This window comes from Cryptomeria japonica, unplaced genomic scaffold (assembly GCF_030272615.1).
Source record: "Cryptomeria japonica unplaced genomic scaffold, Sugi_1.0 HiC_scaffold_217, whole genome shotgun sequence".
Classification (NCBI taxonomy): domain Eukaryota; kingdom Viridiplantae; phylum Streptophyta; class Pinopsida; order Cupressales; family Cupressaceae; genus Cryptomeria; species Cryptomeria japonica.
Window position 1 is genome coordinate 92,131 of NW_026729039.1, and position 72,089 is coordinate 164,219.

The 72,089-nt window shown below is 33.4% G+C and overlaps 2 protein-coding genes and 1 pseudogene across 2 annotated transcripts; all 3 read right to left on the reverse strand.

The window, feature by feature from the left end:
* Positions 1 to 5,062: 5,062 nt before the first annotated feature.
* Positions 5,063 to 36,849, reverse strand: LOC131045675 (peroxidase P7-like; annotated as a pseudogene).
* A 7,613-nt stretch (positions 36,850 to 44,462) lies between these two features.
* LOC131045703 (peroxidase P7-like) lies at positions 44,463 to 46,258 on the reverse strand. Its single transcript, XM_057979298.1, has 4 exons — positions 45,969 to 46,258; positions 45,438 to 45,629; positions 45,176 to 45,341; positions 44,463 to 45,088 (listed from the first exon to the last, which is right to left on the reverse strand). The coding sequence occupies exons 1-4, from the start codon at positions 46,173 to 46,175 to the stop codon at positions 44,703 to 44,705; spliced, it is 951 nt and encodes a 316-aa protein (XP_057835281.1). The 5' UTR covers positions 46,176 to 46,258; the 3' UTR covers positions 44,463 to 44,702.
* Positions 46,259 to 56,427: 10,169 nt separating this feature from the next.
* LOC131045676 (peroxidase 2-like) lies at positions 56,428 to 59,350 on the reverse strand. Its single transcript, XM_057979270.1, has 2 exons — positions 58,963 to 59,350; positions 56,428 to 56,753 (listed from the first exon to the last, which is right to left on the reverse strand). Exons 1-2 carry the CDS (start codon positions 59,348 to 59,350, stop codon positions 56,428 to 56,430), a joined length of 714 nt encoding a protein of 237 aa, XP_057835253.1.
* Positions 59,351 to 72,089: the final 12,739 nt, after the last annotated feature.

Consider the following 72,089-nt stretch of genomic DNA (forward strand, 5'->3'; position numbering starts at 1 on the left):
CTACATCGATACCCGATGAGGTCACCTTCGACGATCGGGTTGATATCGGAGATCAAGTCTACCTATTGAAGGCTATCCCGATAAGCCAATGGAGAACATCTATTTGGAGCCACTTTAGTGGAGTCACCTACTGGTTCATTGGAAGATCAGAGCAATGCTTTTGTGGTCTTTCCGATGGTCAATGGTGTAGAGATTGACTATGTGTGTGCACTCGAACCGAAGTCCAAAATATAAATAATTGGACATTGAAGATGGTCTTGTCGGTGTATATGAATACAAACCGCCCCAACTTCCTAGTGCATGTGGGATATTGTATTTCTCATGAATGTAGACCGACATAGATGGTTAGACTTCAAACCGTTGGTGTAGTTGCTCAAATGAACTCTCAACAATCTGATATATGAAGTCATTGGATAACTATGGTGAATTTAACTGATTATTGTATGCTGATTGTAGTGTCCAACTCATGAGAATTTGAGAACAAATACCAGTAGTTGTAGACTGAAACTTTATTGTAAATTCATTTACTGGTAATAAAGTGTTCAACTGTTGGTGGTGGGTTTTTTCCTGAAAGGGTTTTCCCATGTAATTCTTGGTTTTGTGTCTCTTTGTTGATTCTATGTGTTTTGTCTATGTTATTCTTAATGTTCTGTGAAAATTTTAAACTGCATTCTTGCATGAACTTCCTGGTTAATTGATATTAGGAAGGTGTTTCTGCACTATGCTTTCCTTACATAGAGTACCATAAACTATCATTTAAATTAAAAAATAAAGTATGGATTATAACATTAAAATACATATTAAGAAATCATATTAAATACTTAATGTGAACTGAACATTATATGGATAATAATATTCACACATTTACTTGATCATATTAACACATCTACAAGAGAAATTCTATGAAAAATTTTAGTCAAAAATATGAAGACAATTGAAAGTTTTGGTAGTTTTCTTTGTGTGTAAGTTCCTAAAATTGATGAATGTGTTTTTAATACTTTAATTTGTGTGAATGAAGCTTCACATGTCACAAAATCTAGGTAATTTATATGTTTCTTAGAATGATATTTAATCAAGAGTTGTTGTCAAGCATTTGGTTTCTACAAGTTAAAATTTATATTGAAGAATTTCCTAGATTATTTATGGTTAAAAATTAAGAAAATAAAGAAAAAAATTTAAAAATTAGATAAAAAGGTAATCACTTAAAAAAAATTACAACTCCCAAATAATAACTATCAAGTAGTGACAATTTTTGAAAACTTTGAGATACCTATATAAAACTTCATCCCTAATTCATTTCATCATCTAGAAGTTTCATTCCAACATCAATCATTCTTCCCCAAGAGTAGCTCTGAGTTCAAGGAGCAACAAGATACAACAAGACATCTTTAATTATGTTTTCATGATGGATTTATGCTAGATTTTGTTAAAATTAATCATGTTATTTCATCAAAACATAGATGATTTATCCTAAGAACATTGCATCACAAATTAATGGTATAATCATTTATATTAAGCAATTCCATTCAATTATTTCATTTCATATTTCTATTTTGTATTCCTCATTATTTTATGGTTAGACTGAGGAAAGATCCTATACAACCCAAACACCTTTTTTCTCATCTCATGTTCAAATCTAGGCTCAAAAATAGATTTCTAGTTTAGGTAAAGGATACATGAGCATAGTGTATATAGAGACAAGGCCAGTGAGAGGTTCACTAGAAAAGATGAGGGACTAGCATCATAGTCCACTTGAACGAGGGGGCCTAGCAACATATCTTTGGTATTTTGACCTAAAATTTGACAAGATAGAAGATTGGGATCTCTTGAGTTTAATTTGATTCTTGTTCTAGACTTGGACAGGCATCAAGACTATGCCACCATGCCCCATAGTCCACCCATTTTGAGCTGAAATTTTTATGACAGGTTCTTGGGCAAGTGTCTATATCCCCTTTCCAGATCTATGTTTTTTCTCTTATTATCAGTTCTACATTTATTTAATTATGCTTCTTATTTCCAATTTCGCACTATTTAGCCTAGTTCTTGCATTCAACTTATCCAACCAACAAAAGAGAACAATCAGCTCATTGTCCCCAACTCTCCCACGACTTTTGAGTTGGGCCTATTTGATATTCTTCAATATAATTGATGGCATTGTGTTGGATTCCTAGTTTGTATTATTATACTAGTGATCCCTATTTTCCATGATATTGCACTTATACTAATTTCCTTCTATATGTCTTGAGGTTTTTCCTCATTCACATTTTTCTAGGGGGATTTTTCTCCTACAGTCTTTGTCTGCACATGAAACTCTAACATTTGTCCCCCACCAATCTCCTCATTAATCTCAATTTCCTTTGATTCTTCATTTGTGAATTTATTTTCATAGATTCAATTGGAGGCTTAGGAACTTTGGCTTGTCTTGGAGGAGGTGGTGGTTTCCTTCTAGGAAGGGGTTTCTGATAAAGTTTTTTTGGGGAGATGGTGCAAGAGATATGACATATTAAACTTTGTCCTCCTTTGCTCCTCCAAGCTTCAATCTCAAGAGTATTCTAGCTAAGGAAATGGAAGCTTGTGCAACTATTAAGAGTCTTGACATGATCCGTACCTTAGTTTCCTCAGGTAGGAATTCTAATTCCTTTATTTTCTCTATATCTTTTGTATCAATTTTGTAGCTTTAATAGGGTCAATTTCTTCTTCTTCATCCTCTTCCTTTATTTCTTATTTCGGCCTCTTGTCTCTCTTTGAATTCTTTTGGTAAATTGCTTATTGTCCTTGGAATATGGGTCTCCCTACCCCTTTGCCTTTGTTCTCCTTTGTGTCTTGTTTATTGGTACCCTCAATTTAATCCATGTCATTCTTCTCCTTATGAATTTTTTAGTTACTATTTCAATGTTTATGTTCTCATTCTCTAGCCACGTGACTAGAGTGAGAGGCCTTTGAACAACCTTATATTCTTCAAAAATGGGCTCCAAGAATCTCTCCAACATTATGTAATTTCTTTATAATGTCTCCTTTTATTCCTAAGGATCTTGAGTTTAAAATATAGTTGGAATGCAATGCATCATTTTTCAAGTTTATATTGGTCTTGTAAGTTGACCTAGAATTCCTCCAAGGTTAGTTCATAATTTGGGAAGGTATTGGGTACAAGGGCTTTTAATTTACCCATAGGCTCATAGTTACTATTGGCCTTAAATATATTTTCAAATTAGTGGCTTAAAGCTCATAGATTATGTTCTTTACACTTGCATATTTAAGCAATCATGGAATCCTATCTTAAATGTGAGTTTGATCCCTATCTTATAGTAGGAAGTCAAAAGGACTAATACCTCTAATATTTATCTTGTGAAATATATTAAGATGACCCTACTAGTGTAGCACCTTGGTAGCAAGAATGGTTCTTGGTGGAACCCACTCAACCAGACACATTCGGACTTGGGATTCTAGACAAACTAATGTCCCTATGTGGAAATGATCTTCATTACATCTACTAATAGTTTATAAACCACATCCCTTATCAATTGGTTGATTACTGCATAAACAAATATATCATTAACCATTTTAAAGTGGTGTTTGACCTACTTTAGGGACAAAAGGGTGAAGAAATAACACACATTCTTTAGTCTTGAGCTTTCTCCTCTTCTCCCTTTTATCTACAAGCTAGGGAATTGACTAATTTTCACAACCATCCACAATACATTAGAAGTGATGGAAATTGTAGTCTCATAAATTGCATATATCCCTTTGTGATTACACCTACACTTTTGTAGCCACTTTAGTGTCCATACCCCTAGTATTTGAGTAGGCTCATTTCAACCCTTGCATTAGCCTTTTCCCTCTTAGGATGCTCAGGAAACTTTTTTAAGCACCTATCTTTCAGCTCAGTTTCATGTTAGCCACAACTTTCTCTCATCACTCATCATTTTTTAGTGTGATTCATTTAGACACTAGCACATGACATGGACATCTGTGCACCATCATTCATTTTGCAACATCTTAACATTCAAATATTAGTTCTACGCATTTAGACACTTGTCACCTACCTTGAACTATGCCCAGTGCAAGCAAAAGACAAACCCACGAGCAAGGTATGGAGAAGACCCATGAACAAGGGCACAACAGGAAACCCAAACAAATAGAAGCCACCACGAGAGCCGCAATGGGGATCCAAAATGTCACCATGAGATTTGCAAAGGGGACCCGAAGAATGAGCCAGGCTAAGAGAACAAGGGAGATGAGGGCAAAAACCCCTCACAAGCACACCTATGGCACAGAAAATGACCTCCAACAAACCCAAAATAGGGCATCAGATAGGAGAAGGCAAAACCAAGTACCCTAGAATTATAACTTCCCAAAAGTAGGCCAAGCCATTGACCAGGCGGATCCACACACCATGGCCATCATCTTCACAATTCCCATCTCCATCATCATTGCCTTCCTCTGAATCTCCTGTAATATCCCCACCTCCAAAAACCCTAGTGCTTCCCTTCCTCCTCTCCATCTTTTATGTTTGTATTATAATTAAAATTCAATATTATTTATCTTAAAAAATTTAAAAATATATAGTTTTTAAATGGCTGTAAATTATATTTTTCTGAGACACTTTCTGCTAATAGAATTCTGACATATTTAATTCTAGCTTTTAATACATTTAAATTTAAGATCAATTAACTACCAGTATTGTGAATAAATATTTATATTAACATTTATAAAAAATAATAAATTTTGAGATGTATAAATATTCTAAGAGAATTTAATGCTCTCCGATGCGATTCTATAGTTATTTCTGTTTTTGGAGCATTAGATCCATCATCGCATTAGCCATAATTTTCGAATTCTATTTTAAGTTTTCAGCCGTAGGCATTCAAGTACTATCTGAATATATTTTACCACTCGCAAATCTGTATGCATTAATTTTGACGCACGAACAATGAGAACTTTGTGCTCAATATTTAATATCTGATAAAAAATTACCACAATCCATATCTATTAAAGTGAATCATGAATACTACAGCAAATATAAGCATATAATACCAAAAAACTCGTCCATGTGTTATGGCTATCAATTGGCCTTACTACAGTTCTTTCGGATCTGTCCATTGCTACCAGTTAGGGGACTGATGTTTCCCATTTTGATGGCAGAAGCGAAATCTGTGAAGAATGTGTTCTGATTGCTACTATATGTAGTCACCTGAGAATCAGCAGAACCTCCATTAAAAAGCTGCTGATCAGAGTGTAGAAGTCCTTTCTGGCTTCTCAGATTTTTGTAATAGTTGTTGTCAAAGGTCGTGGGAGTCTGAAGATCTAACGGTGAAAGGTTGTTATCCCCACTGCTGCTTGGACAGTTTGATTTGAGAGAAGCGGCGAATATAGAATCTATGTTGGACTCGTTGTAGAAGCGAGCTCTGAAATTAGTGCAGCGAGCCTGACCAATAGTGTGACCACCTGAATGTAAAAAGAGAAGTGAGTTGCTATAGCTTCTACGTAGTAATAAGCGTACAATGATTAGCAGATTGGAAAATAAGTTACCAGAAAGCGCCATCATGTCCTTGGTAGAAAGACCCTGAGCGCTAAATGAAGAGATTATTGCGCTGAGGTTTGATGTGGGAGCAGGAATATTGCTATTTGCACCGCTAAGGCTTGCAGTTGTCGAGTCTCTTCTTCCCTTCTGCACGTCCATGTTGGCCCTCCAAGCTACAAAGTAAAAATTAATTAATTAGCATAACAAACTATAGAAATTTATACGAGTCTTTCATATTTTTCACAACAATAGGTAAAGATTTAGGGATTACTTCGACAACTGAATCACGAGTAGCAATGGCCAAAATGTCGGCGCAAGACACAACACCACTGCAAACAGTCTCTACGTTGGTCTTAATGGTGTCTATCACGTCGAATCCTCTGACTGAGTTAGCATTGGGCAATGCAGTCTTTTCTCCTGTTAAAGTCGACGAGTCGTCCAACAGAATAGACCCATCGCAGCCCTGCAATATCAGCATGTCTTCAACTATTAAAGGGTTGAAAAACACCATTGTAATGCTTCATAGTCGAGAAAATCTTTTGTAAAAACAAGAATAAAACGAGTGGAAAGTAACAATGTAAAAACACCATAAACGTTCATAACAAAGAGCTGGAAATTCTTACGTAACAAAGCAGTCATGGAAATGAAGACGCAGAAGGGATGCTCCCATTCGTTTCTCGTTAGCGACGGCCTGTTTCACTGCAGACTTAACAGTCGACAACAGATTAGGACATGACGAACTGTAAAATGTTGAGCTAAGCTGACCATTTACAATCGTCGAACATAACGCCAAACCAATCCAGGCAAGAAATGAGTAAGTGCGACTCATCGTTGCAAACTGAGACTTCTTTCTCAGGGGAAAAATCTATGCAACCTAATCGAAAGCTCGTCGACTAAGTGTAGTCGAATGTCTAAGCAATCAAATCTATGTATTGTGGAGTAGAGATTGACAACCTTTTGTAATAGAACATAACCAAAGTTTACACGTAACGACACACGCGGAAATTTCATAATTTTTTTATTTTTTCTGGCCCTAACAGGCGGAACTGACTTGTTCACATGTATTAAAAGGCTCTGTACCCCACGCGCTAAGCCGACCACATGTTAACGATGGAGTACAGTGAATAATTTGAAATTGGCAAATAACAAAGTCAATATATTTTCGTACTACATTGAAATAATATACCAAAACATTAAATTTCGTAGCTGATTCTATCTCCACGAGGATTGTTCTAGTCGCTGTATTAAATTAAATTTTTGACGTGAAGATTAATCACCAGAAAACTTCGATTACTGAGTCAAAAGTGGTCTTTAGATGCTTTTCTTCTCCTTCAGGATTTCTTTTATCTAGTTCGAAGCTCGTAGAGGCGGAATACTGATTTTTAGGGGAGATTATGCTTATGTGGATTCAAAAGAAGGGATGTTACATATTTAAAGAATAAAAGTAATATTTGAGTTTTCATTGTTCTAGAGGCTCAAACCTGGTTTTTGAGAGAAATTATGTTTATATGGTGTCAAAAATAAGGGATGTTATAGAATACAATTAATTTTTTTCTAATCTTTTCTCTAAAAATATTAAAAGTTATTTAAAATATTTTAATTGCTATAAATTAAGAAGGTTCATTATTTTCATTTTTAAGAAATATTTATTTAAATAAATAATTGTAGGAATAAAAGTAGTTGAGTTGATTAAGAAAACAAGCATAGAGCCTTGGCCCCCACTTCCCCTCTCCCCCCCTCCTCTAGTTGGCTGAAATTGAAATTCAAAAGTTCTTCTAAGGGAAATCCAGGTCGAGCAGGCGGGGGTGGAGTGATTCATGGGTAATTTGGTCCTAGCCTATGTGACCAACTTGGGGACAAAAACTTCTAGTGTGGCATAGGTGGTAGCGGCCTATTATGGTTTAGTTATTATGGAAGATAGAGGGTATAGTCAAATCATCATAGAAGGTGATTCAAAATACACTATTTTAATGCTTAGAAATGAAGCCAAACTTGATTGGAAATGTGATCACCTTATTGCCAAGTATAGGGATCTCACACATAGGATGAGCGATGTCAGTTTTAGGAATATAAAAAGAGAAGGGAATAAAGTTGTCAATAGGCTAGCATCTTTGGGCCCATTTTTCAATGGTTTGAAAAAATGGATGGGTGTTTATGATATCCTAGATATGGTTCATGTCATTATCTTTAATGACATAAAGACTCATGATGAAGTATAATCAAAAGATTGCCTATTTTGTTTGCATCACCACCCTTTATGCCAGTCATTTAATGTATACGTGGCAGATGTCTCATTCAAATTGCAATCAGACTTTTCCCAACCCGTCTAAGTGTTGTCTTTTTCATACTACTAGTTTTTGTTTCTCCCCAATGGTTTTCACCACTAGGTTCTCTATGATCGCTAACCTCATTCAAATTGAACATAATAGTTGATGTAAAGCTCTAGTTGAAAATTGTTAAGGGTAACCTAGCAAATTATGTTGAAGGAATGCAAGGCTTTGATCTTGATCTCTCTGAAAAATTTGCTCATTTGTGGGAGAAGGGTGAGGTGAAAATCGGGGGAGTTGCCTTTAAAGTCTCTTTGGACATGATAGCTACTATTATTGGGTTATCATTGAAAGGAAATACTTTTCCTAAGAAGCTAAAAGGGTCTTACAAAGATGAACTTAAGAGATTTTTCAAGCCTAAAGAAGGGGTTTCAAGACTATAAAGTGGTTATAATAGAGAAGACCTAATAGTGATATAGAAGGGTGAAACCCTATTGTTGATGAAATATGTCACATTGGAAGGAAGGTTTAAAGGACTCCATACCCAGCTCTTCCCAGTGCTAAATAATCTAAGGTACAATGTATGTTCTTCGCTAATGCAAACAGTTACTAAGGCTAAATCTAAAAATTCTCTTCCTCTTCATCAATGGCTAATTCTAAGGCTTTACAAAATCCACTTAGCTTAATCCCCACCCACTGGGGCCCCATTGATTTTGCCTAGTCCTTTGTCAGATTCAAATTTATTAATGGAGCTTCCTAATCCAATGTTGTTTCTTCAACTAAACCCAAGCTTGTTCCTACTAGTTTCAACCCTAACAAAGGGGCAAAACAAAAAATTATCCTAACCCCACCTTCTAAAGATGTGGAGTTGGTGGAATATAATGAGGAGAAGGCTTTGGAGTAATTTGAGTCCTCCTTGGCCTCTAAGTTTGACTTGTCTCTTGTTGCCTTAGAGGAGGTTGCCCCATTCCCACCTGGATAAGATGTTTCTATCCCGAATCCCAGCTCCCATAATTTGGAAGTAAAAGTGTCTAAGTTGGAAGAGAATGGGTGATAGGAAATGGTTATTAAATTGTTACTTATAGTATGATGTTGCTATAAGAAAGATAAACATGCTTGAAGTAGTGGCAAAAGTGAGGGCTAGGGATGACAAATGGGTGATGGAGGAAAATGATGATCTTAATGGGAAGTTGTCTTCGAGGGCTGAGAGAAATACACCGATGGAGTTGAAGGAGAGGTAGGAGGTCCTTCAGAGAAAAGTTGAGGAAATGTCTAGGCTGAGCCAGGAGATGGCTTCGAAGAGTTCAACCTCCTTTCTTCCTATTAAGGATAAAATTGAACATAGAAAGGTGAAACGGAAAAGCTTCACAAAGTCTCCCTTTGCAATAGTGAATCCCCCTACCTCATTGGTCAAGGCTACCCCAAATTCTAGCGCTCTGGTCTCTGCAAAATACTTTAACAAAAAGATTTATTTTTTTGATGATAATGAGAGTTTTGTATGCCAGTTGAAGAAAGCCTTGTATAGTTTGAAGCAATCGCCCAGAGCATGGTATTCCTGGTTGGATAAATACTTGAGCAAGGATTCCATAAAGGGAATGCAAATAGTAACTTGTATGTCAAGGTAAATGGAGATCTCATGATTATAGTGGTTGTATATGTGGATGATATTATCTTTGGTGGCGACAAGGACATCATGTACAAAGAATTTGAAGATCAAATGAAGACAAAATTTGAGATGTCTATGTTAGGTGAGTTGTCTTATTTTATTGGTTTGCAGATCTCACAACAGGCAAAAGGAATTTTTATCTCCCAAACCAAGTATGTGAAAGACATGCTGAAGAAATTTCAAATGGAGGACAACAAACCAGTAAGTACTCCCATGGTTACTGATTGTAAGTTGAGAAAACTAGTTGAGTCACCGGAAGTTGAACAAACACTGTATAGGTCTATGATTGGTAGTCTATTATATTTAACAACATCTAGACCAGATATTGTACAAGTTGTTTGCATGGTAGCAAGATTCCAAGCTGCTCCTAAAAAGTCTCACCTAAATGCAGTCAGAAGAATTTTTAGGTGTCTGGAAGGAACTACCAGCTATGGCCTATGGTATCCAAAGAAAGGAGACTTCTCTTTGCAGGCTTATACTAATGCAAATTGGGCAGGAAGTATTGATGATTGGAAAAGTACAAGTGGAGGTGATTTCTACTTAGGAGATCAGTTAGTATCATGGCACAATAAGAAGAAAGACTCAGTGTCATTATCTACTACTGAGGCTGAATATATAGCTGTTGCTTCTACATGTTGCTCACAAGTGCTATGGATGAAGCAGACATTGAAGGAAATACATGTGGAGATACCAAATCCTATTCCAATCTGGGGTGATAACTCAAGTGCAATCAACATCTCCAAGAATCCAGTAATGCATTCAAGAACAAAACACATTGTAATCAAGTATCACTTCTTGAGGGAGAAGGTAGCAGACAAGGAGGTCATAGTTGAATATGTTCCAACTGGTGAGCAGATTGCTGACATATTTACCAAGCCACTTCCTTTAGGTCCATTTGAGTACTTAAGAAAAAAGATGGGAGTTGTCCCACCATTCAACAACACTTAAATGTGCATGAGAATGTATTATTCCAGGGGAGTCAATCTTTGTTACTCTCTTATGACTCTTGAATCATGAAGCATTGACACAAGGGGAGATTGTGTCCTAACCGGGTGTAGCCAAGGGAGAGATTATTGGTGTCAGGCTAAGGTTCCCTTTCCCATTGCTGTCAAAGGTGGAGAGAAAATGGAATAGACAATGTTGACATCAATGGTAAAGGGGGAGATTGTTGGTATTGAGTTGTCATTGATGTCAACTGGTATTGTAGGATACCGGTAGAGGTATGTCAACCCGGTATGAAGAAGAGGAGCCGACATAAGGAAGATTAACATAAAGGCTTTGGATTCAACCCCTAGGGGACTAGTCTCACCTCAGTTCGCCCCTTCCTGGCCCCAACTTGGCAATAAAAGTAAGCCCAAGGTAAGGTAGGTTAGTTCATTGGACTGGGTCACGGGGATACCCCTGACATATTGAAAAAAAAAAAAAAATTATCGAGACTATCAGTGACATCACCTATAAGAGGTGATATGAAGTTGTGTGTTGGCATGATGAGTTGTAACTAGTATAAATGTTGGTTGTTTACTTTTGATAATGTTTGTGATAAAGAGGCAGAGTGACAAAGAGATTACAGACCACCAAAGGTGAAGTTGTGCTACCGGTGTAGTGTATACTATCGATTTAGTAGTAGGAGAAGGTCTCACTGATAAGGGCTTGTGCATGTATGAGTTTGATGAATGATAAAGTTTAAACCGACCTTGTGTCGATGAGCTGAGTGTATGTCGATGTGATGCCACATGCAACTAAGGTGGTGTGCATGCAGAGGCCGGTGAAGTTTCCATTCATATGGTTGTTGGAGTAGTTAGTCGCTATTAAATGAAATAGCCACAAATCACGGGTCGATAACAAATTGATGCGGCTTAAGGAAAAATGAATCACAGAGAAAGATCAGGGAGTTGTTGGCACTTGGATTGAAGCAAGGAAATCAGATTGCAAGAGGACCTCAAGAAGGAAACAGTTGGGTCATAAATGAGTCGACAGATTTCAAGGCCAGAAATCATGGTCGTGTTTGCTATTTTTGGCAAACATACTTTGGAAAGATGAAAAATGCATGGTGGCTTACTCCTTCAATGCAGGTTTGTGATCCAAGGCTGATCGGATTAGATTGGATGCAGATTTGGTCGAGAGAGGTAAACCCTAGCCATCCTCTATTTGAATTAGTTTTTTGGCAGGAAAGCTTCAGTTTAAAATATGGCAACCTAAGACAGATAGAGTTGCTGCTACTAAAGGGTAAAGAAGAGAGTGAAATTGTTATCTAAGAGTCAAAGAGAAAAACACTTGAAGTGTTTGTGAGTGAAGATTGTACTGGTAAGGAGAAGCAAGGTAAACTAGTGTAAGGAACAAATTGCCAGAGTGAGCATAGAATGTAGAGGTGACAAACTGAAAGAAGCAGTACTTGATAGAGAGTGACCAAGTGCAATTTGATTTCAGTAGAAGAGAGGGAAAGAAAATTAAGGAGAGTTAGAAATAGAAGGAATGCTAAGTTGCAATGTGTGTTGAGTTGATATAAATCGGTAAGATAAAAACTGACAGTGCAAAGTTTTGAAAGGTTGCAAAAGTTCATTTGCAGCAAGGATCCAAATTGTTTATTTGAGTTTTTCATATTGTTGAGTGCAGGGGTTGTAGCTTATAAATTTTGTAGGGGTTGGTGCTCCTTTGAGTTGATGCTCATAAGTCAGGGGTTGGTGCTCCTTGGGTTGGTGCCCTAAAATTTGTAATCAGATCTTTTCATTGTGAGGTTGGATTGGAGCAAAAGATCTCTAGCAGCTATTCTCACCGAGGTTTTTCCCACATTGGGTTTTCCTTGTACATTTGGTGTTATGTGTTGCATCTTCATGTGTGTGATGTATTAATCCTTTAGTTATTTTTCCTACACACTCTGTTTACTTTTCTTTGGTAATCGGTCTGCATCTTGTGTATCTCATATTGAACCAGTATAGCTCTGATTAAGTAAAAAATGTTCAAATCACTGATTCACCCCCCTCTTAGTGATCCATTGTGTCCAACAACTGAATTAGATGAGGAAGCAGAGAAAGTGAAGAAGAAAGGTAAGTTTTTCAAAGTAATCAAGAAACCTCAGTCCGGTGGTAAGCAAAGAAAGAAGACTAAATCTTAACCTATTCTAACCAATAGGGCTAAGAGAGGAAGAAGGGTATTAACATAGTTTGATAAGGACCTTGAATGTGGCAAGGTAGAGGGTAAACATACCTCTATTCTTCCATTAACTATAAAAGAGCTAATTGATGAAATTGTTAAGGATGGTAATCTTAATAAAATCAATGTATAGTTTGATGATTTTCATGAAAGTTAGCAAAGAGAAGTTGAGGAAGCTATTGTGTTGCATCTGCATAACTTCGGCGTCATTAATTGAGCTAGAATGTAGTATTCCTAAAGATTTGTATAATATTCTTGATGTTAGGAGACTAACAAAAAGCAAATTAGATAAAGAAATGAAAGAGAGAGAATTGATAAACATAAGTGCTTGCATATCTCAAGAAGAAGTTGATAGACTTATGGATCTGGCCAACCGGAAGAAATTCATAAGCAAGACTAGAGTGAAAAGGCTTATGGTTGGTAGGGTTGAAAAAATGAGAAAAGAACAAAAATACATATGGAGAAAGTTTCTAAATATTAATTGGGTACCAACCAATGAAGATGAATCTTAGAAGGATGACACCTCTCATTCGGCAGACCAGACCCATTCGAACCTTGATACTACAAATAGTTAAAATCCTCTGGACATAGTGGAGATAAAAGGTGAAGAGGCTCAAGAGACCCCTAAGGATGTTACTGTACCAAGTGGTGAGACCAGTGCATAAGTAAAGGATAAAGAAGAAGTTCTTACTGAGCAACAACTAGTTGCAGGAAAAGAAGAGGCAGAGAAGGATAAGGCTCCAGAGAAGGTAGAGAAAATATTTGTCAATGTCTTAGTAGCTATGGAAATTGACTCTCCTAAGGACAAAGGGAAATCAATTCTCCCATACATATCCATTAATTTTGATAAACCTATTTATATCGGACAGATGTCCCTGACATAAAGGTTAATGGTAGCTACAACAATCTAGGCTAAGCCAGTTAGAACTTAGTAAATTCAAAGAGTGAAGACAAAAAACTTATTCAGATGTCTATTGATGTTTTTCATAAGGTGGTACCGAACATTCAACTAGATCCAAATGCTAACCCCTCTGGTAATATATTTTAGTTGATTAATAATGTAAATACCAATTTTGAATCATTGGAGAAGTCTTCTACCAAGCAGGTACTAGATAGATTTAAGGAGGTTCGTATGTAAACATTCTGGAAGATGATATAGGATTAAAGAGTGATACTAAAAAAGGGTTTGCAAACAATCTCTGAGGCACTATCTAAAAGTGTAAAGATATATAAGTCTTGTCTTATTTTGCCCAAATTTACAGTTGATATAGACAAGAATATTGGTATTTGTTAGGGTAAGCTAGCTAGAATTTCATAGTCAATTCACTCAAATGTAGCCCTAACCAACATCATATAAGGCAAGTAATGCCTCTAAATGATCAAATCGCGAGCCTTAATATAGATAGAGATGAAATTTTGAGGAGAGTTGGTGAACTTCATAACCTAATTGCCCCCCGGTTGGACACCATGCTGGGTATTAAAGTAGATTGTATGAAGGATTTGGCACAACCTGTTTCAACTAAGTTGAAGGATGTGGAGATTCATGCCTATGTTTTTAGTGCATTCATCACAATTTTGGATAACTTGAAGAATGGGTGGGATACTCACATAGGATTTTTGAAGACCATTTTTGAAGATATCTTCATGTATGTATAATGTATCAGGATATCCATGTATATAGGTTTTGAGGAGCATCCCATCTTTGGAATTGTTGTCAAAGAGGGAGAGTAGAGTGAAAATGTAAAGAAGGATGCAATTTTGTGGGTTGATAGGTTGCTACAGATTTGTTATTTTTTGATCTAAGGGTGAGCCTTAGAAATTTTGATTGGGTGTACAGGTTTCAACACTTAGTCATTTTTCATGAGTGTTTTCATCAATTCCAAAGGGGGAGATTGTTGGCAATTGACACTCATCAAGTGGATATTGATGCTTTATTAATGTTTTAGGATTGACAGTGATGGTGAAGCTAGGAAACCCTAACCTGTAAATCATGGATGAAGGGATTAGCCATCAAAGATTCAATGGAATATTTCAAATCTTTGGTGGTAGTTTCATAGGATTGCCTATGAGAAAAATCTAGTATTCTTTCATTGATGCGAAGAAAATGAGTTGTGTGTTGGATAGCATCATTTCACTTTGTAATCCAACCAACAAGTTGAGTGGGACTACTCTCAAGATTCTAGACCTATTGGATGTGGGTCAACGTGGGTGGATGACTAAGCAAGGAAGTATTGAGAAAAAATGTGTTTTAGAAGGATTCATACAACTTGACTACCATTCAATTCTAAACTTGATAGAAAAATGATCTGACAAGGTGACTTCAACAAGGGGTAAAACTGAAAGGACTTGATTTTTCCCAAAAGAAAAAAAAGATTGAGCCAAGATCATGGCACAATCAAGTCCTTTAAAAATCTTGTCAGAGCTAGTTCTATAATTACACCAAGTGTGTCATACATACTAAGAAGGGTGGCGGTTAGTGTTGGGATAAAAAAGATCCAATTTATTGTGCATGTGAAACCAAGTCTCTCATTCACCAACTATCCATTGAAAAGGCAAAATGCCATCTTTATTGAAGGCCATTTCAACCATACTAAAATCCCCACACATCACCCAAGTGGTAGGTGGCAAAGAGTCAGCTATCCACCACAAAAAACAAGACCGCTCTATAGCATCATTGGGAGCATAAACATTAATGATCCCAAAGGAATAATTGTCAACTGACATGAGGACCCACAAAAAGCACTGAGTGGGATCCAACCCATGATCGACTATAGCAGAATGCCAACATGGTGAGAGAAGAGTAAGAACACCTCCTCAGCTAGATTTGTGTTATGAGGAAAAAACCAGGCCATCTAGCCAAATCACACGACATACAGTGACTAACATGAGACCTATAATTTTAACTTCTTGAAGGAAAACAACATAAATACTAGATAATTGTATTTAATATGCCACACAGAATATTTCCTGACGAGGTCAAGAAGACCCCAAACATTCCATGATAGAAAATTAATCATTCAAAATCATGTAAATTGTCCTTGTCCTCAAGAGAGGAGTCTCTATACTGCAGAAAATATGAAGCAAGTCAAGAGACAGGGTAAGAATCACCTAGAAGAACCTTGCATTTATCACAAACTTCTTCATCATCACCACCATCCTGCCCAAAAGGACTATGAGAATGGTGCAATGAGAGAGGCTAAGAAAATATAACTAAAGCCACTTGAGGGGTACGCACCCATGTAGAGCGAGAGATCCCCTTAGCAGAACCCTTCCCCTTATCAATAGGGTTTGAAACATCTAGTTGCACATTAGCATGCACATGAGTAGAAACCGGATTAGCCTAAGTAGCAGGATGTGAAGAGGGGTGCAAAGCAATAGAAGAATCTTGCTTAGAATTATTTTTATGACCCATAGTGGTCCACCCTTCTTCAGACTTAGTGTCAAAAGGATGAGAGGGTGCAATGTCTTTAGGTGGGGACTTAGTGCGAGGTGCAACTAGAGGACAATCCATAATCTTATTATTAGAGGATTGGCATCAATAGTAGGTATTGGGAAAATTTAAAGAAAGCACACGGTGAGAAAAACATTATCTACCAACCCAAATATCAATGGTTTTCTTAAGATCCAGAGATAAATCAACTTCAATGCAAACCCTATTTTGAGGACGAGCATGAAAAAACCGATCTGACTCCATGAAAACCACCTTTCCAATGGATTGGACAATAGTCTATAGGAATGAAAAATAAGGAAGAGGAAGGCTAGGGAATTGAACCTAGACTGGGACCTTGAACTTCTCTTCATTAGAGATGACCGCACAAACCATGGCCCATTTTTTAGGACCCAAAGAGCCTTGGGGAGATTTTTAACGTCCTCAAGCCACACCCCATGAGGGGCCCAAGCTTTGTTAACCCAGTCACACAACATGCTTTCAGGTGGAACCCTCCCAAAAAAAATCCTATTATACTTTCAAGCCAATCATAGGCACTATCAAAATATTTCAATGACAAAACAACATCAGGAGTACTAGAAACAATACCTTGTGACACAATTTTGGGATGAACTTGTGAGGTCGTTTGCTTGGATGAGCCATGGTCTCCAGATGCCAAAACACCAACACCAACATCAATTGTTGGGTTTAGAATGACCAAACCCATAATAAAAAGGCTTAAATTCCTACAATAAATGTGGTATGACAAGAGAAAATACAAGATGCAAACAAACAATACAATGATAGCAAGAAAACTGAGTTACAACTATTGTATTTCTTTTTTTTAGTTTTATTAGTTTTTAGAATTTATTAACTTTAAGGTTTATATTTCTAAAATTACTATTAGTTTAGATAAATAACATTAAGATATAATTCATAAATTTAAATATTTTTTAATTTTAATTTTAAATGGTTTCACATCAATTAATAATTTTACTTTTAATGTCAATTTTTTTTAAAACTATTTCTTTTCTTACTTTTTTATGATGAATAATTTAATTTTATATTTAAAAATATGATATACAATTTAAAAACATATTATCTTTTATTTTATTTATGAAAAATATCCTCTTCACTTTTTTGAGAATCATTAATGGCGAACAAGTTCTTATTATTTTTAATAATGAATTATTTGAGTATTAATGTAGGTGTTTCAGATAAATATCTATAATAATGTTACATTACAATAATGTAGGTGTTTCAAATTCTTACCTTGGTGTCCCTTTGGATTCTAAAGGAACTTTACTTCATCCATTTTTCCAACTTTCGCAATAGGCTTTCTGTTGTTCTCAATGCTAAGTGTTTCTTTAAGAATATCTCGGATAGTAGTTGGTTCTCTTGACCTTAGCTCATACCCTAACTTAATTTAATATGCCCTCATATAAAATATCAAACACATGTGATCATACAACCTCAAATGATGTGGTATCTTATTCAGGATTTTAATAAATCTTGCATTGAATTCGACCACCATCTCATTATTATTCTTTTGAATTGTAGTTAGTTCTCCTAATTTGAATCTTGCATCAATATGGTCTCCATATTTCTCTATAAAGAATCTTTGAAATTCTTTCCATCTATTGATGTGTGCATTCAAGAAACTCTTATACCAGTCTCTTGCATCATTTGCTAATGGCTGCATAAACAACTTCATCAATACCGCTTCATGTTAAACTTCAAAGTTATCCATGACATTCATGGAGGCTTGAATATGATTGTCTCCTAATAACCAAATACTTTCTAAAAACTTTGGCAGCTCCAACCTTATATCATTATTCATTGGATTTGGGTATCCAAGGATACCAATAAAATCAAGTTGCCTATATCTATCTATATGGAGTGGGGGTCTAGCAAAGGGATCATTGCTTACAATTGGAGCAACACAAGGTTCAAGAGATGGGATATTTTATGCTACATTAGTATCATTTGGATGTGTGACCATGACCTAGGGATTTCCAACAACATTAGAATCTTATGGATTAGCAGGTGCATTCTGTTGTTGAATATGTAGATTCTGAAATTACTACAATATTTGTTAATATTGCTATTATTGTTGTAACAACTACTGGTAGAGTTGATTTTGTTGCATATTCATTTGCTGAGGTATTAGGGGTTGGGGTATTTGAGGAACTGGGGCATTCTTTGTTCTCGTAGCAACTGTAGGATTGACAATTGGGTGGTTCTACCTCATTTCAAAAGCATTTTGATTACTCATCTAAGATATTGATTGACTTGATGGTATAAATATAATGGGCATTTAAAGAGGATAATATAAAATAGGGGTAGATATACATGTGGTCATATGAGTCACATTTGAAGGCTTCATACTTACACCACCAATTAACAAATCAACAACAAGGGAGCCACTAACATTACTTAGACTAGCTTTTGGAACACTAGGCAACTGTGAAGTCTTAATACCCTCACATGATAGACTATCAAAATCTTGCAACCTTTTGAGCAATTCAACTTTTCTTATCAACATTTATTGTCTGGTATAATTTGATTCCAACTCCTCAACTCTTGGGTAATGAGTTTTCTGGTCTTTACTTTTGAAGTTGAGATCACATTTGCATCACTTAGAATTTGTTTTACCTTATCTTGGGGTGATGAGACATTCACCAAAGAAATGGTTGTTACAAGGTTATTTGTGGTAGTATTTATAAACATCCTAGCATAGAGATCTTTATCTTTCTTCTTCCTTTCTTCTAATTGGTTTCTTAATTGTCCTTTGTGTGTCTCTTCTTCAAGTTCTACTTATAACTCTTTGGCTATTTGTTCCAGTCTACCATTAAATTCCCTCACTTTATCCTCCTACTTATATTGACCCTTAAACGTGACCCTTTACGATGTTTATTATAGGATGTGATCTTGATACGGTCCCCCTCATCATCATAATAAACTTGGTCCCCATCACTATTGTAGTGATAATACCTAGTTTTTTTTAGGAATTTTAGAATAGTATTTATGCGATCTAGGGGACTATGCATTAGAAAATGACCTTTGATGACTAGACATTCATAAAGTAAATTAACTTTTCTCAACATCAAACATACCTATATTCAAAGACACTAAGGTAAAGTTACTTGAGGAAGAAATTTTCCTACCTCTATTGCCTTTAGGCTTCTAGCACTGGTTTTGAATAAAGAACTACAATCTTCTAGTTATGAAACTAGTTGAGGTAGTCTTGCACACTACCTTTCTTATTATGCACTCCCCGACAGAGTCATCATTTTTTTTGGTTCCTCCAAATGTTTCTTTAGTATAGCTAAGAATTAGCCTTCATCTATCAACAAAAAACAAAAACAATTGGCCAATTAACATGAATTGCCAATAAGGTATGCAATTCTTCTACTCTTTAGGATCTGCAAGACCCGGGCAAGTGAACCTTAGCAATAATGTTAGATGAATAAAAAATGATGATGAATATTGCTTGTAAATAGATTCCTCTTAGTAAAATTACCCAGAATATATGTGAACTTTTTTCAAAGTAGGCTTCATTCTTTGTTTGGATCATAACATTCATCTCTGAGAGTAAAATCTTCCACCGAAACACTCATTTACTAAACTAATAAAGAAAGAGTAATTTGATTTATAATTGGTTACTAAAAATGTATATAACAAGATTAGTGCATTAACTATTGGAATAGAGTCACATATTTGATAGATTTGACACAAGTATGCATTATTCTGGATACACATGCCTTACAAATGCATCCCATTTCTATAAACATACATCCTACTTATCAAGTCACCCAATCCTCCCAAAGCTACTATAATACATAATCAATATTTAGTTTCCTCCTTGAAGAAAACCCAATTAATGCATTGCACATTTATGAGAAATTCATAAAGACAATTCCATCTATCCTTGATAAATGAAATCATATAACAAAAGAAGAATAAAGTGGGAGACAATCTATGGTAATGTCTTCATTAAATCTCTATGCCTACAATAGTACAATTAACCAAAAATAGACTCTATCAAACTCAGTATACGAAGAACATTGTATATAATCATTATGTCCATAAAAAAACATTTCAAAACCCCCTGGAAATGGCAATGAATTCCCTCTTATAGAAACAAGGGAGAAACAAAGGTTTGGGTCAATTTTCCACATGTCAAGATTCAACTTTAAAACATAAGAATATACCAGGGACATCACGTGATACCAGAAGCATAAAAAAAAACAAAAAAAACTCATGAATAACAATGATTCTTCTTGAAACACTTTCTCAGTTGTTACACTTTTTGTTGAGTTGGAGAAGAGAACAAATATGATGTTGAGATGGCATTTGCAATTTATGTTGGAGATGAGATGTAAATAAAACAAAATATCTTTAATCAAAAATGACCAAGGCACTGAAATAACCTCTCATTCTACTCTTTACTTCTCTTTCAGAAAAAAATGACGACAAGCATCAAGATGAGTATTATATGCTGGGATCACTATAGAAGCATTTAATATATTCAGAATTCTAATGCTATAATCGAGCTCATACAAACTATCCATTTGCTTATGTATATTTTCTTCTAGTTTATCTGCATCATCTATGTGTTTGTCAGTTATATTATGCACTAGAAATTTTCAAATATCCATTCTCCATTTCTTCTCTATTTTATATTCCCTGTCATCATTTATGAATGATGGAGGACTACCCTACAACTAATTGAACATACATAAAGATTTTTCTACTTGTCCATGATATTTGTGATGCTCAACTAGCTGTCCATCAACTTCAAACACTGTAGTTTCTAATTCACTCAACATATTTTCCCATGGTCCCTTTTATTCATCCTTTGTAGTCTTAGAAAGCTTGTGTAGGAAATAGAGTAATTGTTTCTTTCTGGACAAATGTTTCATCAAAATCTTCAAATGAATCTCTACTTCTCATTGTCTCTGGATGAACTAAATAATCTCTTGATGTCTAGTCCACATGAACAACAAATGAGGTAGCATTCAGACAAATTTAGCCTTAACTACATTTTGAACCATCCTAAACCTGCCAAGTTTGAGTTCTTTTTTCAGTGACACAATTTCTTGTTAGACCTTGGCTAGCTATCTTTATACTTTGTCTCTCTTGTTCCTTTCAAGAATAACATCTATTTTCAGCTTTAAATTTGTGGCCTCTTCTTCCAACAAAAGGCCCTTTCCCAAAGTCAATATTAGTGCCTCTCTCAAATCATTGTTCTTAACCTTAAGTTTCACAATGATATAGTCATGCTCTTCAACTTACTGGCTTTTGATGAATTAGCTGAAAACTTTAGAGGTAGTCAAATTTCTTCATAGGAACCCTACTTTTTTCTCCTCTCTACCTTGAATTCTAATTTGAACTAAACAAATGAATCAGTATTAGGAATAGCTTCCTTAAATATCTAGTCTTTACTTTCATTGATGATATTCATGTGAACTTTGATGGCACAAACAGGCATGACATAACTTTGAACTAAAATATTAACCAAAAATCATCAATGGCCACAAGTAAAATTTGAATCTTCCTATTCAAGGGGATTACTTTTGACCTTTAATATCCCTATCACCAGCCTTACTTTTACTCCTCATTTGCTTACTAAAATCCCTTAGGCTGTCTTGGCGTGTCCCAAACTGACAGGCTTGATCCTTTTCATCTCCTGATAAAGCATTTTATCTTCACTTACTCAGAGACTCACGAAGGAGAAGGAAAGCCTCTCAGCATGTGTCAAATTACTTTTAAAGGTCACTTTGAAACCATTCTCCTCAGACATTCACCAAACTAGAAATAAGGAAGTCACCAAGCTCTAAGTACCAAATTGTTTGCACCCTGTGGCATAACTCAAGACTCAACATAAAAGATACAAAATAGCTCACTAAGTGTTTGAGTTGCAAATATTTTAAAATATTGTAGAAATAAAACCTCTGGGAACTCAGTAGAATAGGAGAAAAGGTTTCATCGAGTCATGAGCTCCCTTTTGGAACATTACAAATCTGCATCAAATGACACTTGGAATCTTGATAAGGCATATAGAACATCTCAACGTGTATCGAGGATTTTAAAGACCAGGGCCCACACAAAAACAACTCTAGGCACATGCATTAAGTTATGTCCCTAGGAAATCATATAGAAGGGGCCAAAAACCTAAGGCTCATTGAAACAAGAATGAAATAACTTATATAAGACTTGTATATTAAAATTACGAGCTGAAAGAGAAGAGCTAGGATTCAGGACAAAATTTAAATGATACAAAACCCTTGAGGTACAAATTTAAGCATATGGAAAATAGTAAATCAATTCACTGATCAAAAAGAATCCCCATAATGATTTAAACAAAATCATTCTATCACCAAATAAAAACAAAATCCCAACCTTAAGAAACTCAAAAAATAGTCCTAACAATAGCTCTATTTGGGGATAGTTAAGAAGCATGCTTAAGATGAGAAGCCAAACTCTGGGGGGAGACTAGTCCGAACTAAAACTTTAATCTAAAAGGAATATATAAAAAATGTACAACCTAAATATATTGTGTATGGAAAACAAGGCTTAAGAAAATAAGTTTTTAAGGAATTGTCCATGCACTATCAATTGTTTAACTTCATGTTCTACATTCCAAAGAAAATAAGAGCCCTCTCCATATTTATCTGTTACTTCAAATGGACCAAGCTAAATAGCCTCAAATTTACCATGTTTCCCCTTTTCCTAGTTTCTAGAATTCCACATCATAATCAAATCTCCTTGCTAGAACTTCCTCTATATAGTCCTCTTATCAAATATACATTAAATTTGTTGTTGCAACTTAGTATTCTCCTTTAAAGATTTGTTTCTCATCTCATCCAATTCAACCAGTTGTACTATCCTCTCTTCCATTGGTTCCATGATATCATCATACTCCTCATGGATGAACTTGTACATAGGGAGAAAGTTATTTAGAGGCAATCTCACCTGAGACCCATAAACTAGTTCAAAAGGAGATTTACATGTGGCCTTTTCTATATTTACCCTATCAACCCACAGTGCAAGTTTCATCTTGAAATCCCAAGCTCTCATTTTCTTCTCCAACATCCTTTTTATAATCTTCATAAGACTCTTATTAGTGGACTCATCTTTTTTATTTCCTCAGGGATGATAGGGGAATGAGTATGACATTATGAATCCATATTATTCACATAAATCCTTGAACTCTTCTAACCTGAAGCACATAGCATTGTCCATTATAAGCTCTATTGGTACACCAAACCTTGTGAGTATGTTATCTAACAAGAATTTGATTACCAGTTTACTGGTTGCTTGTTTGGTGGGAATGACCTCTATCCACTTGGTGAAATAATCAGTTACCACCAAAATCCATCTATGGCCACCACTAGACTTCTCATTCTTTTCTCCTATGAAATCTATTCTCCACTAGTAAAATAGAGCTTCTATCTATTGGAGCCTAAGAGGTAATTGAGTTTCCTAGAAAATATTTTGCAAGGTTCACATTTTCTCATATAGTTATGGGTGTGTGCAAACATAGTGGTCCAGTAATAGCCTACCCCAAGTATCTTATGAGTGATAGTATTTGATGTAAAGTATCCACCACAAACCCCTTCATGCATTTCTCTCAAAATATTTTGAGATTTCCTCTCATATAAGAAAAATAATAGGAGACCATCCCTGTTTTTTAAGAAAATATTTCCATCTTTCAGTATGTATTTTTGAGCTTGTAGAACTTTTAATGCCCCCTTTTGATTGTCACTCATCTATTCAGGACACTTAATGTTTTTTAGAAAATACACAATATTTGAGTACCAAGGTTGCCTGTCAATACTTGTTAGTGCATAATCATTTTTTACCACATTGTCTACCTAAGCAGACTCTAGGTTTGTTTCTGCCATCAGTTTTGCAAGTCCCATACCTCTGCGGTGCTTGGTGATTTGAATCTCAATATTAAATTCTTAGATTTTATTTATCTATCTGCACCTAGGACTAGTCAATTTAGATTGAGAAAATATGTGCTTCACCACTACATTGAGGATGTATGCAATAACCTTAGCACCAACAAAGCACAGTCTAAATTTTTAATTGCTTTAACTAAAGCATAGGCCTGTTTTTCAATAATATCATTTTTTAGCTTTGTCGCCTAAATAAATTTACTAAAGAAGGATATGGGCTCCTCAAAACCTTCATCATTCTTTTGCAACATAACTAAAATGATGGTATGAATTGAGGCAAAAGAAAAGATATGAAATGGCTTGTCAAAATCAAGTGACTTTAAGACTGGAGCCTCTTCGATATCTCTCTTTATGTCTATAAAGTATTACAATGCCTCTTCTATGTAGTCAAGTTTTGCACCCTCTTTAAGCATTCTAGAAATGGGCTTGACAATCTCTACAAAGTTAGAAATAAATATTCTCACAAAACTAACTTGACCAAAGAAGGATTGAATGGCCTTTACTATCTTAGGGATTGAAATTTTATCAATGGGTTTAACCCTTTCTAGATCTATCCTTACCTAATCTCTTGAAATAATGTGGCCTGACAACTTACCTTCTATCACAACAAAATTGAATTTATTTGGATTTAATGTAATACCATATTCTAAGGCTTTCACAAATATCCTCTCCAAATGTGTACAATGATCCTTAATCCTCTTGGAATAAGTTGGGAGATTATCCTAACAAACAACCATTATGATGTCAATCAAATCTACAAATGCTACATCCATAGCTCTTTGAAAATTAGGACCTACATTAGTTAGACCAAATGGAATTTTGATATACACATAGGTACCCCAAGGATTTGTAAAAGTTATCTTATACTATTTAGACTCCTTAACTTTCACTTGGTTATACCTAGAGAAACCATCCATCATACTTAAAAATTGCACCCAATAACTCTTTAGAGCATGGCTTCCATATTGGTTAGGGGATAATTATCCTTTAAAGAAGACACATTCAAGTTTATGAAGTCCAGACACAATCTTATATCCCCACTTTTCTTCCTCAGTGATACTAAATTTGATACCAAATTATAATGTCTGATTGGTTTAATTATGCCTCCATCTCTGAGCTTCATCAATTCTTCTTGCACCTTTGGGGCTAAAATAGGGTTTATTGGCCTTTGTTTTTTTCTAAAAGGATTTGCATCTAGTTTCAAGGAAATTTCATGTTGGAACAGATCTTCCCTATCTGCCTTGAGGTTATCATAAAACCATGCAAAAATATTCTTGTATTTTATTAACAATGTAATCAACACCCTCCTAATCTTAAGACTAATCTTGTTCTTGATGTATACCTTCTTTGGAGAAACATCAGTTCCTAGATTTATTTATTCCAGACCATCCTTATTCACAGAGGGCAAGTTTCAATGCATAACTATCATTTCCAAAAATACTTGCTCTAATTCAACCAACCTTTTGTAATCTTATTAGTTTTCAAATAGACAACATCATTTCCAAAATTGGTTTCTCTACCATCTTCAACTTCAAGGAAGGCATTGAAATCAATTGCTTGTGTTTCATACTAATCAATGCAGTGTAAAAACTTGAGAAGATCATCATCATCTTCAAAGACCTGCCAATTTTAAATGTTATCAGGAATAGAGGGTCTAACCTTTACCTCTATTTATGATATGCCTACTAAGGTAATGTCATTTCTTTTTAAAACAACATTAGCCAAAAAATCTACCATAATATTTTTGACCTCTCCACCCATCCGATTGCAAATGCATCAAAAATATTGATGGTATCCCAAATTGCAAACTTATATTGTTTCAACCTCTTATTCTTAGAAGAATATTTGGATGACAACTAACTCTGAGTCATTAAATTGATAACCAACATCTTTATACCATGTTTCACAGCTATACTAAGACCAAGTAGTAGTGCTTCATACTTCCCAGTGTTATTAGTACACTCAAATGACAACATGAAAGAATATTTAAAAGTTTACTCATTTGGTGCAATGAAAACCACACCAACTCTAGACCTTTCTCTACTGTAGGCACCATCAAAGAACATTTTCCATAGTCTGCTCTAGGTGCTAATAACCTCATCAATCATAGGGTCAGTATTTTGCAACATTGGCTCCACTTATTCAACTCTGAAATTGTCAATGTTAATATCACAAAAGCATACCTATTGATCAATATCTACTTCCTCCACAACTTGTTTAGATCTTTTTTCTTTATGAACCCTAATATATTGTCTACCCCCTAAAATAGTTGTGTAGCACAATTCTAGCTATACATTTCCACCCATACTAGTAGCCCATTCTCTTGACAATAACATGCCATAGTGTGGAGCAATATCTTCTATAATTACATCCATTATGTATGCAACTTCATGGCATGACGCTAGTTTTAATTCTAGACCTTTTATAACATCTATGACTGGGATTGACCTATTGTCCATTTCAAAACACTTCTCGTATGAGGTATCCACTTTTAATCCGATCTCTTTCATGACTTTTGTTGGAATTATATTAACTATTGCTCTTGAGTCTATCATACAATTTCTTAACAAATTATTATTAATCAATAAGGTTAAGTAGAAAGGATCAATTTGGGATGGTCATTTAGTAATAGTTGACCCAAATAGACTTCACGTGTCTTCATTTTCTCAGCATGAGTAACATTCATTTGCCTATTTGTTTTTCCTTGTGTAGATACTAATGGGTTTGACTTAGCAAAATAGCTAGACACATTTAAAATTAAAGATACAAATTACTACCGCTATATTCCTCAAATTTCATCATTTCTAACAAGAAAATTGACACCTTTATTTGAGACAAAGTTTGTGCAATATCAAATGAATGAACACTATGAATAGGCCGAGGATCAATTTTTTTTGCTTCACTTAGAACACTTTTCTTCTTTTCAATTTAGAGGTGTTGTATTTCATGGCATTTGTTTCCTGGACTTTTCTCTTTTCTTTGTCTCTCTTACTGATCTCTTTCAAATCAGAATAATAATTCTTTGGATCCATATGAGTCTTCTATTTTTCTTCAAGATTTTGATCCACCAACTTTGTTTTATCCTAGGACTCTTCCACAAACATAATGTATGGCTGACCTTGATAAACATTAATATTTTTTGTTCTTTTATTGATAGTCACTCATAGCTTGAGCTACTACTGCAACCATCAGTGCTTTATTATTTTCTTTAGAAGGTCTTCTTAAATTGATCCTTTCAGGTACATGGTCATAATTTTTTGCCACAATCTCTCCTACCAGATTGTTTTCTATATCGGATAATACTTGTTGTTCTATAACAACATGATATTGTCTCTTATTATCTAAATCATTATCAGGTGCCTCATCATCTGATTAATCATACTCATGTAAAAGTACATCTAGACCTCAAGAAAGCATATTTATAGTTTGTTGATCATCACATTGTTGATCACAAGTTTCATCAGTGTGTTGTATGCTAAAGCAACACTACATTGAACAAGGGAATGATAAAGGTCACGCGCACAACACCAAGGAGTCTCATCTAGCATATTTGCACTCAACCTCTTTAAAGGATTAGGAGTATCCTTATTTGAGGTACCTTTTTTTATTATTGATGTTCTATATTGGTTTGTCATCATGCCAATTAGTATTTTATGGAATTTCATGAAGTCTTGGTATGTCACCCTTTTGGAAACTTGCCTTCTCATTAGACAACCCCTTTTCATTTCTCATAGCTTTATAACTCATATCTTTCAATACACTCATGACCTTGTCAAAATTTTCTTCTTCCTTCAATTGCTTACTGTGGTGTCCATTTGGATTCTGAAGGATCTTTACTTCATCCCTTTTACCAACTTTCCCAACCAAATTTTTGTTGTTCTCAATGTTAAGTGTTGTTTTAAAATCATCTTTGAGAGTAGGGTGTTCTCTTGACCTTGTCTCATACCAAAACAAATTCATATTCCTTCATATAAAAGATCAAACACATTTGATCATTTGGCCTCAAATGATGTGGTATCTTATTCAATTTTCTAACAAATCTTGCTTTGAATTATGTCACCATCTAATTCTAATACTTTTGAATTATTGTTATTTCTCCTCGGTTAAATCTTGCATCAATATGGTCTCCATATTTCTCTCTAAAGACTCTTTCAAAGTCCTTCCAACTACTGATGTGTGCACTTGAGAGAATCCTATACTTGTCTCTTGCATCATTTGTTAATGAATGCATAAAAAAATCATTAATACATCTTCATGTTTAAATTCAATGTTATCCATGACATTCATGAAGGCTTTTATATGATCATCTACCAATAACCCAGTACTTCCTGAAAGCTTTGGCAACTCCTACCTTATATCATTATTGATTAGATTTGGATATCTAGGAATACCAGTAAAATCAAGTTGCTTATATCTATCCATATGGACTGTGGGTATAGCGAAGAAATCCTCCCTTATATTTGGAGCAACATAAGGTTCAAGATCTAGGATATTTTATGGTACAGTAGCAGCATTTGGTTTTGGAACCATGACCTAGGGATTTGCAATACCATTAGGATCTTGCAGATTAACAGGTGCATTCTGCTATTGAACCTATAGATTTTGAAATTACTACAATATCTATTAATATTGTTGTTTTTGTTGTAACAACTACTGGTAGAGTTGATTTTATTACATATTCATTTATTGAGGTATTAGGGGTTAGGGTATTTGAGGAACTGAGGAATTCATTGCACTTGCAACAACTATAGGATTGACAATTGGATGATTATGCCTCGTTGCCAAAGGATTTTGATTACCCATCTGAGATATTAATTGAATTGAGGGTATAGAAACAATGGGTATACTAACAGGATAACACACAATAGGGCTAGATATACATGTGGTCACATGAGTCATATTTTAAGGCTACATACTTTCACCACAAGTTAAGAGATCAACAATAGAGGACCACTGACATTAAATAGAATAGTTTTGGAACACTAGGCAACTGTGAAGTCTTAATACCCTTATGTGATAGACTATCTAGATATTACAATCTTCTATGCAATTCAACTTTTCTTATCAACATTTCTTGTCTAGTATAATATAATTCTAACTTCTCAACATCCTCCCTCAACTCTTGGTCATTGAGTTCTCTGGTATTCACTTTTGAAGTTCAACACACATTTGCATTATTTGGAATTTCTTTTCCCTTATCCTAGGGTGTCAAGACATTCACCAAAGGCATGGATGATACAAGTGGATCTGTGGTATTATTTATAAACATCCCAACAAAGAGATCTTCCTCTTTCTTGTTTTCTCCTAATTCCTTTCTTAATTGGCCTTTGTGTGTCTCTTCATTAAGTTCTGTCTAGAACTCTTTGGTCATTTGTTCCAATCTATCATTTAGTTCCCTCACCTTATCCTTCCTTCTTATCTTGACCCTTAAATTACCCTTTAGGAGGTTTACTATAGGATGTGATATAGATACCCCCCTATTAATCATAATAAACTTGATCCCCATCACTATTGTAGTAATAATACCCAATTCTTTTAGAAATTTCAAAATAGTATTTATGAGATCTATGGGACTACTCATTAGCATATGACCTTTGATGACCATACATTAATGGATTAAAGAAAATTTGATCAACATCAACCGTATCTATATTTAAAGCCACTAAGGGAAAGTTACTTGAGGAAGAAGTATGCCTACCTCTATTGCCTTTAGGCAACCAGCATTGGTTGCCTCCTCCTAGAGGTGAACTGGGATGCCCTTGATGTAAAGATCTTCTCTCGTGCATCTTGCTTTGAAGTATTTTAACAGGGAACTACATTCTTCTAGTTCTAGGACTAGTTCAGGTAGTCTTGTACACTACCATTCTTATGACACACTCCCTAGCAAAGTCACTTTTTTGGGTTTTTCCTCCAAATGTTTCTTCAGTATTCCTAAGAATTAGCCTTCATCTATCAACAAAAAATTGAAACAATTAGCCAATTAATAAGAATTACCAATAAGGTATGTAATTTTTCTACTCTTCAGGTTCTATAAGACCTAGGCAAATGAAACTTAGCAATAATGTTAGATCAAGAACAAATGATGATGAGTATTTATTGTAAACAAATGACTCTCAACAAAACTACCCAGAACATATGTGATTTTTTTTTCAGAATAGGCTCCATTTTGTGTTTGGATCATAAAATTCATCTTTGATAGTAAAACCATCCATTAAAACACTCACTTATTGAAAAACTACTTTGATTTAGAACTGGTTACTGAAAATGTATATTACAAGACCAGTGCATTATCTATTGGAACAAAGTCACATATCTAATAGATTTGACACAAGTTGTAGGTATGATTCTGGATACACATGCCTTACAAATGCATCTCATTTCCATATACAGGAATCAAAATTATCAAATCACCCAATCCTCCCAAAGCTACTGTAATTCATAATCAATATTTAATTTCCTCCTTGAAGAAAACCCAATTAATGCATCACATATTTATGAAAAAATTCATAAAGACAATTTCATTTATCCTTAATAAATAAAATCACATAACAAAAGGAAAATAAAATGGGAGATAATCTATGGTAATATTTTCATTAATTTTGTGTGCCTGCAATAGTATAATTCACTAGAAATAGACTCTATCAAACTCAATATATGAAGAACATTCTATTTAATCATTATGTCAATACAAAACATTTCAAAACCCCTTGCAAATGACCTTGAATTCCATCTTATAGAAATAAGGGAGTAACAAATATTCAAGTCAATTTTTCACATATCAAGATTCCAATTTAAAACAAATGAATATACCAAGGACATCACGTGATACGAGAAGTATAAAAGAAAATAGAAACAATTCACGACTAACAATGATTTTTCTTGAACCACTTCCTCAGTTGCTAATCTTTTTGTTGATTTGGAGAAGAGAACAATATGATATTGATATGGCATTGCAGGCTATGGTAGAGATGAGATGTAAATAAAGAAAATATCTTTGGTAGAAAATGGCCAAGGCACTGAAATATCCCCTCATTTCACTCTTTACTTCTCTTTTAGAAAAAAAATTGACACTAGGCATCAAGATGAGTATTATATGCTTTACTCACTATAGAAGCATTTAATCTATTCAAAATTATAATGCTATGATCGATCTCATACAAGCCATCTAGTTGCCTCTGTATATTTTCTTCTAATTTATCTACATCATCTATGACTTTGACAATTATATTATGTAGAAAAAAAATTCCAATCCCCATTCTCCTTTCTTGCTTTTTTTTATATTACTTGATGTCCTTTATGAATGATGGAGGAGGAGTATCTTGCAATTGATTGAACCTACATAAATATTTTTCTACTTGCCCATGATATTTATGATGCTTAACTAGTCATGCATCAACTTTAGACATTGTATTTTCTAATTCACTCAACATATTTTCCCATGGTCCCTTTTCTTCATCTTCTATAGTCTTGGAAAGCTTGTGTAGGAAACAGATTAATTTTTTATTTTTGGAAAAATATTTCATCACAAGCTTCAGATGAATCTCTACTTCTCATTATCTTTGGATGACTTGAACAATCTCTTGATGTCTAGCCCTTAGGATCTGAAAATGAGGTAGCATTTGCTCAAATTTAGCCTTAACCACATTTTGATCCATCCTAAACCTAACAACTTTGACCTTGGATAGATATCTTTCTGATTTTTCTCTCATGTTCCTTTCAAGAATAACATATGTTTGCATCTTTGAAGTTTTTGCCCCTTCTTCCAACAAAAGACCCTTTCCTAAAGTCATTCTCAATGCCTCTCTCAAATCCTTTTTCTGAGTCATAAGTTGCACAATAATATCCTCCTACTCTTCAAATTTTTCTTTGTTGAAGAGAATTGTGTTTACCTTTAATTCTGCTACCTAAGTAGTTGAAACAACTTCGAGTTTGTAAACCATAATCTACCCCAAGATTTGTTGTGGGTTAGTAATCATTGTCTGTCTCTTGCCTCTGGATATAAGCACCACACTGATAGAGTTTAATCTAAAGGCTTCAACTATAATCCAAAACATAACTTGTCAAGTCCTTCAGCTATGAGATGGCAATCAAACCGTCAGTTTCTTCTCAAGTTGTCAAAAACAATGCAAGATGAGATGTCCATCCTTGGAATGATCAAGAAACCAACTTATTTTAACAATTCTCTCCCCTTCTCAGATGTCATGTTATTGAACTCTTTTTTTACACCTTCATAGAATTTATTGTTATACTCTTCACATTGTTCATTGGGGATATCAAATTGTTGCTGATTAAATCTACTCCTTTTAATTTGTATAAGATTAATTTGAATTCCTTAGAATGTATAAATCCATCATCAGATAAAAAATATTCAGAGGATTTTCTTCTTACATCCTCAATCAAATAGTTACTTATTTCAATAATATCATCATTTTTCTCACTAGGGGGTATGTAAAGTTACATCCTCACTTCTTGTTCCACCTCTTCTTCTTCTTGTTGATCTTCCCTTTCATCAACTCCTTGTAACATTACAACATTAGAGGATGACGTCAAAGACATTTGTTCTAATGGTGGGGCTACCACAAGTCCTCCTACTATAATATTGATGGGCTTGGGGTTAGAGGTGGAGAAGTGGACAAGTTGGTCAAAATAGCAAGGGGAATTTTGAATGAATAGCTCCATTTTCTTGACTTTATCGAATTCTTCTGGAAATATGCCTTGATAGGATGGATTCTCTAGACTTCTCCTTTTTTCAATCTTTTGCACTTTGAAATGGGTAGACCTTCTTGCCTGCACTTCTTCATAAGACTAGCAATTCCTCATTAAGTCCTCACACAACAAAAACCCATGGTCACATTTTCCTAGTGTAATTGTCCTCTTAGAAGAAGAATAATACCCCTCTAAGTCAAATTGTCTTCATGTTAATCCAACTAGCAAGAGGAAATATTTTAGCAGTTTAACAACTTGGTCATAGCCTTTTGTAGGGTTTATCATGTAGTCACCAATATCCAAATTTACAAGAATGAAAGACCCCTTGGCCTGAACCCTAAAAGGGGAAGAAGCTTCAAACATATGCCAAACTATTTGTGGAGCAAGCAACCTATTTGTCACAATAAAAAGAAATAATGGGGCTTCCCATGGAATCTATAAACCCTAACATATTTGTAATCCTTGGTCATATACTATTCTGACCAATTATGGTCAATACTGACTTTGAGTTCCTGCTCCTTTCCCTTTGGCCTCAAGAAATTCATTTATTGTTTTTCCATCCTCAGGAACTCTACACTACATGCAACATAAATACTTTTTAAAAAGTGTTGCTAAGATATGAGGGCTTGAGAGTATTCATATCCATAATCTCGAATCAAAGTCCATAATTCAATTGGCTTTTTAATGAAATTGGAGTCAAGAACATTTACATGAAGCTTAGATGCCCACACATTATGTTTTTGTCCTTGTTATAACATCATTTGCATGAAAAATGAATACCACTTAAAGGTATAGTGTTTTCACCTTGTTCAATCTTAACCAATTCATTATGGATGTTGTTTGCAACAAACTAGGTGTAATCATATGTTTTGTAGCCAGTTTCACTTTGAGCATCACAAGTGAATAACATTATCTCCTTAGGTATCATAGGACCTCCTTCATACCCTAGCACTTTCTATATTCAATAGTATGTCATCTCAAAATATATATGAAACAAATCTACCTTATAGGGAGACTTTTCTATTTTGACAAATTGTTGTAGGTTACCTCTATATCCAAACCTGTGAATAGGTAACCATTTTCTTATGTTAAACCTTTCAGTGGCTTCATATTCTACTTTCAACCCTACTAGATCAATCCTCATCGTATAGTCCCTACAATCTTACATGTCAAAGACTTCCATTATCTTGTCCCTATTGATTTCTAATAAGCTTCCATTCATAAAGCTAGTAAACTTACCAACAGGGTTATATAACAATTGGTCAGGGCTTTAATTAGATCTAAGTTGACAAACACATTTGGGACAAATAGTCTTGTGATCCCTACTCTCCAAGGGTTACATTCTGTGATCTCTTGTTCTGATTTCAATAGGAAAAACTTAAAGATATGGTGTCCCCTAACCTTGAAATATCTTCCTCTAAATTTTTTCTGTTTGTTCAAAAATTTAGAGGCACAATCACCAACTCTCAGCCTCTACGAGGATCTAGGCAATAAGACAATTAAATCATCATGAAGATTATTTTCCTTTTTTGACCCTTTTGCCTTTGGATCGTCTGATTGTGAAATCGTGGAAGAAGTGGAAATCTTGTGAATTCTAAAAGAATATCTCTCTCAAATTTTATAGATATCCTAACCTAGGGTTCTAACTAAAAGATTTGGAGGTAGTCGAATTTCTTCACAGGAACCCTATCTTTTTCTCCTTTTTGCTTCAAATTGTGCTTTGGACTTTGAAAATGAATCAGTAAAATAGCTGCCTTTAATATTCAATCTTTTCTTTCATTAATGTTATTCATGTGAACTTTGATGGCATAAATGGGCATTACATAAGTTTGAATCTGAACCTTTGATAAAAAACCATCGACGACCACCAATGAAATTTGAATCTTCCTGCCTCAGGGGATCGTTTCTAACCTTCAATATCCTTATCACTAGCCTTACTTGTACTCCTTGAATGCTCGTTGAAATCCATTAGGCCACCCTAGCATGATGGATCCTTTTTATCTACTAAGAAATCATTTTGTCTTCACTTACTCGGAGAGTCATCCAGGAGAAGGAAAGCCTCTCAACAAGTGTTGAGTTACTTTAAAAGATCAATTTTAAACCATTCTCCTCAGACACTTGCCAAACCATGAATAAGGAAGTCACTGAGCTCTGAGTACACAATCACTTACACCCCATGGCATAACTCGGTACTCTCGAGAGATAAAAAACAATTCACTAAGCATCCAAGTTGCAAATATTTTGAAATCTTGTAGAAATAAAACCACTCAAGACTCGGTAGAATAGAAGAAAAGGTCTCATCGAGTCCAGAGCTCCCTTTTGGAACATTGCAAAGCTGCCACATCAAATAGCACTTGGAAGCTCAATAAGGCATATAGAACATCTCAATGCATACCGAGGGCTTTAAAGACTAGGACCCACACAAAAACAGCTCAAGGCAATATGTTAAGTTATGTCCCTAGGATGTCATGTAGAAGGGGCCAAAAACCTAAGGCTCATTAAAACAAGAGGAAAATAACTTATAAGGATTTTGAATATTGGAATTACTAGCTGAAAAAGAAGAGCTAGGACACAGGACTGGTCTTGAAGAATATTAAACCCTTGAGGGACAAACTTAAGCAAAAGGTAACTAGGAAAACAAGTCACTGATAAAAAAAGAAATGATTCAAATAACATCATTCTAAGGCCAAAGCACAACAAAATGCAAACCTTAAGAAACTCAAAAAACAGTCCTAACAGAGCCTAAATATAGTAAGCTAATGTTTACCACTTCTAAATAAGTGTTAAATAATCTCCCATCTAGTGATCTCCTAATTTTTGGTTGTAATCTCTATATAAACCATTCATTTTTTGTATTTCTCTCTCAATGGCAATGATATTCTTATATAAACTTGTTTGAATATATTATCATAATACTTACTAGGTTATATACTTCTTCTTATATCATGTCTTTCATTCCAACTACACTTTTAATAGTATTTCTAGGGACTTAACTTTTTTTCAAATATCCTCTTTAATTTTTACCATTCTTTTATCATGTCAAGAACATGTTTTCTATATTGGTTAATTTCATGTACCATTCTACAAATTATCGACAATTTCAAAATCAATTTCTAGCCTATTATGGTTTCTTTCCTCTACCATAATGATTCCAAATATATATTACGCGACTTCTATGGTATCTTTGTTGAAAACTAAAACTTTTACTTATGGATCCATGTTGAATATAATTGATTTGGCTTTCTTGTGGTGTTGTGTTGATAAGTTCAAAGATTGTTCTTTTTTCTTATAAGTGTTCTCATTTAATAATTTTCTTTTTATTCCTTTATCTTTAGGTAGGTATGTCTCATAGAAATCCTTGCCTTCTCACATAATTTTTTATTGTGGGTCTACTATTTTAGTTGATTGTTCAAATATATTTGATGCTGAAATTCTTCTTGATATAGGTGGTATGTGGGATGAATCCTAGTCCATAGGGTCCACCTCTTTAAAAGTTGTATGATAATGTAGCCCATTTAGAATATGGAGTCGTCAGAGTGCAGTTTAAATTAAGATTTTAAGGGACACTTGTATCAAAACTTTAAAATCTTGAGTCTAGTGGGAAAGCAATCACTACATGTTCCTCATAAACCAATAATTAGAATATTTAAACAATATGTCAACTTCTCAATGATTATAAAAGGTAAACAAGAAAAATTCATTCAAAATGTCCCTAACTCAAAGAACTTAATGTTGTAGAAATCCTAAAACTTAAACCAAAATAATAAATATTATTTACAAAAGATTAAATACAATAAAATTTTAACTACAATTCTTCCTATATGTAAACTTAACACCTTTCTAACATCGAACTATAGATAATCACTTCACTAAACATTTGAAAACACGTTTATATGCGCTTAAAAGTCATTCTTACCACTCCACGAAATCTTAATGAATCCCTAAACCTGTTGAATGTAAGGACCAGATGAACAGAAAACTGCACATAAACTCTCAAAAATTCCTTAAAGAAAAGGTATGAAAGGAGCCAAAAAGAAAGCGTGAATCCTATGCTAAAGACAAACCATAGTAAGGCGATCCCAACGAAAAGTTGTATTATCCTTCGTCTTGTTCATGAAAACATCTCCGCGTATCGAGTCTTTCATTCCTTAAGAGGCACGACGATCTAACGTATAGGGTCAATTGCAACTGTATATTAGGTGCATCTTATAGTCAATGCACTCAAATACGTCACCTATATCAAAATCCGAAGATTAGGTCTAAATGCAACTAATAGAATATCGTACTCAACGTTACATAAAATTTTTAATTTGATGTCGACATTTACGTGTTGGAACTTGGAAGTAGATAGCCAGTGATTCTATTTCTTTCTGTTTTATCTATTGTTTTGTTTTCCGAAAGTCGTAGAGCTGAATCAACGCTGTTTCTGCCTATTTTCTTAATCGTCTTCAGGTTTACTATGAAAATGGTATTCAAACCAATAATTGGCTTTTTATTTAGTTGGCAGGTTTCCCCCATTTCTGTTTACACGTTGGTTGAGCGTCTATAGAATTAAAGTGTGTACTGATAATTATGGTGTCTTATTAGGCTTTTTCACTTGTTTTGACTCTGTTGCATAACCAGGTGACGTCTCCAGAGTGTGAAAAAGTATACTGATAAAGCTACAAATAAAGACAAATATGATAGTGATAGGAAACTACAGCCATTCCGCCTAAAATGGACGAAAAGTGGAATGCAACTTCCTGGAGCAATTGGAAACTAAATGGATTGTTTCCCTTCAGAATCGCTCAGCACCAGTCATAGTACCTTTATTTCGTTGTCATTGCTCACTGGGTTTGATTTTTCTTTAAAATGATGAAATTGTATACACAATCGAATCCAAAAATAAATAAGAGAATTATGTATAAATGATTATTTTATATGACTGTAAAATCTCCACGTCCTCTTCCTACATTTTCTGAAACCCTAATGATGTCCATATTAAATTGTTAAACATGAGTTCCTTGATTTAAGAGGTGATGCATGAGATAACACTCTTGAATTTTAGCTCCAAACGAGATTGTGGATGCATTTATTAACCTAAGAAATGCACTACCTATCATTGTCTTATTTCTGTACTATGATCCATAATAAATCTGGATTTAATGAATTTTAAAAAATTGATTATTTATTCTTGAGTTATTTCATTTTATGGATTTTTTATAATGATTTCTAGAATTAATTAGAGTTTAAGGTCTCTATCTACTTACCAGCATTATTTGTCATATACAAATTAATATATTCAATTCAATTAATATATATAAGTTTAACGTAGGTCCCTTTTTAGTAGTCAGATGGAAGGATATTCCTCCTCTGCCCATTGACAATGATCTTAGAGTTGCTTTTGAGGCAGAGCTCTAGAAAAGATCCTTTGTGTTTCAAGATAAAGAGGATTCTTTGGTTTGGACTAAGAGTGTCTCAGGTTCTTATTCAGTAAAGGAGGGGTATAATTCTTTGTCTCTTACTTCCTCGTCCTCCTCCTCTTGACCTGCTAAGCTTTTTTGGCACTCAGCTTGCCTTCCTAAAGCAGGGTCTTTTGCTTGGTTGGCAATTCAAGATAGAGTTCTCACTAGGATGAGACTGGATAGGCTTGGGATTATTGTGGTTTTCCCTTGTGTTTTATGTGGATATTGTATGGAAACCATGGATCATATTTTTTTTCTTTGTCGCATTTCATGGCTTGACCCTTGTTGTACTCATCCTCTTTTTATTCATCTCTTTGGATTGTGGCACCTTCTCTTGTAGTTTGGAGCATCTGGCTGGAAAGGAATGCCAAGATTTTTAAACATAAATCAACCTCACTTGAAGAAGTTATTGAAAAGATCCGATCCCCCATTTCTAAAGTGGTGCTTTCTTACATCTATAAAAGTTTGGATCATCTGAGGTCTTTTTCTCACTGGGATAACTGGGTAACCTTGAAGTGGTGCTCACTTCATGTGATGCCTTCTCATGGGGCTTTAATAGCTGGATTATCTTCTCTTGTCAAACGTAAGATGGCCAAATGGAGGCCTTCCCCCCAATTCTCCTTCAAATTAAATTTTGATGGGGCTTCTAAAGGTAATCTGGGGAAATGTGGAATTGGAGTAGTGATTTTTTATCATACTTCTAAGATTATTATAGCTTTGAGAAAATATATTGGTGTGAGCTCTAATAATCTAGTAGAATTTTAGGCATTATCTTTTGGTCTTGATCTTGCCATCTCTTTGAATATTAAAGACATTGTCATTGAAGGGGACTCAATGTTGGTTTTTCAGGCGGTCTCTGCTAAAAAATGTATCTCTTGGCATCTACAGTACTTGTTAGATGTCAAATTTGACTTATGCAAAATACAATAATAGAAAAATCTTGTCACCCACCAAATTTAGCCATTTATAAATTAGCCTTTTGCTAAATTTTCTTTGGATATCTTCCCAATTGTCTTAATTCAACATTTTACCATTTAAATAGATCTTAAATAGGTGAAGGAATCCACACCTCAACTACAAGCTAGTCTACTTAGTGATTTTTCTAGAGAAGAAAAGAGGGTCACCACCTCATCAACCACTTACCACCTCACTTTGACCACTTATTCAACCACAAACTATCCCATTTCAAATAGCTAAATGGCAAAGGTGCATTTGAAATTCAAAATATCATGGTGTTCTCTACTAGTATTTGCAGATAAGATTAAAAATATGTCAAAATAACAATAATATCCTTAATATAAAGTAAAGATCACTTAAGATAATTTAAAATAATTTAAAATATCTAATATATTGTAAAATAGAATAATTTGTTAAGGTAAGAAAACATCATGAAATATTTTTTAGCTAAATCTACTACAGGTTCAAGATTATAATCAATATATTATTCATTGCATATTATTACAACTTAATTTATGTATAGAGAGACATTTTCCTTGTAATATAATAGAGGGGTATATAAGTAATCCCAACATAGACCAAACCATTAGTTAATATATTAGTTTCACAAGATATTTGCATTACCTAATCTAGCCAAAAAGATGGATGATGTTCACATAATTTTTCTTTGTTGTCTCTCTAATGTTATATTCTTAGACACATAATATAACAATCCTCAATATTTTCCATCCCAAAAACATAAGAAGAAACATAATTATATATTTTACAAACTTTGTACACATACAATAATAATATTTATATCATCTAAATATCAATACACCATATTCTTCGCTAGTTTTACAAATTTTATAATTCTTTGTATTGAAAAGAAACTAGCATAGATCCTACACTGTCCCTATGAAAGAAATAGTTTAATTAGTTATAGATTAATTATTTTTAGTAACTTTTGTATCTTAGAAAACACAATATTTTCCCTAGAAAAAAATTATGGAAATATTAGATTAAGAAGTACATTAAATTTACTAAACTGAAATACAAAGTTAGGATAATATACATAGTTCAATGCTTCTAGTGGAGATCTTGAGATATACTTTTGGAGTCATTCTAGTAGCATATGCTTTCAAGAAAATTGCCATAAATTACTGATACAATGACTATAATATATGGGCCAAAGAGGTCCAAGAAACATAAATATTTTCTTAGATCCATGGGCTAAACCCATGAGAAAATAATTAATTCAACTATATCATGTTGGATCCTTACACCCATATGAAAGAGTAACAACTCTCATAATAGGACAATGAAATGTTACAAGGTATGCAAAAATGCTTCCTACACTAATATTTTGAGGAGATTATTGAAAAAATTGAGATATTTTAACAATTGCAAAAGGAAAGAATGTATTTGAATAAAAATTATTAATAAATAGCATCCCTGGAGAAAAGAGAGGAATTGACATCATTTGTGTCCCTTCAAGGAGCAAGGGAAGGCTAGTTTTTCTTGTGGGTGCACTTAGTGTATTTACATATTATTGGTGTTGTGTATAGAAGAGGACAAATTTAACTAACACAGAGGAGATGTGGACACTAAGAGAAGATTTTTTCTTTCATCTGCAACATTAGAGGAGGCATTAGACACACTCAAAGGAGACGTGCAATTTTAGAAAAAAAAAGGTGTCTCATTGTGTAAGGAGGTTGGGTACACTTTATGTTCTCTCATGTTGTACAAATGGTTGTAGGTTCTACAATTATGAGATCTGTTGATGAGGTTAGCCTAGTGTTTATTAGGTGAGTGATGAGGATTTGTGTAGGTGCTTTATCAAAGCCTTCAGAAGGGGTATTGTGATCAACCCTTGCAATGTTCCATCCTTTATTCAGATTAATGCAATAAGGGAAAATGTTGGATGGTATTACATTAATAGTTAGTTTTAGAATATTTAGATTAATCAATAAATGCTATTTGGTTGTTAGTTATTCCCATAGGTTAGTTTTCATAGGAAATTAAAGATTTTTAAATATAACGTTATCAAATGTAAGACCTATAGCAAGAAAATTAATATTCTTTTTTATGGTTTTACTATTACATTGCATTTATGGTTTGATCTTTAATTATAATTTTCTCACCATTTTAACATTTTCAAGGGTGAGCTAGGAGATCTTGATGCAAAATATTGAGGAAATGTCTACACTAAGCAAGGAGATGGCATGGAAGAATTAGACCTCCTTACAATCTAGTTAGGAGGAAATTGAATAAAGGAAACAAAAGTGGAAGAAACATGAAATCTCTCACTTTGATATGATGGAGTCCGCTACCTTAGTGGTAAAAGCTACTTTGGATTCTAGTACTTCAACCTCTATTAAGGATTCTAACAAAAAAAAAAAAATCTCTAATAAAGTCATTGGACCATGTAAAGATTGGCAAGAGGGTAACACCTCCACCCATTAGAACATCCTTTTGTATCTTTGGTGAGTGGCTAGTTGGTTTTTTCTTTTTCTCTTTTTTTTTGATACTAGTTTGCATTCCTCATGAGGCCTAGGTTTTGTTTAGTAGTTATGTAAAGGTTTGGGCCTATCCCTGTTTTTATTAATCAAAATATTTTCAAGGTTGATAGACATAATAAAACCCTCTCTAATTAATTAATAAAAATAATTGTTTGCATTCAAACATTAAACTATTGTTTGAAATTTGTAGTGTTATATTAAAATTTTGATATTACTAATATTCATATACCTTAGATTTCTTATGAGAAATATATTATATGAATTAAAAACTATTAGTCTTAAGTTTCCAATTACCTTGACAACTTATATATTATTATTTTGTCTCCAACACTCTTGGAAAGTGTCCTTAGATAGGCCTAGGTTATAACAAGAAATTAATATATAATTTATATTCTCTCAGAATCTTGATATGAGCTATTGTATCCATTCATCAAAGAGTTAGAGTTGGTAGTGGTAGTCACAAAGCTAGTTAAAATTAATTTCTTACCTTTGGCATAAGAATTGAGTGATGGGACTTCTTTATTGTTATTGGTGAGTCACACATGAGTTAGGTGTTGATTTTGGATGCCCACCTTGAGATACAAGTCATTATAGAAAAGTTACAAGTCAAATATGTCATCTATTATCGGTATGTAGGTTAGTTTTCTCTTCATAAATCATTGGGATTTACATTTAATATTATTTAATTGTGTTTTCATTTTGGATGTGGAAATTTACATTTTACCATCATTTGATGGTATGTTATTTTGAAAAATCACTTGTGGCATTACTATCCCATTTCAATATAAATTTGAGAGATGAGAGAGTGTTTTTGAAAATTTATTTAATATCATAATAGGTGCTACTAGATTGTTATTGGACTGAAGAATGTTAGTTTGTGTATCTATCTCTCCCTTTGATAATTAAGAGATAATTTTCCTTCCTCTTGCAAGGATTATTATTTGAAATAGTTTCTCCAAGGAACTATTGGCTTATATTGGCTTATTGAATTATCACATATTTTAAAAAAAGCTAAAGGTGGGTTGGGCCTCTTGGATCCTAAAACATAAGGGTTTGGTTTAATTGCAAATTGGATAGTTAGAGGTATCTCTAGAGAAGAGCCATAGGAAAAATTAGTTCATAACCAATTTTTTCTTGCTAATGCTAAAGAGAAATAATAAAATGTTGAATGGATATATAAGATTCTTCCTACACCTTCTTTTAGCTAAGAGCTTTATTTTGTATTCTATCAATTTTGAAGGCTTGATAGCTTGTTCATTGATGCTTAAGCTAGAAATATGTGTCCTTACAACATGGGTAACTCAGCCTGGAAATTGTTATACTTGGTTGAATAGGTAGGTGCAATATCAAGGTTAGCCTCTTGCAATTGCCTTCCCTAAGCATGGTTATTATAATTTTAAGAAAGGGGTTCATGATTTTGGTGATGTTCAAGATTATTGCTCATTTAATTGGACTTAGTATAAGTTTATTAAGTTTAAGTTTAAATTAAACAATATGTCTAAAGGATTTCCTATTTTTGCAAACTCATTAGTGTCGATGGACCTTGTTATGAAACTTTCTACCCACTTACAATGCAAGTTTACTAAAGATTGACTATGGTTATCTAAATATTACTTTTCTTTCTTTCTATTAAGAAATATCAATTTGAGTCTTCTTCTTCATTCATCACTTAATCCGAAGTTGAATAAAAATGGAGATGTAGGTTCCAAGCAAGGAAGTGGGGGCGATTAAGTGGGAAAATATGGAAATCTAAAGTAGAAGCTAATGATCAAATTTTAGAATGAAAATAATTGCATTATAAGTTACCCATTAGGGATAGACAGAAATATGCGTTACAATCTATCAAATACCTCTTTTGTCAGTAGAATGAAAGATTAAAACATTTAATCTCAGATTGTTCTATAACAAAAAAAAGGAATGTTATTTTTAGTCATGTTCCTACCATTTTTTATCATTCCTTGAGTTGGAAAAAAGTTGTTTTAGGTGCTGGTATTCATAATCATGTGATTCTTGATTTTGTTAGACATTTTATTTTACTTAATATATGGAAGAACAAGATTTTATAATTATTTTTAAAATAGTTAGTTCACAAGGATGCAAAAAATGAAGGTTTTATTATGACATCATGTTTCAAATTGTTTCAATTTTATTTAAATTGCAAGGGGATAGTAAGGAACATTGTAAGTGCATAAATTATTTAGATAATATTAAGCCACAAGCTCTCCAACACCATACCAAAGAGTTTACTTTCTCTAGTTGACTTAAAAGTTTGTTCAAGTTATTATTATAGTTGTTACTTCATCTTTGTAATGTCTTGATAGATTTTGGTCCTTCTTATGGACTTTAGATTGGTTGTATTTGAGTTGTTATGTAATATTGTTGTGGATATTAGCCCATCTTTCAATTTCAAAGCTAGTTGTTATTGAGTTGGTTTAATTGCTTAGTGTCTAGTTGTTTTGTTTAGATTATTGTTTTTAGTCTTATTGATAGTCTTTTGACTACCTTCCTTAATGTAATTTTTTACTTATACACTAATACAGTTAAAAAATAAATAAAAAAATTAAATGTTATTTATTTTAATAATTTTAAAAATAATTTTTTCTTTCCTAAATTGCTATAAATTATATCTTTCTTGAACACTTTCTCCCGATTGACCCTTGACATAATGACTTCAAAATTTTAATGCATTTGATATTAAAGATCAATTAAATACAATCTGAATAAATGTTTACATTCTCATATATTGAAAAAAAAAAAAGAAAAAGAGAGAGATTCATAAATATTGTACTTTAATTTTCTAAAAGAATTTAATGGTCTCCGATGCGATTCTATAGTTATTTCAGTTTTTTGAGAATGAAATTCATCATCGTATTAACCATTATTTTCGAATTCTATTTTAAGTACTCCAGCCATAGAGATTCACGTACAATCTGAATATTTCTCACCACTAGCAAATCTGTATGAATTAATTTTGAAGAACGAACATTATTTATTATGTGATCGACAACGATCCCGCTCATAATTTATTAGAGTGAATCATGACTACTACAGCAAATATAAACCTATGATACCAGAAGAATGCGTTTTCTACAGCTATCAATTGGGCTTCCTACAATTCTTTCGGATCTGTCCATTGGTGCCAGTCAGAGGACTGATGTTTCCCATTTTCACCATCGCAGCAGCGAAATCTGTGAAGAATGTGTTCTGATTGGTACTATATGTAGTCACCTGAGAATCAGCAGAACCTCCATTAAAAAGCTGCTGATCGGAGTGCAAAAGTCCTTTCTGGTTTCTCAGATTTTTGTAGTAGTTGTTGTCAAATGTCGTGGGAGTCTGAAGATCTAACGGTGAACGGTTGTTATCCCCACTGCTGCTTGGACAGTTTGACTTCAATGAAGTGGCGAATGTAGATTCTATGTTGGTCTCGTTGTAGATGCGAGCCCTGAAATTAGTGCAACGAGCCTGACCAATAGTGTGACCACCTGAATATGAAAAGAGAAATGAGCTGCTGTACCTTCTAGGTATTAAATATCGTACAGCAATTAGGAGATCGATATAAAATAAGTTACCAGAAAGCGCAATCATGTCCTTGGTAGAAAGACCCTGAGCGCTAAAGGATGAGATGAGTGCACTGAGGTTTGATGTGGGAGCAGGAATGTTGCTATTTGCACCACTAAGGCTTGCAGTTGACGAGTCTCTTCTTCCCAGCTGCACCGTCCATGTTGGCCCTCCAAGCTAAAAGTAAAAATTAATTAGTTAGTATAACAAACTATAGAAATTTATGCGAGCTCTTTCATATTTTTCACTACAATAAGAAGAATTAGGGATTACTTCGACAACTGAATCACGAGCAGCGATGGCCAAAATGTCGGCGCAAGACACAACACCACTGCAAACAGCCTCCACGTTGGTCTTAATGGTGTCTATCACGTTGAAACCTCTGACTGAATTAGCATTGGGCAATGCAGTCTTTTCTCCTGTTAACGTCGACGAGTCGTCCAACAGAATAGACCCATCGCAGCCCTGCAATATCAGCATGACTTTAACAATTAAAGTGTTGAAAAACATCATTGTAATTCTTCATAGTCGGGAAAATCTTGTGTACAAACATTACAAGAATAAAAATAGTGGAAAGTAACTAGTGTTACAAAATTAAGAAGAAAATGTAGTAGTAAAAAATTCAAAAGATTATAGATAACTGGAATAAAATATACGATTCAAAAAGATCAAACTTTTTAAAACAATCTCAAGAATGTAGTAATTACTTTTGCTTCCAAATTGAGTAACTTTTACATAGTTCAGAGAGCAATAAATAATGAATGCACACTACAAAGTTCATAACGAAAAGCTGGAAATTCTTACGTTAACAAAGCAATCATGGAAATGAAGACGCAGAAGGGATGCTCCCATCCGTTTCTCGTTAGCGACGGCCTGTTTCACTGCAGACTTAACAGTCGACAACAGATTGGGACACGACGTACTGTAAAATGTTGAGGTAAGCTGGCCATTAACAGCAATCGAACATGACACCAAAGTAATGCAGGCAAGAAATGAGTAAGAGTAACTCATTGTTGCAAACTGAGACTTTTTTCTTAGGAGAAAAAATCTATGCAACCCAATCGAAAGCCTGTCGAATGTCTAATCAAATCTATGTATTGTGGAGTAAGGATTGACGGGCTTTTATAATTGAACATAACCAAATTTTACACGCAACATGAATCACGCGGAAATTGCATCTAGAAAGATACTGTAATACCACCGAGATTTCATTATTTTTAAAAATTTCCATGCCCTAACTCGCGGAACTGACTTATTCACATATATTAAATGGCTCTGTACCCCACACGTTACTGACTTATTCACATATATTAAATGGCTCTGTACCCCACGCGTTAAGCCGACCACGCGTTAATGATGTACAGAGAATGATTTGAAATTGGCAAACAACAAAGTCAACCCCTTTGAAAAAGAATACCGAGACATTAAACTTCTGATCTGATTCTGTTTCCACGAGGATTGTTCTAGTCGCCATATTAAATTAATGTTTTAATCACCAGAAGACTTTGATTACTGAGTCTAAGTGTTGTCTTTAGATGCTTTTCTTCTCCTTCAGGATTTCTTTTATCTAATTCGAAGGTCGTAGGGGCAGAATACCGATTTTTAAGTGAAATTATGCTTATGTGGATTGAAAAGAGGGGATGTTAAATATTTAAAGAATAAAAGTAATATTTGAGCTTTCTTTATTTTATAGGCTGAAACCTGGTTATAAAGAGAAATTATGTTTACATGGTGTCAAAATAAAGGATGTTATAGATTTATAGAATACAATTAATATTTTTGAGATTTTTTTTTTAATATTAAAAGATATTTTAATTAAATATTTAAAATATTATAAAAATAATAATTTCTTTTATATTCATGTTTAAGAAATATTTGTTTGAGTGGACAATTGTGAGAATAAAGGTGTGATTAAGAAAACAATCATAGACATTTTTCTATTAAGAAATTCTAACTTCTCAAAAGACTTCATTGTATACGTGCATGGTAGCAAATACAACATTACTATTATCCTCACCCAAAGAAGAGAAAGAGGATCAATAATAGCTAGGTTCTCAAGGATTACAAGATCGGGCATAACTTATAGAAGGAAACCTATTCTTTGGTGAATGGTTTAAAATTTTTGAAAACATTTGGTACCAAATAACAAAACAACAATGATGATCCATTCTAGCATTGAAGAACTCTCATCGATGGAGAAATCAACAAGAGGCATGCTTATTCAATCACAAAAATTCTTAAAAATTCTTTAGATATCAAGCTCATTAAAGTCATTAGAGGTTATGCATGCTAGCATTTGACTAAGGATCCCCTTATTGGATTGAGTAGGAATAGCAAAAGGTAAGGATGGAATGAGCAGGATTTAGATATATGAAAAATGGACACCACCCAAATGAATTCACTATAATTAGGAATATAGCATATAGATTTTAAGACATTCCATACACTCTAGTTGATGAGGTACTCTTTGTGTGAAGGAATTTTGATGGGGTCTTGTTAAGTAGTGTTCACTACTATTTTACAATAATTTCATAAAGGGCTATGACGAGGAAATTTTTAACCCTAAGCATAACCTCTAAAATAGTAAAGTATCAATATTACTAGTGCACGGTATTGGTAAGTCCCTATAAGTGGATTAATAATAGCAATATTCCACTAAAAAATGTCAATGTTTATTAACAAACCATTCTCTCAATAAATTCTAGACTTCATCAAAATGGTGAATCTCTTAGCACTGGTTCTTAATTTTTCTTAGTTAGATATTTTGTATTTTCCTATACAATTAATTTAACTTACTTACTTGTAGTGAGTTGTTTAATAATGGTATATTATTTTTTTCATAAATGTAAATCCTACCTACTTTTTGTAGTCAGAGCTACCTTTTTCATTGATTAGTTTTTCCTTTCCTCGATGCTACATATGTATCCAATATAGGTTTTGATTTGTTCATGTTTATGTGAACTCTCATAATATTTATTTTAGTTATTGATTATTTACATATCTTATAGGAAGTAACTCTATTTTGCTATTTTGATTTCATATCATTGCTCAAATAATTTTATTTGTTCTCTTTCTTGTACTAGGTTTTGGTTAGCTTAAGTTTATTTTTGAAACTAACATGGTAATTGATCTTATTGTTCTCGGATAGATTTATTAGCTTTTAGTTTATGAAAATTGAGGGGCATATAAATTAAATGTGGATTTAATTGAAAACATAGAATGATCTTCTCTTGTATCTTTCTGCAACAATCTAAAGAATTAAAAATTGATAGGAAAATACTTAAATATCTAAGATTTTGATCTTGGTTTTCTATATTTTTGGTTTTCATGTTTTTTCTAATCCAAGTAAGTCTTTTTGTTGTTGCATTGTATCTAGGTGTGATGAGCAACAAAAGAGTAATTAAAAATTATTAAATTTTAAGGTTTACAAAATAATATAAGAGCAAACAATGTTGTGTTAGACAAAGAGGAAAAATCTAACCTACTAATCATTTAATAATTACATTTTAAATCAAGTGTACCATCCATTCATTAAAAAAAACATGGATAACTAAAAGTTAGGTGACTTAGGTAGGAATAATGTCTCTAAGCACTAAATATAAATTGTAAATTAATGTGCACATAGAATAATTGAATCTTGTACATTATGTATTGAATGATTAGCCTACCATAATTGTAATCTTATCCTTATATCATACTTTAATGGCTTTCTTTGAATCCCTGTACTTTAAAATAAATAAAATCATAAATTAGAATATGAAAGCTATTAATTTTATTAGCTAACATACTATTATTCTTATATTTTATCATTTCTCCTTTAAGATATACCAATAAATTAATCATATTTTTGAAGTAATTAACTAAAAATTAGTACCATTCTACAACTACAAGTTCATATATAAATACATAATTTAATCCAATTTATATTTAATAAATATTAATACTAACAAGGAATCATAGTAAGCTATGAAAGGAAATAGAATGTGCAACATATAGATGAAGTTAATTGCCATTTAGCCCTAGTGATAAAGAAAATCTTGAATTTGTGCTCTTCTTTGGATAATATTTTTTTTTGTCATATTCCTTGTGATTGGAATAGAGTTTTTGATTGTTTGGCAAAATGACCTTCAAAGAAATTGGATAGGTGGGATTTGAATGATTGGGGTCTCTTGGGTCCTGAGTATACTGAGACTTTGGAAAAGTTAAATAGGGAGGATAAAATTTTGTAGTTGTTTTTTTGGTGGAGTTCTTTTTGGGACCTCAATTTGTCGGTTATTGGGTGTTCTTTGTATAGCCTTGGGAATTCTGCTTTATACTTCTTGATTTGTTTTGAATAAATTTTCACCCCCTTCTTTTCAAAAAAACATTAGGAAATGAAATAATCAAAATTCATATAATTTTTTTAATCAATATTACAATATCAAGCGATTCTCTAGTGTGAAATTACTAGTATACCTCCATATCCCATATTGTTATACTAAACTAAATTATTTGATCACATCACTTAAGTATATTATATAACTACTAAAGAGTGTATATTGTAAGAATTGATCCAAGTTTATATCTATTTTAGTAGCTCTTTGAATCTCTTCCAATACAAATACATACAAGTATTTTGATCTTTAAAATATTATATGATAGAATAATTTTTATTCTTCGAGAAAAATAGTTAGCCTGAGAAACACACAAATAGGTGTATATTTTACTAGAATCATGATAATAATAAAATTGTATACATATAGGGTATTCAAGAATCCTTTCCAATAGGTTCATGATATTTATAAACCCTTTTTTAGACATACAATACGGTGTGAGAGATTTATGACCATATTAATGAAAACAACCAATAACATAAAAGTATAAAAAAATTAAAACTCTCTGATCTAATAGCTCAAGAAATACTTTCACAATCTCCTTTTTATAGGGAAATAACATTTAACCCTGAATAATTAGTGATAAATTCACTTGGACCTTTTTCAATAAATGATGATAAAAAACCAAATTTCTACAATATCCCTATTTATACCACCTAGGTAAAAAAATATGAACTAGCAGGGCCATTAACTCATAATAGTTTAGCAATAGAATCAAATTCATAGTCCACCTAATTAATAGTATACTACTACCTTATCATAGTCATAGCATAAATTCCAAATAAAATTTCCATACTATTACCTATTGATAAGAAAAATATGTATTAATAATAATAATTTACAAGTGAAGTGTGTTAATAAGGAAAGATGGCCCTTGAGAAGTGGTCTAAGTGAGAAGAGATCCTTCGTGAGGGGTCTCTCTAGGCCTGAATCAGGGTAAAAGCTCAAGTTTCTCCAAACAAAAAAATACTTGTATTTTATTTCAAATATTAATATGATTCTAAGTTTTTGACTTGCAAACAGTAAATTTAATTAAATATTTTTATCTAGTATGAATATGAGTAGCTAAGGTTCTATAAAATAAAAACACTATTGTCATACTATATTCCAATTTTCTAATCAGTTTAATTTTATTTATTTTAGTACTTTAAAAAAATATGTTTAAAAATATATTTATGTATAGTAGCTCCATCTCCTACTCAATTTCACCTAATAAAATTCTGACGTATTAAATTTGAAACTAGTACATTGAATTATAGATCCAATATCACATTTATTTTGAATACAAAATATATAATGCAAATTGAGATGTACTTATTTTAGCTCTAGTAAATGACATCATATGTAGAAGAATATGATGACTCGAGTATTTTTTAAGTAAACATGACAATGTTTTTTATTAAGGTAAGGTTTACTTTTTACAAGGACCAAACCTTGGAACAAAACAAGGAGGTTACCAAAGAGGTTACTATCAACAACGAAAAATAAATGAGGATTGAAATTACTCAAAAATGAATAGTGTATAAAAAAGGAGGATTGAAACAACTCAACAACCAACTTGCAAGTGAATAATCCTATAGTGAAACCAAAAAACTAGCAAACAACTAAGAAAATCAATTAAAATCTGAGTTTAAATCCAACTTTATCCCCAACAGAACTACCTAAGAAGAAAATACTTTCAAATAATGACTTTTCATCCTTGTGTCAAACAACTGACCTAGAAAATGAATCATCATGAATGGAGATTTAGTGAGTAGGGGAGGAGGCATCATTAAAATAAATTCCACCCAAATGAGACCGGGCCTAGAGAGAGACACCTCTTGCAATAGAGATTGAATATCTAGAATAACCAAAGGGAGAGATTGAGTATGTATAACAAATGAAGGAAGAGGAGAGCAGTCCAAGTCATAGGGCACTAGGGCACCGAAAGAGGAGACAAAATATAGGGCATCTAAATTGGTCGAAGTGATAGGGGAAGGAGGGACAAAATCCATAGGATCATTTGAATCATCATTTGAGTCATAAGGGAAAATCTTGAAATGGCTCATAAGATAATTCTTTCACCAAGTAGAGGAACACCTAAGATGAGAGCCAAGAAGACAAGTAGAGGCCAAATGCATAGTATCAAAATGTCTATGGTGAAAGAGAATACTGTCGTGAACAATCATTTGAGTCCAAATTTGTTCATTCACCTAAATAAATATCTTTACCAAAAAATTTATTCACAAATCCATATCCACAAGGATATAGGCATAGGTAGTATCAAAGAAGTTACTAGTATCTAAGTTCACCTTAAGGAAACAACCCACTGTATTACCAATAGCTTCATAAGTTGATTAAAACCAAAATTGTAGGGAAAGATAGGTATTTCTTACCCAAATATAGAGAGGATAAGAACCCAGTTCCAAATCCCCACATCAAGGATACCATCTCGATCTTCAAGAGAGCCAAAACAAAAAATAAATAACCCATAATCACAAGTGTGGATTTCCATCTAACCCTCAACCATAGGAGACACTAGATTGAAAACAAAAAGTGAATTTAAAACTATTACTTTGTAGGTTGATGAAGGATTGAAACATCATTATTTTTATTTCTCTTCTAACTCTAAAAAAAGCGAAATAAATTAATCCTTTCCCATGTTATTATCAATTATTTTGTTGTTGGAGCATTATATCCATCATCATAATCATCCAATATTTTCTTATCTTATTTTTAGTCCAATAGGCTATATATGTTAGAAGATCCCACTAAAAAAGTCATGTCGTGCATGCCAAATTCTAGTGGTAAAAAAATTTCACTTTTCATATTTTTTGGTGGAAGGAGAAAATGTGATTTTGCACTATACAACCATTCATATGCATATAGGTGAGTATAAATTTGCCTCTCAATTTCTATTTGATTGAGTATTTATAAATCTCTATATCAAATCAAATTTCAGTCATGAAATCTTAGCCCTTAAATCCCAATAAATTTATATCCACTTTTCATTTGTTGTAAATTGTTTGAAGAAGCGATTGTATGGAGATTGGTTTTGGTTTGTCTCCTACTATGGCAAGGTTTCTAAAAAAATTCTCAAGACTTTTCTCATTTATTTTCATTGACATTGTTGATAGTAGAGAAAAATTTGTGTAGAATATTGAGGTAAGTTACCTGTTATGATCTTAACGATAACCCCAATAATTTTAGATCCACTTTTCATTTACCATAAATTGACTGAAGAAATACTTGTATGGATATTGGTTTTGGTTTGTCTCCTACTATGGTAGGGTTTCTAAAAGTTTCCTGCAAACTCTACCCATTTATTTTAATTGGTATTGTTGATAGTAGGGAAAAATTTATTGAGAATCTCGAGGTAAGTTACTTGTTATGATCTCAATTTTTAAAAAAAAAATTTGCCATGTCTAAAAATTAAATTCTCATTTTCATTTATATAGATTTGAATCAAACTGTATTTCAATTGTGAAATATTTGCTATCATAAAAATCTAATATTTTTAGATCCACTTTTTATTTACTATGATTTAATTGAAGTAGCAGTTGTATAGGGATTGGTTTTGGTTTGACTCATTAAAAAAAAAAAAATTGTGGTAGGGTTTCATAATTTTTTCTTGCAAACTCACATTATTTTTTCTTATCAAGCATTGTTGATAGCAGGGTACAATTTGTGCGGAGTCTTGAGGAACGCCACTTGACATGGCCTCTATGAGTTTTATTTTCTGAAATCTTTGCACAGACAAAAGATTTGATTCTAAAAATATCTATAATAAATTCTATATTTTTTTTTGTTCCATTGTATTATCTCATTAGTAGTTTTCATTGTTTTTTGTGCTCAAATTATATAATTTTTTGTGTGTTTGTGTTCAAATTCTATCATACAAATTACAAGCCTTTTTCATGCTTTGATGGATATCCATGCTCTATTTGAAAGCTCCCATTTTGGCAAAGGCATGAAATATGCTTGCAAAGGTTGTGGAATTTGGCTTTACACTTGCCAATTACATTTTCTTGAAAGTTTCTAAAGCAATTTCAACAAATCTATGTTGTACATATCCTTTGACCGTGGAATTCCATGAGACCACATTTCTTTGAGGTATTTTCTCAAACATGCTCTATTGCTTCCACATTTTTAATACATGTCAACAAGGACGATGATGACTCGAACATCTAACAAAATTTTTCTATCCTTTTTTGTTTGAGAGATGTCCATACCCTATTCGACAAATCTCCCATTTTAGCAAAGGAAGGGAGGATGCTTTCACTTTTTGCATATGTCTACCAAAATAGTTGCAACTACAACATCTAATTATATTTATTTATCCTTTTATACTTTGATGAATCTCCATACCTTGTTCCAAAGCTACCATTTTGGCATAGGCAAGAAGGATGCTAGCAAAGGTTGTAGAAGTTGAATTCACACCTGTCAATTTTGCATTTGCTTGAAATTTTCTAAAGCGTTTTCAACATATCCATTCCATGTGACCACATTTCTTTGAGGCATTTTGAAATAGTTCACTTGCCTTGTCAATGCTTCCAGATTTTGCATATATGTTTATTAAAACAGTTGGAACTCTAACATCACTACGTATGCTAATGTCTACACCATTATTCAATTTCATCATAATTTAACCTAAAATAATAAATATTGGTTTTTATACTTTTTTTGTTTTAAATATTTAAACATTTAAATATTTAAACATTTAAATATTTTTTCTCTCTTTAATATTTCTTGGTTCTTAGCTTTTTTAGTTTTCATAAAACTTTAAGGTTTAGATTTCTAATATTACTATTAGTTTAAATTAATAATATACATAAACATTTTATAAATTTAAAGATTGTTTTATTTTATTTCTAAAAATTGTCACATTAATTAATATTTTGTACTTTTAATGTCAATTTTTTAAAATAATTCTTTTCTTATTTCTTTATGATGATTAATGTAATTTTATGTGTAAAAATATGATATACAATTTTTAAAAAAATAAAAATTGTTCATTTTAGTTATGGATGATATCTTTGGAACATTTTAAAAATCATTAACAAGTTATGGATGATATCTCATTAACATTTTAATGATAACAAGTTTAGGGAAGTGGAATAGGGGATCAATAATATGTGAGACCACCCTATGCAAAATTTATGCAATATAGTCACAAAATTGTCAAATCATCGGTTGATAATATGAGTATTGTGGTGGCCAAGATTGGAAAAATTCACCAAGATAGGGTTTTTGTTGACCTAGACAAGGATAAAGATCTAGGTTCTGAGGATACTTCGGGTCCAAGCTAGAGAACTAGGGCAAGTACAAAGAAGAAGATTGCTAATATGCCTCATGACATATTGGAGTTGAAGGAAGTGGCCCAAAGGATGAATCAACTTGGAGTTGAAGTTTCTGAAACTTTAAAGAACCTGGGTTAGTGTTGTGTCATCTGTTGGTGTTGCTATGTTCTTCAACTAGCATTTTGCTACCTTTTTTATGGTTTTGGGCTAGGTTCCTCTCTATTTATCTTCTTTTTCTATGAATCTTGTTGTTTTTCTTGTCTATTTTGTTTTGTTGAGCTTTAATGATACATTATATGTAATTTTATTCTAAAGGGTTTTAGGTCCCTTCAAAATCTGGTTTTGCCTTAATCAAAAATATTTTAAAAATTGTTTATGATCAGTAAGTTCTTATTGTTTTTAAGAATGAAGTTATTTGAGTGTTAATGTAGGTGTTTCATATAAATATATAATTAGTGATACATTACTATTATGATAAGATTAAAAATAATAATATAATAACAATATAAGATGATAGAATAATAATGTGAACTTCTATTTTATTAAAATTTGTAAAAATATTAATTATATAATTTTTTCTTAATTTAAATTTTTTATTAAATAAAAAATTATATTAATTTAAAATTTATTCAATTTTACATTAAAAAAATTATCACATCGATTAATATTTTCAATATTCATGTCAATTTTTTAAAATATTTTCTCTATTACCCCTATACACCCTTTTGTTAGTTTGTTGCATGGTTCTTAGTTTAAAAATATTACTTTGTAGTTCCTAAAATGTATTGTTTTATGAGTTCAATCAAGTAAATTATTTTGAATGAGAAAGTTGCCAAAAAAGTTGCTCTTTAGTAAAAGAATTCTTACTAAATTGACAATTTTTAATGGTGCTATTGGTTTCCTGCCTTCAACTGAAATAAGATTGATAATGCATGTGGACAAAATCCTAGAATTTAATATTCAGTTTATGAGCTTGATTAAATGTTATAACTTGTCCAGACCATGCTTCATTTGAACAAGTCCAAGTCTTGGCTTTGGTACCTCATACACACTCAATTGACAAAAATATAGAAAAAACATTATAGGGCATTTGAAAGTGGTTGTCAAGAGAAGTATATAAAATAATACAACCAGAAATTCAAGCTTCGGAGTAGCCCAATTTAAAAAATATTAAATTTAAATACAGATTTTATAAATTATAACTTAAGATACAAAATAATTAAACATCAAAAATTTATTCATAATTACCATGGTGGAACATTATCTTTGCATTTGTAAGAGGATACAATGTTTATTTACAAAATCATATATGAAAATTGCGAAGTCTTAATTTCCAAATACATATCATGTATTTCTTCCAATACTACATAAAATATATCTTCATTTCGACATAACTATTGCACTTGTTGAAGTCCAAGTGCTAATAACTACTCCAGCCATTGACATTCACATACAATCTCAATATTCCTTATCACTCGTAAGTCTTTTAATTACGATATTTATTTTGTGAACGTCAATGACCTCAAATCCTGATTTATTAAACTGAACCCTTTATATTGCAGTAAATATAAACCTATGATACTAAAACAGTTCATGACTCTGTTATGGCCATCAATTGGGCTTCCTACAGTTTTTCCGGATCTTTCCATTGCTATCAGTTAAACGACTGATGTTTCCCATTTTCACCATGGCAGCAGCGAAATCTGTGAAAAAGGTGTTTTGATTGGTACTATATGTTTTCACCTGAGAATCAGCAGAACCTCCATTAAAAAGCTGCTGATCAGAATGTAAAAGTCCTTTCTGGCTTCTCAGATTTTTGTAGTAGTTGTTGTCAAAGGTTGTGGGAGTTTGAAGATCTAACGGTGAAAGGTTACTTCTTTCAAAAAAGCAACGACAGCTTAATTTTTCTTTGTGACTCTGTCCCAATGAAGACTGTACTGCTCTCCATATTAAAGTTATTATTTAAGGAGTTGAAGATTAATGGGAAAACTAAAAGTAGAGACGGATTAATGGTAGTGACATCGAGCTACTAAGACGTCAGGGTCAAACGCGCAAAGAAATGCTAACAAATAAACGCCAAGAAAATATGGCATGTTGTTTTTGATATTTGGCTAGTACCAAACACTAAACGTAAGCCAACCTTCAATACAAAAGAGTCAACATTACATTTGCTAATAAAATTGATTACTGCTCATAAACTTCTATTGGGGGAGAGGGGGTTATTAGTTGGGAGGATCTTGGTATCATATGTTGTTTTAATATCTAATCTTATAATATATTTATATTAGATATATTAATAATTACTTCATATGTAAATAGAAACAATTAAATGTTGGTTAAAATGGATTCATACATGAACATAAGAGAATCTACTACTGTTATAAAAAATATATATAACTAGTAGTTGCACCGTTTTTTCGTACACTAGAATGCCGATAGTTTTTTTAGTTGATCGAATCAACAAATTAAAATGACAACAATCATGTTGGATTGTATCTTTGATTCTTACACAAAGAACTGAATGCACACTAAAAATAATAGTAAATTATTATAGCAATCTTTAATTATATTATTATATCTTTTATGATTTTATTACAATATATTATTTTTTTATATTGATATATTATTGTTATGTAATTACGATGTAAGACATTAATCTAAGGATCCATATTTTTATTCTTAATGCTTCTTTTAGTAAGCTCTAAAGAGATCAAAACCTTAATTCCAGGATTCTAATGTTTATCTAATGTATTGTAACAACACCAATTAAAGAACAAGGTGGAGAGAAGAAACAACCTTATTAAGAACCTTAGCTTCCAGAATAGAAGGAGAAAAATAACTTTGAGACAATATTATTTGCTAATTAATTAGGAGGATACACACCAAGTCTAAGGAGAAGAGTCTCAGAAATGGACTAGGGTGACTCAAAATCTTCAAAACGAGTAATTGAATCATCTGGATACATCATAAGATGGCCGAGAAGAGAATTCTTCAACCAAGTTGAATATAGCTTATAAGAACTATGGTAACAAGCTAAGGCCAAGTGACTAGTAGCAAAACATTGCCTACAATGGAAAGAAATACCTTCATAATCCACAATATGAGACCCTAACTAGTCACTAACATAAAGCACAAAATAAGTGTAAATATATTCATTATAAAGTAAAATGAATATGTTTCGTTTCACATAAAATATCATAACTATCTAGTATAACTGTGTCATTTCTAAAATAAGATGCTCAATTAAACAAGGTCTTGTTGTCATAATGAAAAATACTATTCTTATGTGTACAACTACAAGAGTAACAACATATGCATTTAGTAGTTTGTTTAATCACAAATATAAAAGGTGACCACAAGAAATACATTGTATTTTGCAATGAAAAGTGAAGGATTGTCAAAAAAAAATATGATAATTGAAAGTTGAATATACATTTCAATTTAAACAATAATATGTTTTTTATTATTATTTAAATAGTATTGTGTTGTTTTAATAACAAATAGTGTTATTTTTGTGTTCAACTATTGAGATATTTGTATTGGATATAAAAGTTAGAAATAACAAAGATTTATGATTACCAAAAGGTATTGAGATTATTTAGGTCAAGTATATAACCTATATTATAAATAAAAATATGATATTTTTCTAATAACAAGTGATATTTTTTGTTATTAGTATGTATACCATGATCAAGTTTTGATCAAATCTCTAAAAATTCAAGACTTGGACACTTCTTACTAGATGTGTGATGTGACAAGCTGTTTGATAGATAAGAGGTCAATTCACATTTCTTTAAAAATGGTGTTCCTACAATATTCCATGCAAATGTTACATGATTGCAAAGTTAGCTATAACAACTACTGATCCCTCTCTCCTAATTATTAGGACAATTTCTATATCAAAGTTGAAATGAAAATTCTATACTATTAGAAATTGATTTTTTTCTTTCCTTCTGATTCTTCTAATTCAATATATATCTACACACATACATATACACATACACATACACATACATACATAGAGACAGTGGTGACATGGATGAAATAGAAGTGACATCTAATTTCAGTCATTAATGAATAATAATATAGAAGTGGTAACTAATCGATTAAGAGCTTTGGATTCATCCATAAATTTTTTCTACTGACTTGACTTGATGATGGTCAAAAGATTATAGAAGGATTGCCCCATCAAAACAGCAAAAACTCCAACAGAACATAAACTTTTAAAGTTTGATTCATTAACTTTATGCCCAATGCCAAGTAGAGAATTTAGGTTCATTTTCCTCGTAAAAAGAACCCTCAATAGGATGCCGAGAATTATACGATCTAATTCTGCATTTTGTTTTAATTTGGCATCATTGTTGAAATGGCCAAGCAATCGTGTGGCTGGGTATGGTATTGAATTTTGATAGAGCAAACCTGTATGTCTTGATATTCTATATAGATATATTCGGTACTCATTTTTGAAATGCAGAGTAATATGGTCTTCTTTAGTCCAGCAGTCCTCGTAATTTTTATTAATGCCAAAGCTCATCGCTTTCGCTTGTGAGAACCATTGGACCTATTCTCAATCGGAGGGCCCTCACAACTTAAGGAAATGGTCCGCGAGAATGTCAAAAGTTAAGTTATTAAATTTCTTTGAACATCTAGCATATCAACAGTGATCTCATTGGCAGTGAAGTCATACAAGTATTATAAAAAGGGTCGAGCTACTAGAATATTATATTGATGAGGCGAACTCTCATAATCCTCAGCTGTTGTCAGAGGTTTCGAGATCTTGGAGTTTCAACAGATTCCAATTCATTTATGATCCAATGACTCGTAATCTAAGCTAAGCCAGCAACCGAGAACTCCCAATCTTGATCATTTTTTATTGGTATTTAACATTTTTATGCTTAATGTGTTAAGTTTTTTGTAGCTCGAAAGGTGTGATTGTGGAAGTTTCTTAAATGCAGTTCGTGTTGGATGTTCAGCAAGAGGATATTTTCTATTTTGTATTTATAATGTTTCTTAGAGTTGTGAGGTTATTTCCAAGAACGGTTTTATGTGTGGATAGTCTTAGTTGTGTAAGACAAGTTTCTTTTCTCACGTTTCATGTAAGAAAACTTCCAATTCGCATGTCATGTAAGGATTTAGTTCCTTTCCCGAGTCATGTAAGGAATGTTTCTCTTAGGATGTGTTGTGTGAGGAAAGTTTCACTTATCTTGCATAGTTGATGTTTTCATCAAGAAGGCTATATATGTAAGATCGTTCTAGCAACTACTATGAGATTCTTCTGAGATTGGAAGATTTGTGAAGTGAATGCTCAAAAGAAAATTTGCTCTTGACGCTGAATAGAAGATTCAACATTGACAGGTTTTTCCCCACATTGGGGTTTCCTGGGTATATCGGTGTTATCTATGTTTATTTGTTTGGTTTCTTTTGAATTTGCTTCTGCTGTTCATTTAGTTAAATAATCCAGAGTATTAATTGTTACAAATCAGATAGTTTATTTTCTATGATATTTGTTGAGCAATTAATCGGTTGTTGGGTTATAGAAATTAACATGGTATAAAAGCTCTAAACTCTGAATACAAAGCCAAGTTTTGTTTCATAGATTTCTTCAGATTTTAGTTTTCAACTTCTTCGAGGGCCTTAGTTTGCAATGGCAACCAGTGTTCGATATGAGGATAGGCTCAAAGGGTGCATCGAACTTCTTACAGTAGAAGGTTCAGATTACATCTGTTCTCAAGGAGAAATGGGCGTTGGATCTATGCTAGTACAGAAATGACTCCTCCAACAAATGATCCTATTGCCTAGATTCGCATGAGATCAAGGAGGCCAAAGCTTAGAGGATTATCCTTGATGGGGTAAAATATCATTTGATTCCTCATCTATCCAGGAAAGACACTACCAAAGAAATGTGGGATATGCTCACAAAAATCTATCAGAGCGACTATCAGAGTCATAAGATGATGCTCAAGAACAAGTTTCAAAACACAAAGATGTCCAAAGGCTAGAACGTGACCTCTTACTTGTCTAGATTGACACAGGTCAGGGATGAGTTGGATATTGTTGGAGAGATGATTGTTGAAGGTGAGGTAGTCCGGATAGCCCTAAATGGATTTACGAAGCATTGGGAAGTGTTTGTCAAATGCATTGTTTGTCGTGGTCGCCTACCTGACTGGGCGAGGCTTTGGGATGATTTCATCTAGGAGGAGCTTTGTGAAAGCATTCATCAGGGGGGCAGACAAAGAAGGTTGATGATGAAGAAAATCTTGCACTTGCAAGAAAGGGCAAGCAAAAATTTGGTAAAGGGCAAACTGAAGGGTCATCTTCCAATGATGGGAAGAAGAAAGACCTAAGTAAGATAACAGAAAATAGAAGTCAGTTGCATTAAGTTCTATAGAGGCCGAGTCCAAGTATATGGTAGTCAGTATGGCTACATGTGAGGCTATCTAGCTTCAAAAACTTCTAGCTGGTCTTTTCGATTAGAAGCTAGATCCTATGGTCATTTACTGTGATAATCAGAGTTGTATCAAACTCTCTGAGAATCCTATGTTTAATGATAAGTCAAATCACATTGAGATCAAGTACCACTTCATCACAGATTGTGCGGAGAAGGGGATAGTGAAGTTGCAATACATTCCTACAGACGAACAGGTAGCAAACATTCTGACTAAAGCTTTGGTGAAGAGTAAGTTTCTATTCTTCAGAGATAAGTTGAGTATTGTGCAAACACCTTCCTCACTAAGAGGGAGTGTTAATTTTTCTGTAGTTTGAAAGGTTGATTGTGGAAGTTGCTTAAGTGTAGCTTGTGTTATATGTTCAACAAGAGGATATTTTCTATTTTCTATTTAGAATGTTTCTTAGAGTTGTGAGGTTATTTCCAAGAATGGTTTTATGTGTGGATAGTCTTAGTTGTGTAAGACAAGTTTCCTTTCTCATGTGTCATGTAAGGAAACTTCCATTTTGCATGTCATGTAAGGATTTAGTTCCTTTCCCAAGTCATGTAAGGAATGCTTCTCTTAGGATGTGTTGTGTGAGGAAAGTTTCACTTATCTTGCATAGTTGATGTTTTCATCAAGAAGGTTATATATGTAAGATCGTTGTAGCCACTAGTATGAGATTCTTTTGAGATTGAAAGATTCGTGAAGTGATTTCTTGAAGGAAAGTTTGCTCTTGAAGCTGAATAGAAGATTCAACATTTACGAGTTTTTCCCTCAATTGGGGTTTGATGGATATATCGATGTTACCTGTGTTTATGTGTTTGGTTTCTTTTTAATTTTCTTCCGCTATTCATTTAGTTAAATAATGTAGAGTATTAATTGCTACAAATTAGATAGTTTATTTTCTATGATATTTGTTGAGAAATTAATCGGTTGGTGGGTTATAGAAATTAACACAATGTACAGGTTTTGAGGAGTTTTACATAGTAGTGATTATTGCAACATTATCATAAGGATTAAATGTGTACACATTTGCATTCAAGATGCATTTGACTGTATAAATGACCCTTTCATTATGATCCTAATTGGACAGAACCATGTTTTGAATTGAAAGATCATCTTCAAGTAAGATTTTATGTTTTAGGATCCAATTCTTTTATGTTTAGTTATATTTTTAAAAAATTTATAAGGTTTTAAGCTCATTTCTAGTTAGATTATAATAAGAACTTTTATTTGTAGATTTCTTATATAAATCTAATTATTTCTTAATTTTAAATTCATTTTAAGTTTCTACATATATTTTTGTCTTGTATAAATGTGTTGTTCTTGTTGAATCAAATGATCAATATAAAGGGCTCATGATCATTTCTATCTTAATTCTTTTCCATGAGACCAGTCTTTTCCTTATTCTATTAGTGGTTAAGTTATAAATTTGTTCATTAATGATGTGATTGCTAAAAGGGGCAAGCAATCTAAGGTTATCAAGTGAAAAGCTATATCGATTGTTAACTTAATTTTTATTTTCAATATTTTTTTATTTTTTTTTCATAATGAAATATATTAGAGAATGAAGAAACCATTTAATCCTAGAGATGGCTTGTAGATCAACTCCACATCTTCTTGTTGATTAGAGATTTAACAACCTTTTCCAATAGGTAGGCAAACTCACAAGATCACCTTACACCTCCTAAAAATTAATTGATCTCTAAAAGAAATTGAACTACTTCTAGATCTGTTATCAGATTCTACAATGCAAAGAAAAATTAATGATCTATGTAAATGTTTGACTTTAGTGAGATTTCCATTAATTACCAAATTAAACTAAAGGCCCTATAGTTAGCAATTCAAAAACATAAATCTAATTTGCGTTCAAATAAATTTGCTATAGTAAAATCCTAGGCTCATGAAAATCAAACATTAGCATTCAAATATGGAAATAAAATCATTCTATTATATGTTTGTCATTAGGATTTAGCTACTCAATGTAAGTGTCGATTTGATACACTTAAATTTTAAATTTATTTTACTTATATGTTTTTGTTGTTTATTCAAACAAAGAAAAAATGTCAAAGGTTAGAAATGAAAAAAGGATCTGTATTGTAACATCACCAATTACTTTATTCATAGAAAATAAATATAAAACAAACCTTACTTTGTTAATACTACACAAAATCATTAACACAAAATAATATAATCATTTATGAATTACCTCAAAAATAAAAGAAAATATGTAAAATTAATGTATTACATCTAAAAATTCCATACATCACCTCCCAAAATAAATATTCACATTAAATTTGTAATACAGCATGTCTTGAACTTCGATCCTCCTTATTAAATTTTAAAAACGGGTGTAATAGTATAACCTAGTATGGAAAACATAGAACTACAACGAGAATCATAATATGAAAATTGAGCTAATATGAGAAATATATGTAGTTTGCTGATTGAAAAGTTTTCAACACTTTACAGTGCTTTTGGGAGCTACATAAATATCCACATTAGGAAACCAAAAGAAAAAAAAGTCTACAACTATACAATTTAGATTTTAAATTGGTCTATGATCTTATAATTACAAGGTATAATTCTAAGTTTATAAAAATTAAATTGCGTGTCTTTATTCACTTTATGAATCTAAAAGAATCACAAGTGAGAACTCTCTCAAATTATAGAGTGGTTTATTAATAGTAACCAATCTCATTCCAAGGAGAGAAAATCATTGAAGGAGGGTGGCATTCTTTGTGAGCGGTTGTTATCTATTCACGTTTACTAATAAAAAATATAGGAGCCATTGAATAGCCTAATAATTATCATTTTCTCTCTCTTTTATAATTATGAGAAATCAATTAGTATATCCTAGTTAAACTATAAATCACCATGTGATACACATGAACTTGATTAATATGATATACGAAGTAAAAAAATTATAATGGATAATCGGGGTTATGTGAAAATTCCTATCATTATCCAAATAAATTATTTTAGTCCAAATAATTGGGGAATTATGATTCAATATCCTAACTTGATTTATACTGGTAGCGCTAGGGTTTCAAAAAAATTGACACTTAATTAGGGAACATAACTCAGTGTAATCTACTAGGTTTTCTTACCCAAGGAGAGAGAATTTAGGAGTGAGGATAAAAAAATATCCATCTTGATATACCAAAATGAAAGGACACTAAAATAAGGCTAAAATTGTCAACCCAAAAAGGTAACATAGTAAAAAATGTCAAGGTTAAGGAGATAGTGATTTGGGAAAGCATTAGAAAAGTCATCATTGACATTACACAAATTGTTTTGTAACCTTTTTAAATCTATTAAATTTTTGGGGGGGAGACCTTTTCTTTTTTAGAAAGGCAAAATTTGCAACTCCATATGGTCGCAAACGTATGCTACGCCTACACATGTAGTTGAGATGCTAACATCAATATTAAGAATTTTGCACCAATTGGAATCTTAAAATATTATGTTGATCAACAAATATTCTAAGGCAATCTTTTGATATTCTAATAGAATCTATTTTTTCTAGCGATCTATTATTATTTTGGCTAGGAGGTATATTCTACAAATATTATTTGATGTCATGATGATGTCAACATGTATCATCACCGTACAAACACATGTGCATGCCTCTTTCAATCCGTCAAAACCCTAATTGACATGAAATTATATTTTTGGCCATAACTTTGTCATACAAAATTGATATCATGCAAACAAGATATCATTGGAAAATAGCTTTTGGCGCCAATCTAGTGGTACTAGTCTTCTTTTCCAAATTTGGCTCCAATTTTCTATTCTAGTCCTAAGTATTCAAATCTTTAGATTTGTGCTTCTGAGGCCATAACCCACTCATCTCTGACTCTATTTTCTACAAACAAGTAGGCATTGCAAAGCTACTAGATTTCTCTATACAAATTTGGGGTCCTTTTTTAAGAATTTGTATTAGGTACTCTAAGATTTAAGATTTAGTTATTTCTTGGTTTTGTCATTTCTTATTCAAAAAGAAGGGTTGGTTTTTCTTCCCGTGAGGGTACAATCATCATCTTTTAGACTTCAATATTTACCTAGCACTTGCCTAATCTAAAAACTAATTCTAATGGTGAAACCCTTTGTTGAGAAACTTACACCCCATAGCTATCATAAATGGAAGACAAATATGACTAGATTTCATTGATCTAGGGGTTTATAGTCATATTTAGATGAGACGCAACCAAATTTGACTCTTCAGTTTGATATTTTTTAGCATAGGGACAAGATGAAGGAGGTTATGGGTTTGGTTGGCCTACATGGTTTACACAATCTCTAGTTCCATATTGATTCTTGTGACACTCCTAGGGATATATGGCTCAAGTTTGAGTAGATTTTTGGGGGTATTAATGAGTTTTGTGCACTTCAACTTGAGACACATTATCTTAGATTGTTTATCTACTTCTTAAGTCCATCTTAAGGGGGTTGTTGGAGTAATTGGGAGGCATTATCTTATTATTTAATTAATTTGGTTCTTTAATTAAATTTTCCCTTAAGCTTAGCTTAGGTACTTTTTTATTTTATTTGATTAGGCTAATAATAGCTTAAGTTGTCTCATTCATTATGATTGTGACACTTGCTAGTAACTAATTTAATCTTGTATTAGGGTTTTGCATCTAGGGTATCATTCATCCTTTTATAAGGATTCATTCATTCGTTGTAATCATATCCTTTTATGAAATCAATAAAGAATTCTCACATTGTTGAGCATATTATTCTTGCTTGATCTCCATAATTGGTAGTGTGCTTGCAAAGCAATATTCACTTGTGAGGTTAAATCATCAACTACTACAATTATATAGTATATCATATTTATATTTAATAATGTTATAATAAATATATGTAATATATAATATACTATAATATAATATGATATTATTAAATATATTTATAATATTATATATTCCTATATTATCTTTTGTATATTACATTATATAAATATGCGAAATATAATTCAATAATATATATATTTTTAATGTAATAATAATACATATCTATAATATTATTTTATATATTTTATTATTATATGGAATATATTGTAATGTAAAATAAGTATAATATATATACAAAAAAATTAATATAAAGTCTCTCAATTTTGATCTTGCCAATAAAGCGATTTCTTCAATCTCAGTTGCTTCGGGTACTCTGGAAAATGACTTGGCTACTTTTCCCACTACAAACTCCTTTGATGTTCTTAATTTGGATAAAGTCATAGTGACATCAGATCCTGGGCCATCTTCGGCTCACTTTCTTCTGGATAAGGTAGAGGGTCGGGTGGCTTCGGCTCTAGAGAATAGATTTCCTACAGACACTTCTTTGGGCAATTCTGGTCTTCCTATAGTACAAACCCCTCTTTCTCCCACATTGTCAACTCCTAGGAAAAGAAGTTTTAAACCCAAATTTGTTAAAACTAATCTTGAAATCAATGCGGGATTTCAGTCAACTCTTCTTTCCTCTTTGGAAACTTCCAGAAAGAAGAGATCCAAAAAACCCTTTAGTCTGCCAGTCACAAGAGGCTTGGCAACTAAGCATAGTCTTCACAAGACCTTTTTAGCAAGTAAGGTTTCTCCAGTTTCTTTGGAAATCTTGAGGGGAGAAGATGCCTCCCCTTAGGGCCAATGAGGATTTTATCCTGGAATGTTAGGGGCTTAAATGCCCCTAACAAGTGATGCTTGATTAAGTCACAATTGGACTTAATGAAGTGTGATGTGTTCATTATTCAAGAAACTAAGTTAAATTTCTCTTCGGCTGATAGGTTATTCTCTTCCTGGAAAGCATGGAATTTTTGTGCTTCTCCCTCTTCAGGTGCTTCTAGGGGTCTTGCATTTCTTTGGAAAGATTCTAGTGTTCATTTCTCATTAATTGCTTCTTCATCCAACTGGATGCTTGGTCTGGTCAAAAGTAGGATATCTAACTTAAAATTTTGGCTCTTTAATGTTTATGGGCCATCTAGGGTTTTAGAAAAAAGAAACCTTTGGGAATTTTTGGCTTCCCTTGCTGCCTTGCTGTGCAATGTTTTTCTAATTTTTGGGGGGGATTTTAATGCAATTACTAGTTTGAATGAAAAGGCTGGGGGAATCATCCCTAACAAGCATTCTATTTTATATTTTTGCTTCTTCATTCTGTCTTTAAATTTGGTTGATTGTAAACCGCTTAATGGGACATTTACATGGACCAACATGCGTAGGGACTTTTGCCAAATTGCTGAGAGATTGGATCGTTTTCTGGTTTTAGAAAACTAGTCAGTTCAAGACAAGACTTTGTTTCCTTAGTTCTCCCCTTTACTGGCTCTGATCATCTTCCTATTCAGTTTACTATTTTTTAGGGTAGGGCTCCTCGAAAGTTACCTTTTAAGTTTGAGCCAATGTGGTTTCGGGATCAATCTTTCCTACCTTCATTAAAGCAATGGTGGTGTTCTGCTCCATTCTTTCCTAGATCCCATATGTTTCAGCTTGTTAAGAAGATGGGTTTCTTAAAACATAAGACTAAGGTGTGGAATGTATCACATTTCAAGAACATTTTTAGGGAAAGGCTAGGACTCAGGAAGAAATTGAACAAATTAATAAGACTATTATGGCTTTAGGAATGTCCTCTCTTTTGTATGATAGGTTGAAGTTGTTGAACTTTCAACTTTCTAAAACTTTGGCTAGGGAAGAATCTTATTAGAGGTAGAAGTCTAGATATCTTTGGCTTTCCAATGGGGATAGAAATACTAAGTGATGCTCTGCAAAAAGGGAAGTTAGATTAAAACCTGTGGTAGTATAACACACACACAAACAACAAGAAACAGGATTAATGTTAGTGTTATTCAACCAAAGATTAACCTAAGCAGGCATACCAAAAGAGATACTAAGATCATGCTAACATATTTAACAAATGAAACAAATATAACAAGAAATTTCCAAATGCCTCTCATAATGCTCTTAGCTCCTTCTCCTTTGTTCCTCTCCTCTCCAAGTTCCAAATTAGTGTAGCTCTCAGCAGTTTTTTGCACTATGGATGCTTATGGAGCTTCAAGATTATAGATGATTACTCTAAATGCTATGCAAATGTAGATAAAAGCTAATATTAGATGCTATAATGCTAAAATAATTTATTTTAGGCCAAAATAACAATTATATTAGTGGTTTATGCTAAATGCTCTCTAGAATTCACTATAGCTTTAATGCATACAAGTTTTCAGGATCTAGATTATGAAGAAATGGGCTTTATTTATAGGAAAAATAGAGCAATGGATGGTTGAGATGAGTAGTCTCAAAAAAGGTCCAGATTGAAGGGCTTAAGATCTATGTGAGGGTTTTCAACTCAATCCCAGGATGACAAGTGTCAATATGAGATAGGTTGAGAGGAGAGGGAATAAGCATTAAATGCTTGACATGACTTGGGAGTCAACTTGGGGGTTAAGGTCAAGGTTGGGTTGAGTGAATAAATTCTTTATTCAAAGAATAAAGCTTTTATCCAATGGATAAACTCTTGTGCAAAGGCAAAAGGGATAACCATAGTCAGAGCAATAAATGCTTGAGGAGACCTATGAGTGCAAGTTGAATTAACCATAAATGGTTATGTAAGAGCCATTAATGGTCATGTAAGAGCCATAAGTGGTTTGGAAGACTTTGGAGGTTAATTTGTTGAACACACAAAGCATTAAATATTTTTCAAAGACTTTGGAGTCTTTGAGAAGTGACTTAAAGTTGCTTAGGTATGTGACAATAATTAGGGGATGGATTAGGCTAATTAGGAAGGGTTTAGAAGAATCTAGAAGAGGGTTTAGGAATGCAAGTGGATTTGATGGGTGAGGGAAAATAGGATTTTAATTAAAATGAAATTAATTTATTTCAATAAATGTGTTCAAGTTGCATTTGTAGGAAAATGCAAGTGGGGGGGTTTTAATGATTTAAATAAATGTTAATTTATTTAAAAGAGGAAAAGGGGGATTTAATTAAATAAATAGATTTATTCATTTAATTGATTTGTGAATTTGGTATAATGAATTAATTAAAATAAATTGAATAATTTATTTAATTAATAAGAGAATGTTTGAAGATGAATTAATTAAATGTTAATTTATTTAATTGATGGCTAGTGGGTTTTTTAATCAAATAAATAGCAAATATTCATTTAATTAAACTGGACAGATTTATGTGACTACATTTGCCCCTCTTTGAGATGGTGCAGTTTATCGTGTCGTTTCAAAGAAAGAAAAATAGGCGTGTGAAGAAGTGCCCCATAAAATGTTAATTTAGTGGGTGATATGCCCCCTCGAGAGATGGGTCGAAAAAATTTCGAAAAATCAAGTGATCTCTCGAAAAAGAATGAAAATTGGCAGGGTGATAGAAGAGAAGAAGTTAGCAATGTAGGGGAAAAATAGAAGAAATCAAAGAGAAAATGGAGAAATGGGAGTTTCAGGAAGTTCACGAGGACCATGGTGGTGAGCGGGGGAAAAGTTACAGTGACGGCGAAGGGTTTAAATGGGTTTAAAGGGGTGAAAACAGGGTCATTTGTAACCACGACCATTGTGAATTTTGAACTCTGACAGTGACCTTTTGGAGGAGCAAGCAGCAGACAAGATGCGGATACCAGTAGTAGAGCACCGATTTGAGCGAGTTCGATGATTCCAGCGGCCAGATGACTACGGACCAGTGGTACGCAAATTTGAAATTTTGAATTTTATGCATTTTTGACATATTTTTTGCTGAGTCCAAGTTGAGTCGTGACAATAGCATTGAAACTATGTTTTGGCACTTTTGTCCAATGAATTAGCACTTTTGTGTCGCAATGGCGCTATTATACTGTTGTTTGAGCACTTGTGAAAATATAAGTGCTTTTGTATACATGTTTGAGTGCTTTTGTTGGTGTAATGCTATTGAGGGGTCAATTGAGCATGTTTATTGTTAAGTAGCGCTATTGCACAACTTTTATAGTGCTTGTGTTGTTTGAGCGCTTTTGCATGGTTGATTGAGCACTTTTGTTAGGGGATTAGCGCTTTTGTTTGCAAGATAGTGCTTTTGTTTTAGGAAAATAGATACCCGAGTTTGTGTGAATAAAAAATATCGTGATGTCAATGATGGATGGATAGGGATGTGAAGTGAGAGTTGTTTTGAACCATAGCAGCTCTGATGAGACTTAGGTCACTAGGATAAATGCCTGTTGAAGTCTAGGTGTGCCATTTTTGCTTACCTGTTGAGACCCGAAGATACTTGATCAAAGTATTTGTTGATAGTCTAGGTTTAAACTTTAAGAAAGTTTGAAACAAAACAACTGATGATGATTGATGATGCACATGTGCAGGAGGATCTATGCATTTTATAGTTGCACAAGAGACATCCAGCTACACAGGGGCTACACGATCGGCTGACAGAGGCCGAGACTGATTGCATTACAGTGACTGGGTTGTATGATGTGATGCACATGCCCATGATTCAGATGAGTCACGGTCTGATTACAGCCTTGGTAGAGCACTGACACAGTGAGACATGCATGTTTCACTTAGCACAGGGGGAGATGACAGTGACACTAGAGGATGTGTGGCGCATCCTGCATATTCCCATTCGGGGTGAGCTAGTCACATATGATAGATCATGGGGGACTATAGCAGTGCAGAGATTCTTTGATGAGGACGTGTACATTGATGATGGCTCCATAGCGTAGGAGGATATTGCTGCTTTGTACGAGCCATTGCCAATAGTTTTGTCGGGGATTGTGGGAGGGCTACTATGTCCCGATAGGTGATCACATTGTCTGGCCATTAGGTTGGGACTAGTTATAGAGCAGATGATGACAGAGGATACCTGATTTGCTTGGGACCGTGCGTGTTAGCGCACATGTATCAGGAGCTGCATGACGTAGTGTACCATAGGAGAGGCTCCTTGGCAATGGGGGTGACACTGCTACATATATGGGCATGGGAGCACTTACTAGTGATGCAAATAGTGAGTCTTAGATTTTAGGTAGTTGACCAGCTTTATATGTTTATGTACAGCGGGATGATGAGTCAGCCCCACCTGGGGAAGTTAGAGTGGTGGCGGTGGGTGCTAGATGATCTGGATGCAATGATTTGGAGACCCTATCTAGAGTGTGAGCCCTGGGAGGATGATGCGGAGGTCTTTCCATATGTATTCATGACCTGATTCCTCATTGGGAGGACATGCTATCATGTAGAGAGACAGGTGCCAGGCAGAGTGATGAGACAGTTTGGACGGCAGTAGGGATTGCCTAGGGGATCAGGAGAGTACGCTAGAGTGGTTCAAGAGAGATATGCATGGGGCCCAGTACTTCCATATGATTAGGCATTGGCAGAGTTTCAGATGCTATAGGCAAGACCATGGGATATACGGCCAAGGATGGTAGATGTAGGGATGTCGGAGGAGTACCCGTAGTATCTGGCTGCTCATCTGATTCCTCAGATATCAAATCTGGCAGAGCTGATTCCCGATTTTGAGGATGATAGGGGATGGAGATGGAGGAGGAGAGGAGTTTGAGGACCAATAGTTGCTGGATGAGGGAGAGGAAATGGTGGAGATGGAGGAGGGGGGATGGTGGAGGTGGTGGTTTAGGCTTTCGGGTCCAGCAGAGAGGGAGAGGTAGATTGCCACTACAGATATCTCAGGGACCATTGATGCAGGGAGGAGTTAGATTGGGTGGGAGAGGTATGGAGAGGGAGATACCAATGGATAGAGGGGAGAGAGTTATTGGAGAGGGTGTGACAGGTGAGGCACCTATGGATATAGGGGAGGGATCAAGTGGAAATCTTCGGGACCATATGATATTACATTTGCAGACTCGACTCACAGCAACCGAGACATGGGTGGAGGATTTGGA

Bases quoted from the DNA above. Each gene is read 5' to 3' on its own strand.
- LOC131045676 (XM_057979270.1), bottom strand. From the start codon at position 59,350: ATGAGCTTTGGCATTAATAAAAATTACGAGGACTGCTGGACTAAAGAA. The intron at 56,754-58,962 runs GTCAGTAGAAAA...TATGGAGAGCAG, and splicing joins TTTGACCATCATCAAGTCAA to TACAGTCTTCATTGGGACAG.
- LOC131045703 (XM_057979298.1), bottom strand. From the start codon at position 46,175: ATGAGTTACTCTTACTCATTTCTTGCCTGCATTACTTTGGTGTCATGT. The intron at 45,630-45,968 runs GTAAGAATTTCC...CTGATATTGCAG, and splicing joins TCCATGATTGCTTTGTTAAC to GGCTGCGATGGGTCTATTCT. The intron at 45,342-45,437 runs GTAATCCCTAAT...TTTTACTTTTAG, and splicing joins CTCGTGATTCAGTTGTCGAA to CTTGGAGGGCCAACATGGAC.